Source organism: Diadema setosum, chromosome 1, assembly GCF_964275005.1.
Source record: "Diadema setosum chromosome 1, eeDiaSeto1, whole genome shotgun sequence".
Lineage (NCBI taxonomy): Eukaryota > Metazoa > Echinodermata > Echinoidea > Diadematoida > Diadematidae > Diadema > Diadema setosum.
In genome coordinates, this window is record NC_092685.1 from 36,537,073 (window position 1) to 36,609,161 (window position 72,089).

The following is a 72,089-nucleotide window of genomic DNA, read 5'->3' on the forward strand; positions in this document are numbered from 1 at the left end:
TAACAATATCATACAATCATGATTTTGAAGATGTTATCATAACAGAATAGCTATGCCAGCTAAAATCGAAAATGGTAAAAGTTTAATTCACAACTTTACATAATGGAATAACACTGGTGAAACCTTTTCTCGAAAGATAAGCACATGTCCGCATGTCATTGCTCACGTTGTATCGTTGATGGTTTCTTGCAACCAACACATCCTGCAAAACAGAAGGCTAATCTCCGACTGTTTTCCACCCCCATTCCTCAAAGTAGCATTCATGTGATACGTGTTATGTATGTGTATGTATGTAGGCCTATACATATATCTTATTAGAAACACTCATGACCTTTTACTAGTATGCCGCAGTTGTATTGATGGGTTAGCTGACTTTGACTATTATCATATAGAATGTAGACTTTGATCAAGTTTCTTGACCCTGTGATATTTTGTTTTTCCATTTTCTATGCTCTCACTTCCGTAGATTTCACGCAGCGTTAATCATTTATCAACTTCATTAAATCGACAATTCGCCTATAAAGTAGGTTGCCTATAAATTAATGATGTATATGAGAGTCTAAACTCTGGCCGACCTATGGAGGACGTATGCAGAAATGTAAAGTCCCGGATTGCTTGACAATGATATGTGTAAATCAAGTCGACTCAGTTTCGATTATGTTTTAACTGTGCATCTTCGTAATCACGTGGAAAGAAAGTTTGTAAAACTTTTGTTGTTTGATATCGCCACGATCCTTTCATCAGGTGATTATGTCCGCTTGAGTTTGTGCTTTCCTTTGTTGTTTTTGTTGTTGTTGTTGTTGTTTTTTTTTACCGGTTTGACTATGTTTTATTTTGTGATCTACATCGAGCGTGCAAGGACTGGTCTCTGTTTCATCAGAATTTTTCGTTGTCATTATTCGAGATCTTATGTTTCTTCTATCTTCTTCTATCTTAATCTTGCCAGACGCCAGTTTTATTCTAATCACATATCATTGCGTTTTATCTTATTTAAGAGACTTGATGTGCATCATTTGCTAATAATGGGAAACTCAGACAAAGAGGAAACAAAGTAACGCTTTTAACAGCCGAACACTTGACAAACTGTATTATTATGTATCTAAGATACGGTATCAATGGTAATAGAAACTATAGTGAGGGACGTGAAAAATGAAAACAATGGCCGTTATACATAATCAGTGAGAAGAATCTGATGACAGATCATTAAGTGTATTTCAGTAACTAATATTATGATTAAATGGACCGAGAGATATGCAATGCAAATGCAAATTGACTTCTTCTGATTTATATTACCTTGGTCATCGCTAATCTTATTTGACCAAAATACCTAAATAATATGTGGCATATATTCTATGACAATTTTTCTACAATTTTCTCCAAATTACTTGCATGCGTCACAAAAAGCCTTTCAAACCAAGATGTAACTGATGTCATCTGTCAATCGCTGCTAAAGAGTTGGGAATACATACATCAAAAACTCATTGGAATGCACCTTCCCCCAGAGTGAGCATAACTTGCATTTTTTTTTTTTTTTTTGATTCAATGTCTTTTGTTCATCATTGTACTATAAGTATAGTACTCCGGCAGTGATTGACATATCATGTCAGAATCTTGGCTTCGAATGGTTTCCCTTTTTTGTATCCAAGTAATCTGAAGAAAAATACTTAAGAAAATATCAAGTAAATATGTGGCACGTATTTAGATATTCATTTTGCCACATAAATAAGCGATGTTGAGGGTATCATCAGTCAACATAAGTCAACATGAGTTTTTGCGTCGCATGTAGTCACTTTAAAAGTTTGCAATCTGCAAGGCATCCAGTGTCGCAGATTGTAAGGCCGCTGACAAATCGTCAATGTGTTCTGTGAACACATTTAATTTATTATACCCAAGTGTGCAAGTTTCCTTCTAATCTGTGCTTTCTATAATATAACTAATTCTATTAAATCCAAAGAGTCAACAATTAATTTCCACGAAGAGCAAAACTGTCAATATGCCATGTGGGTAACCATTCGGCAATATCAAATAGTTGCACCAAAACTAGTGGAGAAAAACCATTTTTGGCAGTACATTACTCGCGTATTATGTATTACGTTATGTGCATTATTTGCTGTAAAAAAAAAAAAAAAAGGCAACTGGGAGGACGCAAACATCGAAGTCACGCAGCGAATATGTCGCTATCGATGAATCATAGTGTGCTTATTGCAAAACGCATGGCTGAAGACTTGTGCATGAATAAACGTCAATGCGATTCTTACGCGACGAAGTAAGTGCTGATAATTGCGTTGCGGTGAAATTCTGTTTGAAGTTCTGTGTTGGGATGATCAAAGCAGGATACAACTTGCATGCTTTTGTTGTTGTTTTTTCTCCTGCTATATCTTTTCTGTCTTGTGGAAATTTACATCAGACAATCCGTATATACAAAATATGATCGTGTCTACAAAGAAAAGGACAGTTGACTTGCTATGTACAGCTTGATAAAATAATGACAAATTCGAAACTGCGTGAATGATTATGGTACATGTACATCGATCCTGTACAATTACACACTCACAACGGTAGGCCTACTTCGAGGTCAGTAAAGGCCTGTACGAATTTTTTGTTCTGTACTTTTTGTGATTAAAATGGTCAAACGTTTTGTTCGATTGCACTGCTCTGTTAAACTTTGATGGCTATTTTTGCTGCATCTGTAACTTGCTTTATGCAGGTGACTTCCTCATACATGTACTTATTTTCTTCCAGTGAAGAATGGAATCTATATGTCATGTACAATATATGAGTGAATTTTACCTACTGGTACACAATAGAAAAATGTGCCATGGTATTAAAGAAAGAAAAAGAAGAACAGACTTTGAAGTGGCAAACTCTTACATTGTATTGATGTATTGATATCTGAAATAAAGGTTCAAACCTTTAAAAATGGAAGTATATTTTTTATTGTCTTGAATGCATCAGCGAGAAAATACTATTCAAACTGAGAAAATACACGTACCACTATTCAACCATTGAAAATGTACCGTCTGCTTATAAGCACCCTGACAATCGATAGACTATTGATACTTCTTTTTGCTTTCTTTCAAACAGTATTTTTTTTTCGATTCCATCATCCATACTTAATTACAATTGAACATTCAGTTATTGTTTGCTGGGTGCGTGACACATTTCAAACATTTATTACAAAATGTTACAAATTAATTTTTGGGACTGTCATTGTGTCAAATTTCTAGTTATTATATCCTACAAAGATAGTACACAGTAAATGCATTCAATTCCCGTCCCAGCAATAATGATTAAATGATGGAATCAATTATTGATAATGGGTCAACAAAATCTAATATATATATATATGGCCTATAATACACTCAGCAAAAAAAAAAAAAATAAGAAAGTAAACACTTTTTCCAGTTGATATTTATCATAGAAGATTTTGATAAAAATCAATGTGTCATATACCATATCAAAGATTATTCAATTGGCTATCAACCTGGTAGGTTTATACAAAGGGAAATTTTACGCATGAGTGAACACATTCATGTTTGTCCTCAAAGGCAGAAAAGTGAAAATTGCAGAATTGGACATATTGAAATTCATTTGCAAATGCCCTCCAATATAGCAAATGATAAGAAAAGAACAATTTAACGCAACGAGAGACATGAATGAAACAGCAGAAGTAAGTTCCGTTCCCTTGTTTCCCTTTATATTCAAAACAAAAACAAAGTGGGGAAACTGAAGGTGGAACATAAGCATTTTCCATCAATTCAAACTTTAAATGACATAGGGAGTAAGCCGTAAAGGTGATAAAATCGACAGAATTTCTTCATTTTACCTTTTAATTAAGGAATTTAAGAATGCACGAGACAAATTCAAGAACCAAATAATATTTCAAATTTCCTTAATTTGGTATGGAATAACGTTTCAGATTCAACTTTCTTTGTTACCAAAATTTTTCTCTTATGTCTTTTGACTGCGGATTTGACAGAAGATTCTTCATTTTCCTCCATTATTTTTTGCCTTTCTTTATCTTTGGAGGGTTACAGAGACATTATTAAGATCATAGGCTGATTTTAGCAAATTAATTTGCATTTTTATTGTGTTGAATTTGTCTTTTGTTCTCATTATAATATGGAAGAGCAAATACGCTTGAATAACAACTTGTCCAATTTGCAAGTTTTACTTTTGTGCCTTGGAAGAGCAAAACGAATGTGTTCACTCATGCGTAAAATTAACATTTTCATTGACCTACTAGGTTGATAGCTAATCAGATTACCTTTAACATGGTACATAAAACACCATTTTTAGCCAGATAGTCTATGAGAAAGATAAACTTCAAAAAGTTTTTACTTTCTTTTTTTGCTGAGTGTATATACATTACAAAAATATAATGCCCATTAACTGCGTTCATATACTCGTCACAGCAGTCATTATTAAATACTGGAATCAATTGTTGATAATTGATTCTATCGATTCTTTAAATTATTGGAATTGAATCCGTTATTGGATAATGGAATCAATTATTGAAATAAAATGGTGATATCTCGATACCCAAGTTAAGAAATATTATGGTGGTAGAGCGTATTTTGCTTTCGATGTGGTATAATGCGGTGAAGGCTCATTTCCAATTACGGAATGGGAGAAATGATCGTTGGGTAGCAGGTGATAGTGCGTGATGGAATGATCCAGAGGGAGAAGGGTAGAAGTTCACCGCGGATCATGATCTGAAAAGTTTTGTAAGTTGGGATAGCGAGCGCGCGATGGAGAACGCAGGTGTAATAGCCGGGCAAGGAGGGGTACATTTCATTCAATTACGTGTTCTAGTATCGTACAAGCACATTGGAAAGCAATGAAAAAAAAATTAATGTTAATGCTACGGTGTCAATGTTTGTTGCTTGGTTTAAAAAAAAAAAAAAAAAAAGTCTTCCCCATACAATCATTTCACTATCTTTCTTTCGTTTTCTCTATATCTTTATATTTCCACATCAATACAAGAGTATTCTTTCTCCCTATCTAACTATATATATATATATATATATATATATATATATATATATATATATACAAAAATATGTATACACACATATCATGTGTGTGTAAAATAACAAAAGATTCATAAGACAACATCGTATTGTCAAGAGTATCAAAGCACACACACACACACACACACACACACACACACACACAAAATAACTGGTCATGCTCTTCAATACACCAGCACATTAAACAGAAAAGATTCTAGTATCAAGGGCCATGTGAGTTGGTAGGCATAAAAACACAAGAGACAAAAAAAAAAAAAAAAATACAAGAAAGAACACATCGGTATGCACTGTCTGAAACCATAGAGCTGTTTATTAAGTTAGCTATTTACAACTTGTTTTAATAGTGTTACCATGAGAGGCAGACACACAGAAAAACACAACAATAAAAGTATTTATAAACTGACAGAAGAGAATCATATTTGTAAAAAATATACATGTACTTGCGACAATGTAATGTACAACAGACAGAAAGCAGACGTTCGGGTCTTTGTTGATGTTTTTTTTTTCCCACTAGTTAAGTAGACTAGCGTTGCCTTTTTAACAGAAACCGAAACTACACGTGGGTCTATGGCTTAGCAAGAAGTTTGATTTGAACGAGACTCGTCACAGTTTGACATTAATCACTCACCGCTGGTACTCCCCATGATCTACACAGTATGTCGGTGGGTGGGGGGAATCAACCTCCCTACATTCTTCTTCCGAGCAGGGGACGGCTATTTAAAGTCTGACTTCCACCTAGCTGACAACAAACACACACAAACACACGCACATACACACACAGACAAACACACGCACATACACACACAGATAAACACACGCACACACACACACACAAACACACACACGTGCACACACACACCCACATCATCATCATTATCATCACATAATATCTTATACAGAATACACATACCTGTTTGCATACACACACATGAGGTCCTATTAATACAGTTGGTGGTGGTGTGAAATTGATACATTTTTTTTTCTTTTTTGTATTCTTCGAAATCAAACCTTTCACGCTCGTTGACACTTCTTTTGCTGAAATCATCAGTATGACATGTCAGAGCCAAAGAAACATACACACAAAAATATTGCTTGCAATTGACAATAAAAGTTTTAACAATTTCTATTTAACTACATACACATTTCATGAGAAAATATGTCCTCATTTCCCTTAAAAGAAAGGATGAAAAGGAATCTAACCGTTCGTGAAGGTCACGAATAATGGTAACTGCTTGTGACACCCTAGACTGCTTATTTCGTCACTGAAAGTGTATACACTGTATTCAACTCACTTTTAAAGAGTCATAATATTGCATCTTCTTAGTTCCTATGCTGTTTTTATTTTGCAATTTGGTTGGTTGGTTCCCTCAGGACAGTGTAGAATGAATGTTGACTTTGAAATTAGACATCCTTCATCCTTTAGTCTACTCCAAAAGATGAATTCATTTCCACCATGATATAATGACATCCTCATCGTTCAGCTGTGTAATATGCTCCTAGCTCATGCAATATACAGTATTCCTGATGTTCACACAAGTGGATAGTCAGTATATAATGTGAATATTGGCAGGGTGTTCATATTTACAAATAATGCACATCTTTCAAAGCGGATAGACAACACACAACCTGAATATTAATTGCAGTTTTGGCTCTTAGCAAAGGTGCACAATAAGTAGAACATGTCCCATCTAGGAAACACTTTCATGACAAGTTTCTAAAGCACACGGATCCCAAAGAACCCAGCTGGAGAATAATATACACCTGGGACAGCTGAAAGACATTTCTGGATTATTTTTCAGTACAAATCAATTTACTCCAGGAACCCAAAGATTCACTGAGTGCAAGAAAAACTGTGATCACATGATTCAAGTCGATTTGACAGATAAATAGTCATGCATTGATTTGATCCATCAGGCACTGAATATATAATGTACTGGAATGTCGAGAACTTGATCAACAAATGATGCATATCACGAGTACAAATTCTGTTACAACAGTATTGATAGGTCACATGGCAGCTGAGAATGAACCAGAATGAATACTGTACAAAATTTTTCAGATCACACAATGAATTTACATGGTCTGCACTAATACCATACTGCTTTATGGACGGCTTGCCTCACTTGAGAGGGAAAATCCACTTTGCGTTCAAGTAGACTGTCATAAGAAACATAGATTGTAACAAAAAAAAAACCCAACAGTAATATTTTCATTAAAAATGAAAACAAATTTACAGATTATTGGAAGCTTAACACATTCTAACAATGCAATGATTTTGGTTGCAATGACATGTCATATGCAAACAAAAGTGATGTTTTCTTACAACTCTGACATTGATTTGTGTACTGAAAAATTACAATTACATCATTGTTTTTGTTGACAGTTCACCTGCCCTTTACAAAGTCATCATTAATTGCTAGATTCATTTCAACTTTGACTGAAATTTTGTAGCTTATCTAATTCCTTGTTTGATTTTAATGAATTTTCCTGTAAAAGCTACTCTGTGTATGAAAGTCAATTTGACAGTGGGATGGATTTCCTCTTTAAACATCTTTCATTGCTCACAACCTGTATTCCACTGCAGTATAGATGATCAAAAACTGCCTAAAATACTCAGAAAACCCACAAATAAGTCAGGACACACAAGATTCCCTTTAATCGTGACTTGCAAAATATGCATGCAATACATTCACAATCCACCATTACATATTTTACAGGCAGCTAGATGAGCAAAAATCCTGTACATAAGAGTAAGAATAGAGAAAATGCACACATTCCATCTTATTAAATAGTGCAGTTGCTTGTCACAAAACGTAGTACTCGCTCTAAAACATTGCAGAAGACCTTGGCGCAGCTCTGACACAATACTGCAACATTACTGCCATTCCATACAAATGCACAAATATAATTATGCTTTCATAGTTCACAAAATAGACATATAAAAATCCACTCCTGTACAAAATATATCTAACCACATGCACACCTTCCTGAATTGAATGTAGATTCCTACACCCCAAATGTTTAATGTGCATAAGTTATATCACACAATCATCATTTGTAATATTGCAACAATGACTTTACCACTGATTTGCACTCATTTCTTCCGTTTCAAATCAAATCAAACTGCCATGCAATAATTTTCTCCTTGGGTCATATTCTGCAAGTCTCCGCGGTAAGCTCTAAACAGAGGTAATCATGATATCGTTTTCTATCTTGCTTGTAGACCTGATGACCCCTAACTTGGAATACTTGTGGGTAATGGTACCAAATTCTGACGCATTTCAGTCTTTAGCGTTTGGGTTTAAAATACACATTAACTCTCCTGCATGAGGCAAAACTGTTGACAAATATACAAACGGGATCATAAATACTGCCACATTTCCCACTGGAAAATCAGTAAATGGAGTGTGATAGATTTGTGTTGCCACTGGAAAACATTTGACCTCATTACACTTTGTCTTCTGCTGTGTCGTTTTTGTTGTCTCCTGAGTCTCTGTAGTGGAAAACAATTTGGGAGAAAAGTATGTATACATATTCAAAATACTTGAATAATATTTCATAGTCCCTATGTCACATGCAAATACTAGCTATGATTCTCACACATTTGTAATTCTCTTAAAATAAAGAAGAAATAAAGGATATAAAACACTGGACATGCTATTTATCATGATGATCATTGCATATTCACAATTACACAATTGAAAGCTATCAGCAGTATTTGAAGAACCTGGAATATTTAAAATATAGTACAAATAGGATGAGATATCTGTCTTGTTCCAACACTCTACCTTTCTATCTAAAATGAAACAGTACAAAATGATCATTTGAAACTAAACAAAATTCACAGCATTTGCTTTTGTCCATTATGTCCCTAAAAATAAACAGTGTGATCATGATAAGCAAACTAAAATCTTCAATACATCCTATCTGTTGACTTGTAATCAAATGAAACAATTTATGTAACAGTCCCCATGAGCAAATAGATGCTCAGTGACCAACCCATGCCTTCCCCGAACCTTTGGAGAGGAAGAACAAGAAAAATGAGATGAAATTTGTGCCATCCAGCAGAAGAAGATGTTACTCACCCAGATGAATCTTTGCCTCCTCCTCCTCCTCCTGCTCCTGCCTCTGGGTCAAACTTGATATCCACTGATGCTTTGATGTTGTTGGACTGAAGGAACTTGCTGGCCCACGATGGCATCTCACCATTTTTCATTTGCTCCTTGTTCTTCTTTTTCTTCAGCTCCTTGGGTAACTCTGGTTTCTCTACTGTCAGTGTGTCTATGGAAACCATGCATGAAAAAAAAAAAATGGGGAGGCTGAGTACATTTCTAATAAGTTCAAGTTCATTTTTATTTTTAACAAACACCTTGCTGACATCAGAAGGCCATCAAAGCCATATTTCTGAATTCATATCTTTTTGGTACTTTGCACAAAAGTATAGCGAGCCAAAAGAAAACAAAACAAAGCCAATCTAACAAAACAACAATAATATTTGTTACATCAGACAGCATTGGGGAAAGATATCAATAATATTTGTATATCATACCATTCAAATTTCTGCAGGCACTATCTTGTTAGTAAATATTCAATACTCACTTTAAACTGGAAGCAATGGCACTTTTAATCCACACTCATGTGAAAGAAATGCTTGTAATTTTGCATTCTCCCAAAGATGAAAGAAGAGCTTTGCACGGCACTAGCAAATCACATGATAGACATAACGTTTAAGTAAAGCGCAGCCTGTGCAAACAATAGTTGCAAGCTCTACTGCATAATTTATGATGTCACTCACTTAACATAAAAAAATGATAAGAATTAGATACAAAACTAAAAAGTGCTAAGCCACTACGTACTGACCGATAAAGCAAAAAGTGCTGAAAAGATCCCACGAACTAAATAAAAAACAAGCACAATAGACTGCCTCTTTAACCCATTGAGGACAGACTGATTTTGCTACAACACGCATTTCCCATTGACACCTGCCCGAGTATACTCGGGACTTGTCCTCAACAGGTTAAGACCTAAATGCATGCTAAACTTGAGAGCCTGTAACACTTTTTGTATCACCCTCTGCATTTCTGATTTGAAGCATTATTTCACCTCACTGTTATAGTCATTTCAGGGAAGCTTCCTCTAAGACTGGCTTGGAGAAAACAGAGATTGCGACCGAATAGATACTTGTGAAAAAGAAATAGCATTTTTTTTTTCAACAAACTAAAACAACAACATCAAATCAGCATCTACATAGATCAGGTAGATTTACACATTGCAATGCAGCATATCAATGTCTAGGTTTTGTAATATCCTTCTCTCTGCTTTGTGTCACAATACTGAATGAGAAAAAAAAAATTATTATTGATACTTTGGTACTTAAAAGATAAGCATCACTACGGCATGGAAATGTTAAAAATCACACTTTCAAATAACAATTCCCAGAACGTGCAGCATGCACTAAACACTGAACATACAAACAAATATGAAACAATGTGCCAATTCATCTCATGCATAATCTAATACCAAGAAACACAACATCTTCAAGAATATTTCATGAAACTTATTATAAAGCCGCAGATACCCTTGGCCATTCCACAATCATGTAGTTTCCCTTATGTCTGTCATGTACAAAAATTTTTCTCATTGGTAGATTTACTTTCATTTTATGCAAATTATGTGGTAACATATTCTTTGAAAGTAGATCCACACTTATATTATTGTATAGAAAGTAAGTTATGTGACTGTTTGTAATGGACACAAAAGAACTCTCTAGCCTCATTCCGGTACTGTACGTCATAATCCACTGTAAATTTGAAATGTTTTGGGTCATTAACTAGGTACATGGATACCAGGAAATGATCTTCAAATTCAATCTTGACTAGAAATTTCATTCAAGCAGATTTGACAATATAGAGTTTTGTTGCACATCACAACCATCCAACAAGTTTTCAATTTTGCAAAACTCAAAAGTGTGTATATGATACTAAGATGCAATGTCAAGTAATCAATAATCTCTCTTCAATATTATAATTGCATATACATAGCACTTGATGTGCAGTTGACATCAGTATATGACTAATTAACATGGGGGATTAGATTTGATGTGAGGTGCAGGACCATATCTTACACTTTGTCAAAGGATTAGGTATTGGAAGGGGGTTGGTAGAGATGGTAAGGAGGGGGTCAGAGGTTGGTAGAAGGGTACATTGATTAGGTTAGGATTGCCAATGGAAGGGGATTTCTGGAATAAAAAATGAATGATTGTCAAATTTCAGTTTACACTGGTGTATTATACTCACTCTCTACAAGGATGAAATTAGTAGTACACATTATATATCAACTTTCACTTTCTGGAGTTAGCAAACGCCGTTATCTGTCAGCCATGTTTACATGTCACACAACTGTCACCACAACTATCCAGGGGCTTCAAAATCTCTTTTTCAGCTGAAGGACGTCTGACAGTAGTTAAATTTTATGATCCATGTTGAACCCTTACTCTGCTTTGTTCAACAACTGGCACATGCTCTGAAGTAATCTCTTCACGGTTGTCGAGAAATTGATTGTCAATAAGAAGAGATTACCTAATCCCCCAATCCCTATTGTGTCACCATGCCCTTCCTGGTGTGAAATGAGGTCTACTGGGTCTACTGCTACACTTGAACAGGCTTCCTAATCTACAACTCAGTCAAGCTTGTATGGATTACTGAATGCTGATGAAAAGGCCTAGCAAGTGAAGCAAAGTGCCTGGCCACATAGAGGGTAAAGATTAAATATCAGCTGTAACACATATTGTAGTACTATGGAAATGGCTCCTTGAATACATATTGCAAGCTCTTTTCCACCACTTCTTCTATCTAATCTAACATTTCATCAATGCAAATAAGCTATAGTACCACTGATTTCAAGTTCATTTCATTCTCAATTCACGAAAAAATTCATGGCGGACGGTGTATGAAGTAATACCACAAGACTACCCTACTGGAAGATATGGACTGCAGGTTCTAATTCCATGATGGTTTTATCTCTAATATGTTGATGCCATAAATCATCCTGGAGAAAGAAGAGGCCATATGTGACCCGCTACAACAAAATGATCCTAGAGTCGGGCGAGGTCGATTATTTGAAAATTGCATGACAAAATTCCCTAATCTTTCTGCTTTAAATTGATATATAACTCATGTTATGAAAATAATCGGCTGTGGAGATATCGATGTTTAAAAGAGAGCATGTTGAGATGTCTGGGAAATCACTGTTTCGAAAAAAGCGCCCTGAAAGTTTTCCTTGCGACGCAATCGCGATCAAGGGACACGCAAGTTAGTTTTCACCTACGGACAATAGAAGGTGAACCCTAGCAACCCCCCAAATGCTCATTCAAGCACAGCGTCGGCGGTCTCCTCACCGACCAATCAGTGACCAGGATGCCAGGAGAAGCGGCTGGGCATAGCGCACCCCGCCCGCACGCTCCAGTCGACTTGGCAGTGTGCGAGCTTCACGCTTCGGTTAGCGGCAAGCAGCAAACTGACCAATGAGATCACTCCGGTCCTTGTTACGGGCGGAGCCTATCTGTGGCGCTCAATCCAAATTTTCGAACCAGTTTCTGCTTCATTGAAACGCCAAAAAACATGGCCCAGATAAACGCTATTTTTTGGTCTTTCCTTTCATCATTTTGCTTCAAAATTTCGACAGATGATAGAAGACATGTCAGACTCCAATAATATGTCAAAATCAGAAAATCGTAAGTTTTTGACCAATTATGATGCTCTGACTTCAAACTCGATTTTCACGGCTTCGACCGTGCGCGACTTTAGGACCTTTTTGTTGTAGCGGGTCACATATGATATCACATGACCATCTTTGCCCGGTGTCAAAATGTGAAATCCCATACCATAAAGTACATTATTTGTGCTCCCATACAAATACCACTTCAATGTCTGGAGTGAGGACTAATTTCACATATACTGTATGTGGTGTGATGCTGTAGAACATGTAATGAAAACAAAATGATGTGTGTACGACCCGCTCGGTGGAATTGCTTTGTTACATGAGTGGGTGTAGTAAATAAACAATATGTCATATTCATCATTCACCCACATTTGTACGCTGTCAACAATAATCCATAGGATTTTTTTATCTTTACTTTGATAAAATGTGACGTTGCTTGAATTCGTAGAAGCCTTGTCTTAGAACACACACACACACACACAGCCTAGATTACTTGTAGCAATGGTTAGCATGCAAAGCTGGGCTGAGGCTATTACTTCAGGCAGTCTCTGGACTGGATGCTCAGAAAGAACATTCATACCAAACTGATAACTTATTCATCACAAAATGCACATGGGAGCATCAACATAAATTCTGCACTACATCAATCAAATTAGGCAATGATTCCATGGAAGTGATGAAATGGCTGATTGATGCAAAGAGGGAAGCAAATTCTGTGCTAAAAAAAAAAAAATTAAAAAAAAATTGAACAGCAAATCAATGACAAAATGATGAATGGTAACAAGACATGCATGAGTGATTACAAACATATGGCAGACAGATGTGAAAAACAAACATGAACGTTTGATGCGTGTCGAATGCGGGTGAGAAGCCAAGGAATGAGAATAAATATGCAGCAAAACTTACTTTCCGTGTCACCTTCGTTGCCACTATCATCTAGGGTACAAAACATTTTTTTTTTTTGGGGGGGGGGGTGGGGGTGTTTGGATTTTTGGAGACAGAGGGAGAGAAGATATGAATGGTGATGACAGATGAGAGAGAGAGATAGAAAAATTGCCAGAAGAGAAGACTTTCTGAATAATGAAGACTTGTACGACACATTGGGATATTTCACACAAGCATATAACAAGACATTGATGGTTATCTGTCCATTTTTCCCCTCTCTTTTCTTGGGGTGGAGGTGGCGTGGGGGAAGGGGGAAGGGAGGTGTTGGGTGGGAAGGGGACAAGAACTGTCAAAATGATTGCTTCTCATAAATTGTTCTTTGTTATATACTATTTCTTTTTCACAATCAAAAAAAGAGATTTATATCCTTTTCCTTTCACTAAATGGAAGAGTACCTGCTATTCTGTAAATGTTTTTCTTCCTGAATTATACATATATCAATTTTAAGTCCCAAATTACTCTAGCTCTCTCATTCTTAGCTATTGATTGCTATCTATTCTAAACAGGGATCACATCATATTCATGTATCAGCAAAAACCTGGCTTGTCTTTCAGTATGAAAATATGAAGTATTGAAATTTACAGGCTAAATTCAGATATGAAGACAGTATCCAAATATAAGAAAGGAATGATCATTACATTACTTAAATGAGGATGCAGGATGCAAAGTTAGGTTAATCTCAACTTAACATGAATCCCTTGAACAGCCAAAGACCAGACTCTTTGGTGGCATGGGTTTTAGAATCAACGTATATCTGAAAAGTCCTGATAAGGACTTAAGGTTGCAGGGTCACGTTTCCAACAAAACCAAAAAGAAAAAAAAAAATGCCGGTCTTGACTGGGCATGTAGTACTTTCTCAGGTCAGGTACTTCCAATCTGAGATTTAATTACTTAAAAAAAAAAACAAACAAACAAACAACCCCCCCCCCCCAAAAAAAAAAAAACAACCCAAAAAAAACAAAAACAAAAACAGAAGAGATTGTGAAGGCCTGGAATGTTCAGAAAAACCCAGATATATGATATGATATCGCATGTCATGATATGAATATGTCGTGATTTCACTGCAAGCTCTGAGAAAGTGTGACGCATGTCTACCACTGCATGAAGTAGGACAGTTGAGTACATAATAAAAATGAAAATGGGCAAAGAAAATGGATTCCATCGACATGGAGTCCCACTTTCTTTGCTCATTTTCATTCATTGTTTTCTTTGATACTTTGTTCATTTTATACATCTACAAACTGACTTACTACATATGGAATATTTCTCATATAAATATGGCACTGTAACAAGAAATAGAATACGATGATCAGGGAGGTGTGGCAGAGACTCTCTCTCACACCTTTCTGATTAAACTGGGCTCACTTCAATTTGGAAACCCATTGGTGAATTTTGATGGGGGAACTTAAGTGTATAAACTCAAACAGACCAACAGATGATGCAAAATGTGCAACACAACACATATGGTAGTAAGCCAGGTTGACCCTTGATCTACAGCCAATCAGTGCGCTTCTTTCATTTCTTGGCAATTCTACTGATCTGCCAATTGGGGGATGGAAAAAATACAGTATTTAGATTTAAGCTCAACTGGAAGTTTCATGCAGCAGTGTCCCACAGTCATAAAGAGATCAGAATTCATGGCCATGACTTGTGCATGTATAAATAACACACTCATGGTGGAACAAATCACGATGTTCTAAGAAAAGCTCTTCGACTTACTGATTGGACTTGTTTGTATGACAACTAGTGACGAGAAATATGAATACATTTGGCTGATGAGAAGCACTGTACACTACATGACATGATGTCTCATATCGTCAAATGACGCATGGAAGGTCTTTCATTTGACAATAAGTACAGAAGGCAATACACAGCAATGCCCATGATTTCATATTTCTAGAGTACTGGTATATGAATACATGCTAACTTGGGAAAAGCCGGTTACACAGAATTGTGAATGTTGTTGGAGAGGTACATGCATATAATAAACGTTATTGCAGCTAAGATAACACTGTTTGATCAGTGACTACGATACATTGGCACATCCCTCTTGTAAAACTTTTTTGCTTTCCCATTTCAACGTGGAATTTTGAATCAAAAGAAGATATGAATTGCATCTGACTTCCCACTATCACTATGCCCCACTGCATCACTGACAGGGACTTTGGGTAATTAATAAAATCATATTATGCCTTCGATTTTTTTTTTCTTCAAAAGGCTTAACTCCTTGATAATGCATTTCCTAACCTATCAGCCTATCTCTTTTCTTAGTTTACATAGCCTCACAATGTAATGACACAACGTTGGTCCTGTGATATTATACTATTCAATGAATGTGAATAAAACTGCATGTATGAAAGTGACTACAAGCTCAAACTGAAAGCATGTACATGGAATCTGGACTAAATGAAACACTACACAGTCCCATCGATAAAGATTATAGCGAGTCGAAAGAGGTCCCAACTGATATCAAAAGGCAAGGAGTAACATCATTACCATCACATCATATTTCATCACTGAACACTGCAACAATTTTCATGGGACCTCTCACCAAAATGAACAGAATGGGATATCATTGCAATGAAGTTTCACTGTGATGTCATGAATCAGACAGATAATGATCTTTAAGGAGAATATCAATGAATACATGCATGATTAAAGAAACTCTGAAAGGGGTTGGTATACAGGGATCTCTTACGTTCACTTCCTTCCCCCATGGAGTGTTTGAAACTCACCTTTGTCTTGCTCTGGCTCCTCCTCCTCCTCTTCAATCACTTGCTCCATGGGCGGGGCTTGCTGGACGCTGATCTGTCATTGGACACGAGGAAGAGAAAGATGTGGTCATTTGCATGAAAGAATAGTCACTCTGAGGAAAAGTACACACCTGATCCACGATCCTGTAATTTGATCTGACAGTTTCTTCTCTTTCGTGTTTTATATTGTTTACATAATCTGCATAATTCATGATTCTTTATGTGAAAGCATCGTTGTGCAAAGAGATGTGGATTTGCAAGGTGGGGTATTACACGACAATTGAAATAGAAAGCTTTTTTGATTGGTCCACTGCGCGGAGTTGCAAGTTACGGAGATAAATTTTTGAACAATACCACAAAAAGGGAAGAGTGGGACTTACCATTGGAGGAGGAGGAATATTTCTTGGTGTGATCTTGATTTCTGGCCTTGTCTCTGGTTCACTCTCCTCTGCTATGCTCTCCGATCTAGACATTCAGTACAAGAGTGGTTTGTCAACTTAACATTGCACCAAAATTTATGGCAAACTCCGAAGTGATTTTTTCAGAGGCAGGTTTCTTCTAGTCATAACTCTTTTCTGCTGAAGTGTCTGTTGGCAGCAATATTTCCTTTTTCTTTGTATGTGTGTGTGTGTACTATTTACTCTATACATCACATACTTCAATGTCATTATTTTTCAGAAATTTTGCGAGGTGACTGTTATTCATGAAATTTCACAAATGAAATATTGCTTCAGTTGACAGAAATGCAAGGTTTCAAAAGTGGGAAATCACTACAGTTTAGTTTCTCATGAAAGGAATATGTATTTTTTTCATTCAATTACAGTGGTCTTGGATCATGAATGCAATCACTCTCAAAATTGTCTTCCAAAGTCCTAATCAAGAAAATATTCATGGTTGTGACATACATGGCATATTGACGTAGTATATGCATGGCAGACAGAAGACCAAAATCTATACAATGTCTACATATCTATCAGAAAGTCATTATGGCAAAACCATCAGAATTCCAACAGAAGACTGTTGGAATTCTTGGCTCAAAATGTGTCAATCAATGAAAGAATTAAATCAGACATCCTACATGAATATACCCACATTTCTTGCCTAAATAGACTTAACTTGAAAGAAGTATCATAATTTTCAGATTAACAAATATATGATTTTTTAATGAAACGACAGAGAAATACAGAGATTGAGATGTGATTGACAAATGTACCCCTAAATAATGAGTATCTAATGTGTGATGTGGACAATACATAAACTGTGACACAATGTGAAATAAGAATTGGAGGGGAAAACTATACAGAAGGAAAAGCTTTGAAATAGTTTTCTACAACTGAAACACAAGAAAATGAAAAATAAAATATCACTTACATGGTTGGCTGCCTCCGTAGTGTCTGAAATGGAAAAAGAACAAACAATAAAAAAAGTTAGCAAGATTGGTCTTACAGGATTTCTGGATTTTGAAAGCGATGTAACGACACCGTGGAACCACCTCCAAATTATACTACACACACGCTCATCAATGTGTTTCATAATGAAACACTTTTGCTATACAATCAGCCAATTTTTAACTTATCACACGAAACACTTCATGTTCTTGCACTCTGTCAGTCAATGATACTAGTATATAAATTGCATGTGACATGTATTTCCAGAAATGTCATTCTCAGCAGAGCTACATAATATATCACTGTCTAAATATCGATGCTGCATGTATTTTGATTCATCTCATTACCCTGAGTTGCTGTATTTGCCATATATTACCTGGTGATTTTATTCTGGAAATTTCAAAAGTAAGGTACCATTCGTGAATTTAACAACGCAAAAAAAAAATGATGACTCTGATCCTGACATGAACGTGACATGCGTGCATACATTTCACAATTCACTACTGTACTCCATGACTGCAAATTTAACCACTTGCAAAATTGTTGGGAAGTTCCAATTTGCACAAAATTAGACTTGCTAAATATAATATTGTGTATACAGTATTCCATGTCTCAAACTTTGCTCTGAAATGAGGTTCAATACCATTGATACAAGTGTACAAAAAGGGGGAAAGAAATAATGTGCTCACCCCTCCACGACTGGCATTCATTGAGTGTTGAGCCTTCAAAATCTTGTTCAGTTCTTTCAGCTGATAGGAGAAATTTGGATTAATTTGGAGAAAAAATAAACATGAACATCAATACAGCCTTTGATGATTACCCACTTGATAAGTAGACATTTGCAATTAAATTTCTTATATAGGATAGCAACAAAATTATGACAACAAGTTACTACCTTGTAATGCCATTCAAAGCATAACTGGATGTCTTGTAAACAGATGCTTCTTATAAATAAAACTGTGCATGCAACGACACGATCAACCATTCAAAATATACATAAACACTCAGCAAAGTACTTGTATTCCAAGGACTAAGCTGCGGATGACATGATAGTGGTTTAATGGACAAGTACAATATTGTTTGGTCAGTCTTTCTGTATGCAGCTCTGGTGATGTCTATGATAAAAGACAAGGATATAAAACTAAACTACAGTTCATTCACCTCTTGAGGGTTGATGACAGTGATGTCTCCCAAGATATCCTTTCTCCAGTTACCACCCGACGTGTTCTTCAACTTGAGCTTGGGCCGTCTGGTCATTGTATCCATGCTGGAGGTCGACCCCGTCGTCGACATCAGTTGATCTTGAGAAGAACGCTGTGAAGGGTACAAGTCAAAAGAGGGATGTCACAAAGTTATCAAACTTTTCTGATATATATCTTAATTATGCATTCAAATTGATGCACAAGCTATGAGTACATGAAATCATTGACAATGACCAAACAGACCACGGAATGTAATCAAGTACTGAGGTGATTAAGATGACTATAATAAAAGACTTTGAATAGAGGGAGAATAAATGGGAAACAAAACAAAGAGATGAAATTACACATACAGCAGCAGCGACAGTAAATATCAGAAGCCAAAAGGAAGGATGACCAGAAAGAGAATGAATGGACAGTGAGAGATAAATATATAAATAGAATTATTGGGTGTAACATGTCAAAAATTAACTAATATGGGTGAAACAAGACACATGTGCAATAGATAAATTTTTGAAGAGTGAAGAAAGGGTAGACACTCAGTATTTTGTGATATAAATGCAGAAGATATGAAAACACAGAGACAAACATAAAAACCAAAAGAGATAAAAGCAGACAGATGAATTAAAGAGATAGAGGAGGAGGAGGATCTAAAGGTGCAGGCATATATTACATGGTTGAAGAGACAGATATGAGAAAGGAAAGAATTGCACCCTCTGAGTAAACAGAATAATTTGACAAGCAAGCATCAAATAATATTACACAAAATAAAAGAAAATGAAGGTGAAGAGAGAAAATAAAGATGGATTGGAAGTGAATAAAAAGCAAGGGATACACACAAAGATATGCGATGCCTGACACTTTTTCTTAAATTCATGTGGCATCATGCACTAGCAAATTTCCCATTACACTGACCATATAAGATTTGCTGATGCATAAACTCACAGCAATGGAGGGGTAATCATTTTTTTAATTATTATTATTTATTCAGCGAGAGACTACTGTCAATTTCGGGAAGAACTAAAGTGAAAACATTGATTTTTCCACTGATTCAAAAAGCCAGATCAGGCAAAGCCATCACAAAAGCAATAATTTCCCCCTTTACAGCAGGTATCATATTAGCCAGTTCCGAGAAACCCCAATAAAGCTTTGCATCTTTGTCAGAGACCCTGTTGTACTCCCACAGAAAAACAGACGAGTGATGCCAAACCCTTGTTGTTCATCCCAGGTTAATAGGAAGTTTTCAATTGTGTGAACGAGGACGCCTTTCTCGTACAAGAGCAGTTCCAAATTGCTGCGGTCCACTCATTACGTCTGCGGTGTTATTGTCCATTTCAATTTTCAGTGCATGCCGTTCATGACATAATGTTACAACGTCATGGCCCCATCCCCTCCCGCAGGCTGGCAATTGGTGTGTAAAGCGATGACGTCACTCACGCCCTGAATCTAGGGGGACATGAAATCCTTGAAAGACACATTCTCTATTCTTGCATTGGACATGCTGGATAACCTGGGGCATGCACAGTTCCTTTAATGAGCGTCATTACCTCACTGTCCACATACAGGATGTGATATCGAAAAGTCCCTACTAGCAATAGTCAGCAAACAATATCAACTAGGGAGAGTGTGCCATACAGGAAGAAGAAAACTCACCGAAGCGAACCCTGGTGGGCTCATGGGGGCTTCGTCCTTGTCGCTCCAGCCGAGGCTCTCCTCGGTTGCCTTGCGGGCCATGTGGGGGCGCTGCATGAGGGGAACAGGTGCGTTGACTTGGCTGCGTTTGACCTCCCGTACATGTGAGGCTGGGAACCAGCCCTGCTGCTCATTCTTGCGCCCCTCCCACCACTCATCTTGCTGTACGGTGAAAGAATTGCATGCAAGACTCAACATCACAATAAGCTTTCACTAAAAGGATGGGTGTTGGATGGAAAAAAAAATTGTCATTTACTGCAAGAAACTGACCTCCTGATTACTGTATCCCATATCACAGTTCAGTTAATACCTTTTCACTGGTTATTGTTTTAATCCGTACACTATGCCACAAGCAAATTTCTATTCTCAACTACAACCCGATCTTGATACATCATGGGCTAGGATGACAAATAGAACAACTTGCTGATATCTGTAAAGTTTGCAACAGTCTGTTTCTACTTCTGTGCTACTGGACACACCCAACTCATTCATCATGACAACTAACAAAGAACATTGCTCAAGAAAAGACAGACTCACTTCAACATTGACAAGGAATATTTGGGAAAGTAGACAGCCATTCTCACCTTGCCTATCACCTCAATCTCCTCCCCAACGGTGAGATTGAGCTCAGAGTCCTTGGTGGCGCGGAATGCCGTGATGACCACAATCATGGTCTTGAACTTGTTCTTCTTCTTCTCCCGCTTCTTCTTCATCTGCCTCTTCTTTCGCTCCTCCCGACTCAGTCCGCTCAGGTCCTCCTCTGGCTCCTCCTCCTCTTCCTCCTCTATGATTGGCTGCAGATAATTGATTGACAGAAGGAGGGAAGGGTCATTACTTGCCATGGAAAAACTCCGTGTTAACTCTAACCTGAAAAGCCCAAAGTTTATGTTGCTTAATACATGCAAACACACAAACATACACACTGATAACATTTAGTCGAGTCGGATTGCCCCTCGTTCACATCAAGCACCACATAATACTACAGGCAAAGGTATTCTGATAAAATAATCAAGCGCAAGCGTGAGAACCCATTAGTGAATTTTTATTTCATGTTTCTCATGCATTATTGATGAATGAAGGCTTTTGAAAGCTAGCAGCAATCCACCAGAAACATTTAGCAATACAAATCACAAACCAATAATTGAGACAGAAGGTATGTTACACAGTCTAGGCATTCATGTACAAGCCACCAGTATCAATGTACAGTACATAGAGAGAAAAAAAAAACACCCAATATACATGAAAACCTTTCAACATAAACTGAATAAAAAAATATACATCCAAACCACTGATTTGGACACCTTGCTTGATCCTGTTTGCATACATTTGTGAATTTAATGCATCATAAGTAAAACATATGACTCTCCCATTAAAAGATAAGAAAAAAATATAGAAGCTTTCATAATGTTATATAATAAATGGAATAGATTAGTGTTGGATTAATACTGTATCCATCTGTAAACAAGTGCACAGGACTTACAATCTTAACAGCTGGGTTAGGAAAGAAACTCCCAGGGACGCCCAGGTGGTCACCGGGTGAGGTGGGGAAGGCACCGAAAGAGGCTGTGACACTCTGATTAGAAAACACCACCAATGTAAGAAGGTACACCGACAGTGTATAAGGGTGCACCGACAGTGTGAGAAGGTACACCGGCAGTGTGAGAAGGTGCACCGACAATGTGAGAAGATACACCGGCAGTGTGAGAAGTTACACCGGCAGTGTGAGAAGGTGCAACCAACAGTGTGAGAACGTGCACCAAAGTAAAGCACGAGGATAGATGGTTTGTGAAGTTGGGTTAGGAGAGAGGGGAAAAGGGTTAAACACACATCTACCCTACACGGCTTAATTTAGGCTAGACAATCACCATAGTCTGTCAACTGTAAATGTAAGGTCTCCACCTATTATCCTAAACTGGTGTAGTTTGTTGCAACACTGGGCTTTGAAGTAAAATATCTTGTATGAATTGTGTCTAGAATTTTAGGTAATTCTTATCATCTGGGCCCCGTTGCTAGAAACTTTGCGTTTAGACGCAACTTGCAACTGATTGTCACTGGCCAATGAAAATCATTGTTGCATGTATGTCTTCTTAATAGGGCAGACCCTGAGCCAATCAGAATGGTTGTTTCAAAATTAGCAATTATTTGCAATTGATTGCAACTTTCTTGCAACAGGGCCCTGATCATGTATTTAGATTACAAGTACTAACATTATCTTAATTGCAGTATCCTCTCTCAATATGATTGTAGATACTTCCCTTTCCTACCTAATACAATGGGATCGCTTTAAATCTCAGTCATTCTACAGCCACTGAATGGAACCAATTTCTTCATTAGTTGATTTCAAGCATGAGCAATCATTTTTCTTTTAGACTCACAATATATCCTAGTATCAGACTGTCACATGCTGAGACGCGTATCTTTATAACCAAAGCGTTGTTACTTCAAGTTTCAAATGTGAGTATGTGATGAAAGGTTCAAATCATTTCAGCCAGCAAGAGAATATTTGTTAAAAAGGATCATATGTTACAAGCAAGTAAAGCAAAGACCAGAGGGTACAGTGTAAGGTATTGAGAGTATGTCAAAACATGTCACAGTTATGATAAAGTAAAAAAAAACAAACAAAAAAACAACCCATGCACACACATACACACAATTAGCTTTCATGCAGTGGTTAGAGCAGACATTTCTTTACGATAACTTTTTTTTTTCATTCATGGGCACAAATTTCACAAGGAAAAGAACACTTTTAAGAGAATGCACAGTGACATGCTTTTCTGCAAGAAGTTTCTCATTTCATGCTTAAGGACATGCATGATAAACATTTTATTTGAACTGGACAAGGAGGCAGTACACACAGCTGCACTTATGGCAATATAAAACATATAACATAGCACATTAAAAGTATTCTTTCCAAAACTTCAATCATTTCTTTTACAGATACAAAATAAAATCAAAAAGTTCGTATTTTATAGAGATTACAGTATTTTGAATAGTACCACCATTAACCATGTCATATATCATCACTGATGTGAGAATATCATAACTTGTTTAATTGTTAGCAAAGAAACACATCAATCCATGTGAAATGTTATGTGGCAAATCATCTATGAGACTATCAAAGGTATTAGCCCTCAATGGCAAATCACAGGGTTGGGGGGAGGCTAGAACAGAGAAAATGCATATTTGTCATAAAACATTGACTAACATGGCAGTAAATATAACTTAATTATTTCTCAAGGACATAATGTGAAACATTCATTTTATTCGTAAGATGAAAACATTTTGAACTTCAAAAGCAGATTATCAAGGTCTGAAGAAGTAATTCTCTTTTGCTTGTAACGTCATTATTTTTTCTGAAATCTTGCTTCTCATATGCCAATCAATTTCTTTACGTAAAATAGGCTGTTTATTTCAGGAGGGTTTACCAGAAAGGGCTTCTACCATTGGAAGGAAAAGAGAGAAGAGTTAGCTGTCCAACCAATGAGGAAGAAGGAGAGAAGAACTGGGGATTGTTTAAGGATAGTTGGAGCATCTTACCACTCTGCTGGGACGCCTCATCCGGGGACTACTGCTAATTCTTGGACTCTTCTCCTGCTCGCTCTGCCATGACAACGTGATAAGAAAAAAAAAAATAGTCATCTTCATTCAGATGATCCTCCAGATGACATAACAAGAATCAATAGGGCTTGACCCTCCCTGTGATTTACTGTATACACCATATATTTAGCAAAGTGTAATTTTTGCGAACCGGGACTTCCTGACAATTTCACAAGTGGTTAGATTCACGATTGTGGAGTACAGTACTGAAGAAAGAAATGCACACAGGCATGTTACATTTATGTTGGGATCAGAGTTATCATTTTCACGTGCTCACAAAATTCTACCCCACTCACAAATTTTGCAAAAATATAATCCCGCTAACATATGGTGTGTACAGTAATCATTCAGCTCATCCCCTGAAAGGTTTTTTGTTTGTTTGTTTGTTTGTTTTTTCAGCACATTTCCCTGACATGCGTTCTTCACCAATATGCACAGATGTCCTGAGATTAACTATCATTAAATATGAATCATATAAGTTTCTGTTTTCCTGTTGCATCACAATGACATCCTCTAGTTGACCTATTTTGCCAGAGTGGGTTTGTCCAGCAAATGTTTCATCTAAACATTTAGGAAAAATTCTACCACACAATTATCAAATAGCTCTGCCAATTTTGAGGAAGTGCATAGGCGCAAAAAGCTGTGTTACATCAGTCCATGATGGAAAATTTTAGTCTGAAGACCCAATAAGCACACATAACTGACACATTAAAGATGAATCATGATGCCATTATTGAACATACTGCCTGTCGCTTCGATAATATATTTCAGTTTTATCACATTCACCTGGAAGAGCCCATGGCACTTATCACAAAGAGCAGGGAGCAAACCTAGAGAAGCAACCTTTCCCATACACATTCTGGATGAACAATAAACGATACCAACCCATCCTGTACTGGCCCACAAAAGAGTAATAATGGTCTCCACAGCTTCTAATCAATCACATTGATTATGTAAGAGGTCAAAGAAAATTAATTGCTATCTAGTGTTGCTCCTGTCCTCATTTGCTGCTTTCATGCTCATCATCTTGTTATCTGCCTGGCAGAAGGGCCATATGGCTGTGGGCTCAAAAAAGCACACACACCTAAAAAAAAAATGGTAGTCATATCAAATGAAAGAGCTTTCAAAAATCTGTCAAATTATGCTATGAACGAAAATTCGATTTAGGAGTGATATTTCATGCTAGGGCCATTTGGGCAGGCTGGAGACAATCTGCTCTTCTGAGAGACTCAAAAGATTGACCTGAAAACCAAACCTGTGGGACTAGTCTGATTTGACAGCTTACCTCTTGAGCTTTCTTGTCAGAGTTCTGTGCTTTCTCGAGCTCCCTCTCCGTGCCCAGTTTGTTGTAGGCTTCGATCACTATGGCAACAAAGAGACTGGAGAAAAAAACAAGACATTCAGATTTGGTGCACACAATGATGTCATAAATAAATAAAAACCCTGAATATACAATCTGTGTTCATGTGTATTAGTGACAAAACCTGTCACTACAAAGAGCTTTTCCTGACTAATGTTACAGACAATATCTTGGCATCTTCCTGTATGGTTGTGTTCTGACTCCTGTGCCTATGTAATATATTTCTTATTTCTTGATGAACTATGTACATTGATCAAATTGATAACTGAATATACAGATGTAGAATACACTGAATCCATTCATGTACAATTTGTCTCAATTGTTTGAAGATGATATTAGTGTCACATCAGTGAAATGCTACTCTTGAGATAATGCATAATGGTCCTTAATCTGGCATATACATATGTATGTGTTATAAATTACAGCTCCTTCATGTAGTCTGCAGAACAAACATGCACAGGCATTTCATCATTTTGAAAGCTGTCATTATATTCACCCAGTTCAAATGCACACGACAAATAGCATAAGAATATTGTGCCAAGTTTAGTCATAACTGGGCCTTAGTCTGTTGGTGTTCATTCAATCTATTTCACTGCTGATCGGTGGAGAAAACATTGATAATAAATATCAATTTGTGCATATATCTCTATTACTCTTTTTATTTCATCTCCCTCTCTCTCTCTCAGAAAAAAGAAAATAGACAAGTACATTGAGAAGTCTTTAAAAAAAATGACAAGTCCTTACTTGTTGACTAATAAAAAATGAATAGCACTGTTTCTGCTGAAATTCCTGCTCAAATCAACAAAACAAGCAACACTCTATTTACAAGTTAAGTCAAACATAATGGTTTTTGCAATACTTTATCAATCAAACATACATTGTAATGGTTCTTGCAATATGTTTAATCTCCGCAACATCCCAGGATATTTGTCGCGACTTACTTCATGACAAAGAGATTGATGGTACTGAAGCAGCCAACGAAATATATGCAGACCCAGTCTGTGGTAGCAACCATAGCCTGCAAACAAAAAGATTACACAAATGTTCTTTATACTTAGCTCTTTTACTTTTTTAAGTTATAAAATTAATTTGGGTATCTACAACATCATACATATGTTTTCATTCTCATGTGCAATGTAACTCCACAAATCAAGTATCATCTTCATAAGATGTCCCTTGATACACACCCATAGCATCATAAAAACAAAGACAGCATAATCATGACATGTGATGAATGACAGCATGGATGACATTAATGACTGCTAGTACACGTGTATAGAAATGATGCACAGGGTCTGAGTGCATCACTAGGAATTGTGTGCATATGATAACTATGGCATTTTTCAACCAAGGAGGTGCAGTTGAGTGGGTATAGACCAGTTTCCCTGATTAAAGCATGCACACTATTCCTATTGACACACAAAAAGATGTGTGCATCATCTGTTTTATAGAATGATGGACAAATTTTTTGCCCCCCCCCCAAAAAAAAAAATAAAAAAAATAAAAAAAAAATAAATAAAATAAAATAAAATAAAAATAAAAATAAAACATTTTTTTTCTCTTTTTTGAATCATGCATCTGGTAATTATTGGATGCATGGCAAATTTCTTGGATGCATAACAGGCCATCTCTTGCTAAGTGTGCAAACTCTTGCTACTGTTAACGCATAGGATAGCATGTTTACAGTGGCTATACACCCGAGTCATTACTGGTTCACAAATGCGAAAGAATAAATCTTATGGATGCAATCACATGGATTTTGTGACAGACATTCAAAAAAGGTTAGGTAGAATTTCATCATTTCAGCAGGGAGGGGAGACCACTAATGGTACACTAACTTCACTGAGAGTAAACAATGTAGCCAGAGATTTGGTGAGGTTACAGTAAGGTATGTCTGCACATTGGTCGTCAACTCACAGCATTCATGATTTCATGCCAGTTACTTGTCGTCACGATCTGGAACACCATTAGCCAAGAGCACCTGGGTGGAAATGAAGGTCATTTGAGCAGTATTTAGAATCCTCATATCAGTCTTTCTTCTTTTTTTTTTTCAGATCACACTGAGAATCTTTAATACACAAATACACACAACATATTTTCAAAGTACACATCCTGACTCATGATTGGAAAACTGTAAATACTTGTCATTACTGTACACAAGACAATGAAAGTAATTTTACTTCTATGGTAAGCTGTAAATAATGTTGGACAAAATAATTGTAAGTTTTTTTGACTGAATGAGGTTGTTACACAGATCTTCCAGTGTCTTTGTCATCAAAACCACTATACTAGGTAAACATGGAGAAATTATTCTTTGGTAGTTATCACTAACAATGCTGTGTAATATATAACGGTTTGCCTCTACACTACACAATCTATTAGTGGGGGACCTGTTTGGGCACATACAATGGATTCAACTCACAGGAAAGAATCAAAGCCGATGCCACAGTTGTACTCGTACACGCCGGCTTCATAGCTTTCGTCCTTTGGGACATCATAAAACAGCTCCCAACCAAGGACAGAAAAGAAGAATGAACTGGTGAAAAGAAAAGATGGCAAACATTTACAAGTAAGATAGTAAATCTTGACTGATCATCTCCATCTGCAAAACCTTTTCCATGCAACATTTATTGCTAAAACAGTTTAAAGTTCTTTCTTTTTCATTTAATATCATCATTTTACTTTTGTATTTTAATGCCTGCTCTGTTTTGAAATGAATTCAATGATGCTGTGTTATTCTATGGGATCTGTGCTTTTTCATCACAAAATGCAAATTTTGGCAAAGATTTAGGATCATGTCATCCTGGTTGAGGGTTTGGCTTGGTAGGATTATAACAGTTTTATCGAGCCCTGGTTCTTTTGAAAGTAGTCTGAGATATGTCAGCACTATCTCATTATCTCAATACATTTCTGTAGAAATAATTGCCTGCAATCAATATTGGTGTCAACAACATCATGTAAGAAAAGCTCTGGGTTAATAAATGCAAAAATAAAAAAAACGACAAAGATGTGTATATATTAAGTCTACCACACATCGACCACCTATTTTCAGATTGACCACCCTGCGCAATGCTTTCTTGCGTATAAAACCAAAAGTACGCTTGGGACAGGGCGCAATACGCTGGAACATTCGGACAAGAATACAAATCAAGAGAAATTAGGGGGATACAGGTATATAACCTGAGGAAACAGGAGGAAAAAGAATTGAAGAAAATCATTATTAGTAATACACATAATTATTGTTACCATGTCTTTGCCATTCACTAGCTTTATGTGCTTTATCAATGGGAGAATGGGCAGTCATTTAAAATGATGAGCTTGCACCGGTGAACAGAAAAAAATGTCACTCGCGTTCGTTACCAAGAATTCTGCGTATACAGCACGAGTCAACATTCTGAGCCTGGGATATGAATCTGCGGTATTTTCTGCCACAAGTGAAATGAAATTAAGGTGAAACTGAGGGATATTTTCTAAGATTTAAGGTATTTAATAAAAAAGTGGTTGATGAGTAGTAGGTCCAACTATACCACGTATATCGTTACTCTAATACATATGACATGTTCCTGTATATCTGTCCTCCTATTTACCCATATTCATATCTATTTATCCATTATATCTATTATATCTATTATCGCTTTCTTTCTTCTCTGTCTCTCTCTCTTCAAATACGTACCTCTGCTCACGCCTACAAGCACAAAGATATACCATAAACTGCTCAATTATCATAATTTTATTGATGGCACAAGCAAAACTGGCTCTACTTCTTAATGAGACCCAATATAACTGACTTACATGATGATGAAGACTACAATGATGAGGTTGAACATGACAGGAAAGACCTTGATGGAGAACACCAGCACCGCCTTCTTGGTCTGTTGCCATGGAAACAAGAAACGATAACATCTCAGCAATACAGACATTCTGTATTGATATCACTATGAGCAGAGTTGGGAAAGTCTGTCATAACCTACAAGCACTATGAAAATATCATCAATGCCAAGAACTAAACAAACACAGGGAGAATATTGGTCTGCTACATAATTGAATTAACTTTTAATACCGGGAGAAATAAAATGGGGAGAAGGAGATTTACACATTTATCTGATTTTGGAAGTACCGGAGGCATACTTTGGAACCTGAAGATGCTTGACATGGCACCAGATAATGATGGTGACTATTTCTACAGCTTAATCACAAGTCAACTTTTATGAATTTGATTAAAAACTGATCCAAAAACAGCAGCAACAAGACAACTCATGAAGGACCCATGAGTTTGCTTGCTAATCAGCCTTCCTATTTGCATACCTTGTTCATTGATAAATGCAGATGCTAAAAAAAAAAAAAAAAATCAAATGCCATTCAACAAGGAATACATGATCCTCCTACCCACTCATGCCTGTACCCACTAGAGTTTTTTGGTGGGATGGTCACGTTGTTACACCGACACTTTATACAGAGTTACATTACAGCTTTTCTTTTAATACCTCTGCCAAGGGAGGAGGTTATGTTTTCATTCCGTTTGTTTGTTTGTCGGTGTGCAAAATAACTAAAAAAGTTGTGAACGGATTTTGTGAAACTTGCAGGAAAGGTTGAAAATGACATAAGGAAGAGATGATTAAATTTTGGTAGTGATCCAGAAAGTTTTATGGATTTTAAGAAGGATTGTCAATATTTTGGCAGGTAGGGTAAAGGACCTTGGGAGTTCAAGCTGCCCATTTTCGAGGATTTCATAATAAGTGCGCACTAAAGTGCGTGCTCTAGTTTCTGCTGGGGCGAGGCGTGCCGCCCAACTTAATATTGATAAAGTAACAAAAGATTTCTATACTGGGAAACCAGCCGACTTACAGCATGAATATGCGTGTTGGTGGAAATCACTGATCTCTCTGGAAGAGCAAGACAGTCTTGGAAATGAGTTGCTTGGTGGAGGTCTGCACTCTCCGAGTGCTTCTCTAGTTTTGTTTTTGTTTTTAATTTTCTTTAAGGAGCAATTGACTGAAAGCCAATCAAGACTTGTAGAGTTAACACTGAGAGTAAGAGCACATAAAGTGTAAGAGCTCACTTGATTTGAACTTTTTTGAACAGATACTTTAAAAAAGTGTTTAATCAACCCTTTGCGTGCTTTGAGTCTGATTGGCGCTGAAAAGCCCATAGCAGTATATACATTCATTTCCCTGGCAAAGAAAATGTTAAATACTCAACCTGCTCACCTGATCTGAATTGAAGCACACTCTAATGAGCACAGCAAGCCCTGAGATAATGTTACAGATCCAGAAGTAGGTGTTAGGGATGACATAGTACACAATGTTGGCTACCATGGCAATCACGATGAGGGCAATGTCCAGCATTTCAATGACCTGGAGCAGGTTCCGACCTTCTGCTAGGACACGTAGCACCACCTCAACCTGTATGGGTGAGGTCCAAAATCAAATATTATTACTATCTCCCAACACTTGGTTACAATGTTGACTTCTTTTTTTTTTCCAAGTTTACTATCTTCAAACTCAATACACAAAACTTAACCCATTGAGGACGGGCTGATTTTGCTACAACATGCAATTTCCCATGGACCTCTGCCCCGTTATACTGGGGACTCATCTTCAACAAGTTAATATGAAACTACAGGATGTACACTTATGGTGTCTCCAGGACTACTTACCCCTGAGATTTTCTAATGACTTGTTTTACTGGCAATTCATAGTCAAAGCCATCTCCTGGCACAATCACTGTCAGAATGATTTAATGAATAAAAACCTCAGTGTTTTTTTGTTTTTTGTTTTTTTCATGTATTATGTATTCAATCTTTGGTAATGAAAATTTTCGGAGAGATAATTCAAAGACATGAATTTTTTCAAGCAAAAGAAAACATGTATCTGTCACTTTATTATCTATTCAACTATCTTCTAACATTATAACTTCATTGAAACCAAAGTTACTACATCGTGAATAAATATAAATTGCATATTGGCAAATGATTACTCACAAGGAATGCAAAAATGATGGTCGTCTTTAGAATCTGAATGCTGAGCATTGCAGTTTTTGACATGTCATACCACTTCAGGCAAAACAGGATGCTGTGTGAAGGCAGACAAGAAGATATTTATTAATTAATTAATTAATTCATTCATTCATTCATTCATTCATTCATTCATTCATTCATTCATTCATTCATGCACTCTATCGTTGTTGTTCTCTTTTATTCGTTCAAACACTTCTTCTATAGTTCCTTTCTTAAATCACTTTTTTTCCCTCTCTTTGTGCAAGCAGTCATGGCACTATAGATAAACTAATTAATTCCATTAGCCACTTTGCATTTATGATGAAGGCATTCAAATTTTAATGCATTAAGTGATTCTTTTCTAGTCAAATGTCAACGCATATAAATTTTTACCATATTATTTTCATTAACCAAGAATTAAGAGGAATATACACTTAAAAAGAGATGAGATAAAGTGGCAATAGTGTGCCTTTGCCTCATATAAATTGTACCTTATATCACTTTTTTTTTCTTTGCTAATGGAGATGAATACACAGACACACACACTATTCTACAGGTTATCCAACACCTCGATATCAAAGAAAGAAAATGCTACTCTCAATAACAATTCAATGTGGTCAATCATAAATGCATGATTTTGCAATTGCCTAAGAATACAGACAGGCTTACAAACCACTCTTCCCCTCACAGATTTTGAAAACTGAATACTGCTTCATAGTACGCTAAAGCAGAGAGAAGTATTGAGGAAAATGTTAGCGACTGGTGGCAATAGCAATCAACAGATCAGGGCAGGAAAAAGTAAATGACAATGTACTGCAGAGTGTTCCCAGCAGGTATCTCACCAGTGAAGTAGAATGAGAGTTAGCACGACTCTGGAAAAGGCCTTTGAGCGAATGACCTTCTGACAAAATGACTGCATCATGAAGACAAACTTTGACCCGCCGGTATCCTGGAAATAATCACCAAAAACAAATTGAATTTAATTTGCAGACAGTAAAGTAGAGTGCAAATACACCATTACCAACTGAAACACCTTGCTTTTCATTTGTGTCTCATTTCACTTCATTGTGTAGTACTCATGCATCATCTATAGTACATGTAGATATCCATTACACAAAAGCAATCATTTATAATGTTAGAACATGATATACACGGTATAATGAAAATAACTGCACTTAAATTAAATTTTGGTAATGGCGCTGAATCCCTAACATGAGATAGAAAATGCAAATTTTATTTCAACAGTATTCCATTAACACATCAATATGTTAACAAATCTTATATCAATGGAAAATAAAGAAGATTTGGATACATACATTTCAACATATTTAGAAGACAATATTAATAGACATCAACTATCATAACATATCAAAATAGATGATTATTGCATGGGTTATGATTTCTTGATGCATACTGTATAAGAAGGAATGCATACCAGACTGCCGTAACTGCCAAGGCTCACATATTACTATAATATATGCAATAGCAAAAGTGCATGGATGAATGGTAAGTTCCTGTTATCAAAATGTTTTCAAAGTTATCAAAATGATAATACTTTTTTTTTTTTTTTTTTAGAGGGGATTGGGATGTTAGGAAGGAATTTGCCCAGATTCTGAGAGACTATTCACACACTCTCTCCTCTTGCTCCATTCTATCTTAGGCATTTTGACTTACGATATCATAAAACTTGTCTTCTTCAAACTCAAACGAGAGTGCTTCGTTCAGTCTGATGGTCCATTCTAGAGAGTCCACCTGTCCATCATTGTTGTCGTCCAGGTAATCAATCAGCTGGCTGTTCATCTCATCAGTGTGCTGTCAATAAAATTCAATGAGTAAAAAAAAACAGTTTGTTTATTTGTATTGTGTTTATTTTTCCATATTCCATGTTTAACAAACAAACCATGAACATAACCAAAAAATGCATGGGAGAATTGTCAAATACAGCATTAAAAAAATTAAACATGTGAAATATGAGGAATCTAAATAAAAACATTGCTTGTAGGGTGTAGATATATATCAGAAGAGAAATATATCAGAAGAGAGGAGCTATAAATTCAATCAAACAACAAAATTTAGAAATAAAGTGGAAATCTCAGGTCTGAATTCCAGTAAAGCTGTAGGGGAAGAAATCCAGTGATATAGGATGTTAATTATTAACAAAAAAGCACATGACTTAGCAATGCAATACTCTTAAAATTGCTATTTTTGCACAAGTATTTTTTCATCCTTGGCTGGGTAAGAAGATTTTTGTGTGTTTTTAATTCTGTGGAATCAAGACAGTTATTACAGGACCAAATGACATACAAAAATATTTTGCATGGTTTTATTTTCACGCTGGTTTCTTGCCACATAAAATGTGTGAAAATTTCCACACCACATTAATTTCCACTTCTACAGTATAGGATCTAGCTACTTGTTGTTAAAATACTGTCAGCATGAAATAATTCACAATGAAAATTTTGGCAAGCTAACTATCTGACTGAACAATCCTAAAAATTATAAAAACAAGCAAAGTGCACTGATATTTGTCCAGCACAAAGTGCACTGATATTTGTCCAGCACAAAAAATAAATCAATAAATAAATAAATTAGGCGAACACTTTCCCATTTTGTAATAGTTTGTACAAATATTTAAAGGTATGAATGCTTGTATATACATATGTCCTCAGTTAAAGGGAATGAAAAGAAGTGTTACTCACATGAGGCTTGAGAATCTTGAGGAGCTTGAGGAAGCGTCCGTCTGTGATTGGCAGGCTGCCGTTGCCAAGGGGATCGAGGAGGTTCCACGCCTTGGCAAGCTCCGCCCTCTCCCTGGCACGCTCTTTCTTGACATGCTTCTTGGCAAAAGACCTGAAAAACAACAACAACAACAACAAAGGAATACATGGAATAAGTGTGGTGAGTTCACACAGAAAACAGGCTTACAATCATCAGAAATGCTTACAACTGCACTCATTTTATCTTCTGTTTCAAATACTACAACACATAGGCAGATAAAAGATACTTAAAACGACACTGATCACCCAATATCTAGAGCTGGCTGGTTCTTCTTTAAATCATGTTTATCAGCAAATGACCTAAGAAACAACAACAATGTAAGGATGGTGAATTCAACCAACTTACCCCCGAGCTGCAGTTTCCTCTACACACACACACTAATGCTCAAATAAAATGCCAAGTCATCTTTGCATTATGCATTACTTGTGTTATTTTGAACAGAAATACAATTCACTTTCTTACAAGGCCAGTCAAAGGGTAGCTATTAAAGAATATTGGATTGAAAGACCTCGGGTGTACATCGTCATTATTTCCTCTGGCCACATTTGTCCAGAAGAGATCAAGCCAATGGGGGGGGGGGGGTCATAACATAGCAATAAATTCCTTCTATAATGACCTCCTGATTAGGATCACTAAAATCAACAGCCAGTCAGAGTGACCTCTGAAAGATGAGGAGCAGTGAGACAGTTAGGTAAACACTCTACTATAGAGACAGACAACGAACCGGGATCCATGATCACACTCCCCCCCCCCCCACCCCCCCGCCCCCCCATTTCGAGGAAGAACAAAGTCAAATCGGGGTAGGGCGTCATTTCATAAACACATCCTAAAAATTCAAGGAATGATATCACCTAGCCAGGATATGATAAATCATAGGATATTGCATACCAAGGTCCACACACCATCACCTACAATCAATATTTGCTATTTGTGTTTGATCAATTATTTAAAAAACCAACATCATTACAACTATGCATTCCTGGAATTATCATCTCTCAAAAAGAAATAGTCAAAAAGTCTTTGAGATAACAAGTACAAGTCTCCTAGGAAGCTTTCCATCTTAAACTATCTTTGTTTTTTTCACTACCATAATACTTATCCATTAACAACGTGATTAATTGTCCATATCTTTAATGTATTAATGGTCCTTTGTGCACAATGTCTGCAATTCTGCCTGTGGGCTGAGATGGATGTTGCTCAATAAAATACTCTTTCAATTCAATTCAAACCATTCAGAGGTGGAAACTGAAATGAAAGCTCTTAATTGCTACATTACATCTCTGTTAGTCTAACTTTCACATTTTTTCTCGCAGCACTGCACAAAAAGTGTCACTATCTACAGCAGGTACATGATATCGTCGCTGCAAGTTTTGATAGGTACAAGGAATCGCAAAATCAAAAATACTTTTGCATGACGTTGAAGTGACATCAGAGCCTCAGCATTCTGTTTACCAAAAGTTTTAAAACAGGAGTTGGAGCTGAGATTAAACTGGACAATGCTACTCCTCTGTAAACATCGCATGAAAGGTTTGCTTTGCTCTCGTCTTCACCATATTCAAGGTTTTCTAGATGATTTTAGGCATAAACTTATGACACAAGACATCAATCATTACACTACACACACTTGTACAAACACATACAAATCCATCACAGCACATTACATTACAGCACATGAAAAAGAGATTTCAGAACTCATTTCCATAACAGGGGAGAAAAATCAATCAGACCTTTCAAAAAGAAAAAAAAAAAGTGCAACAGGCTGGGCTCTACAACCATCAGATGATGAATATGATCTGCTGACTTCAACATTCTCAAACAGTAAAATTCATTCCCTTTAAGTGAACAAATAAAGTACACCAAGCTTGGCTCGTAATGATCAGGTAAAAAATATGACCTATTGACTTCAATATTCCCAAGTAACATCAAGCCTACTCTACCTGTTACAGAAGGATAGTGTGGTGACTTGACTTACCAGTAGCTGTCGACGATGATAGCAAGCATGATGGCAGTCAGGAAGAACACTCCCACAAAGACAAATAGACCAAAGTAGAGAAAGTTCCAGCGGCTGCTGGAAAACGCCGGAATCATGACATCCTACAGATGTGTGTGATAACCAACACAAGATGCACATTAATATTACTCTTTCATTCTCCATCTGCCTATAACAATTGAGTTCAAATTGGAGTGAATTCACACATCTTGATATGTTAATATCCAATAAAAAAGTGTATACTCATCTATTTATTCATCTATCTCACTTATCTATGCAGAAATACAGACAGATATCGTCCTGTTGCTTGTATGAAATCATCTGCACTGAAAAACAAATTTTCGACACTCTTGGGAGAAACAAAACACACAACTTTAGGGTAACATGTTTTACTTGATATGATATGAAATCATTCAGTTGTTCATTACTACATTTCCAGAACAATATAAGTTTTTCAACATTGTAAACTATGCCTTTGTTGTCACACTACTACTACTACTACTACTACTACTACAACTACTATTACTATTACTAATACAACTACTATTTCTACTACTACTACTACTACTACTACTACTACTAACTACTACTACTACTACTACTACTACAACTACTACTATTACTACGTAACTACTACAACTACTATTACTACTACTACTACTACTACTACTAATACTACTACTACTACTACTACTACTACTACTACTACTACTACTACTACTGCTACTACTTCTACTACTACTTCTACTACTACAGCTGTACTAATGACATTGAAAAAAAATAATGCTGATATTGAAATCATAACGACTTTCAGCACTACTATCATCATCATGACTATCATTATCTTTATCATATCATTCATCCTTGATACTAACCGGATAATTCTCGGTAGAGAGTAGCACGAAGAGCCTTAGAAATGAAATGCCAACATGATCAAATGCCCTGGATAGGAGAGAGGAAACATTAGGGACATATTTCATGACAATCCATAACAAAAAGCTCATGCATGAAGTAAAAGTCCCAGCAATGAGTGACCAGGTCATGGATGTATTTAATACTTGATCATACAGTGTATTCCTGTTATAACGAACACAGTTATAATGACATTCTGGTTACAACAAAATAAAAAACCAGGCGGCAACATTATTCTCTCTTTGCTTTTCATTACCTCCACCAAGGGAGGAGGTTATGTTTTCGTTACCGTTGGTTTGTTTGTTTGTTTGTTTGTTTGTTTGTTTGTTTGTCCTTGTGCAAAATAACTCAAAAAGTAGTTAACGGGTTTGGATGAAACTTACAGGAACGGTTGAAAATGACACAAGTAACAAACGATTACATTTTGGTAGTGATCCGAGAATTTTTGGGGAATTTATGAAGGATTTTTTATATTTTGACGGGTAGGGTCAATGAACTTGGGAGTTCAAGCTGCGCAGTTTTGAGGTTTTCAAACGTGCACTAAAGTGCATGCTCCAGTTTCTGCCAGCAGCTGGGTGAGGCGCGACGCGCAGCTGAGGGTTTATGACGTAACAAAGGTGTGGAAATCACTGATCTCTATGGAAGAGCCCAAAGAGCTTTTCCCCAGTGGTGGAGAGGAGAAAAATCTCTTTGGGAAGAGCAAGATCATTGGTGGAAAGTAGCTGCTTGGCAGAGGTCTGCGCTCTCAGAGTGCTTTTCTAGTTGTTTATTTGTTCGCTTATAACGAAATTCTGATGTAATCAAAGAAAACTGCTGACTTTGTTATAATGGGAGTCCATTGTATCAAAAATTTCCTCAAAAATATTAGATTTTCAACTTCAAACTGTGAGATTGTATTCTTAAGGTCGATAAGCATTCATAAATTTTAGAAAATCCTTCTATGAGAATATTTCTCATTACATATCATTCATGTAGTGGCATCTGTGAATGCACTACACTGAAAAGAGAATGAAATGGGAGAGAAAAACTGTGTGATATCTCATACAAGATTCACCTAAAAGGAGCATGTACCCATTGTTTTAGTGATTGTTTGTACATGGCATTCACATTCTATTCACAAGCATTCTCTTGCTTTTTCTTTGCAGGACGCCAGTATCAAGAGTGTATATCAATTCTTTTTTTATGACTTACTTCTTAAAACACATGGCAGAAATAAAGGTAGAATAGCTCTCATCTAAACTAATGCTTTTCATCACGGAATGGAAAAAAAATTACTGCTGTGCAGTTCACTTACCCTATATATACATTAGTTTCATTTCTATCACAACCCGAACTGTTGTTGTCGCTGTTTGTAATATCGTGGTAAGTCTCATCATACAGGTGGACTCCAACAGCAGAAAACACAATGATGAAGAAGACAATGCCTACAAAAACCTGCACAAAAAGAGAGCAAAGAACACAATACACATTCTGATATTCTCTTCTGCACTAAGATTGAAACTCCTGTTACAATGAGATGGTGTATATGCCACATATTTGGCGATTCAAATTTTCTCGAATTGGGCTTCTCGATATTCTAGTGAGTGATTAGATTCACGATCACGGAGCACAGCACTGGACAGAAACATGTATGCATGTTAAAATCAGAGTTCATATTTTCGTGTGTTGTTAAATTTGCAAATTCCAGGTAGCATCCAACTCATGAAATTTGTGGAAATAAAAGCCAACAAAATGCATGGCATATACAGTATAATAAAAACTGAGTAATAATAGTGATAATAATAATTATGACATTAAAATAACATAAATATTCATGATCAAGATCATCATCATAAACATCACCATCATCAGAATCATAGTGATATTGACATACATGCTTATGTTTAGGAAACAGGAGTGACTGGAAAAAAATTGGCAAAAATATGCATTTTTAGCAGTGTCCCATACATCATTAGGAGTTGGAAAAAACAGGAACACAAGGTTGCGAGATGCTTTTTCTTTCCTTGAAAAAAAAAAAAAAAACACCCCAAAATAGGGATTGTTCTGATTAAAAAAAAGGAACACTTGGTAGGTGTATAATGATAATAGTAATACTATAATTGAAAAAGATAGGAATGATGATAATAACAAGCTCCATGACAATGATTACAAAGGATATCATTTGGTCGACGTCAGTGACTTTCAGCTCATTGTCAAAATTACTGGAAATTAGCATATAAAATTATTCTGAGCAGTCATTTCAGAGCCAGTAAATTCTTTTGTAATATATTCCATTCCAAAATTAGACTATGGGAGGCTCTGAACTTGCATCAACCTGATCCACTTGCAAACAATACACCCGGGACCAACGGGAAGCGAACACCTATTATTCTTGGTAATTGATCTGATGCTCGTGAATGGGGTAAAATGAATGACACTTCTTTTTTTTTTGGCAGCGGGTTAATTCATCACATTCAGTGCTTCTCCTTCATGCCCTGTAGGTAGGCGCCATCAATGGTATCACTGGCCTTGTAATTCTCTTCACCGTGTTTCTTGTATGTCAAAGGGATATATGAATATACCTACTGTGAAATGACATCAATAAATATTTATGTTGCATAACAGCAGATTGCCACATGGAAACTGATTTCTGCACAGCCAGCTACATGCTAAATTGAGTTTCCTGTCGCACATTCTTCTGTCCTTGTTGTTGGGACGTTTAGACTTTATCAAATTTCTTTTCTTTACAATGATGGACAATGATACTGCTTATCAGTCAATAGTCACATGGCAAATGGATTTCTTTATGGCCAGTATGATACTAGACTGAGTTTTATGATTTGGTATTAACTCATGAGTTGTGAACAACCAAATGAATAATATTATGGAGGAACAATCATGCACTTGAAATCTAGTAAGTAATACTTCTACATGGGTGCATTCAACATCATCTGCAGGTTATATGAACTTGAAGGAACTTCTCACAATGATTGTAAAAGGCACAAAGTTTTTTAAGTATTGCATCAACACTGAATGAGTAAAATAATTTGTGATTTTAAATTATGTGTCAGCCAAGATTTAGCAGAATTCTATTTTCAATAATCTGTGAAATTTCTCTACTGTAGAAAAAAAAAAGTGCATAATATTCAGCGGTAAAGACAAAAAAAAAAAAAAAAAAAAAAATCAGTCATGTTTTTAGATGATCTATCCACCAGCAATATATTTGTGTATGTGCATGTGTTTGCAAGTCTGTGTGCTTGTCTTTGCATCATTAAAATCATTTCTTGCTATGGGGAAATCACTAAGCAAAGTTATCATCACAACCATTGTCACCGAATGATAACAAGAATCAGGGAGATTCACACTTGATATTGAAGTACAACTTACCTCAACAAACTTCACGACACTAGACATAACCACATCCCAGATGTGTTGCACATTGTTCAGCTTGCACAGAATGATGAATGCCCGCAAACATCGAAAGGGCTGAGCCAAACGCTGGTGGAAAAAAAAAGAAAGAATCAAAATGGACAAACTACAAACAGTGGTCTGCTGGCTGAACACTGAGATGAGTTTGATTTCCAAAAAACAAAAACAAAAACAAAAACAAAAAAACGAACAACAACACAGTTCTGATAAGTTGATTACCAAATTGATAGAATGATTCAACATTAACTCCACAAACCAACCACAACAGATTGGGTAACGGGGTCTCCAGTTCTGGAATTTGTTGACATTACAAAATTTGAACTGAGCAGTATCACTACTAATTTTTCCTCTTACTAACAGGGGAATTATTCTACTATGTTTCAACTTGGCACTAACATACCACATACCAGCATGCAAATACGCAATCTATGGCAACTCTACAGTGACCATTTGCAATCTGATAAAACCTTGGACACTTGCTAAGTGATGTTCAGCAAACCTTACAAAGGCAGTTTGACGTAAATAGAACACTGACAAAGCCGATGTGGGAAGAAACACAATTGTATACACAGTATCTGCACTAAACACAACACACAAATCTTAGGTCATACGTTAGAGGAAGAGATTGAAAATAGATAAAACACCAAGGAACAAACAAAAAAATGGAATTCAGAGACCTAGATTCAAAAAGAGTGCCGTAAAATCTACTACATAAGTATGGTCAATCTGGTATTTTTCCCCCCCAGAATCATACTCGTAAAAAAAAAAAAAGATAATAAAAACACTTAAAATGATAAAAATCATTTGTTGAGCACAGAAACTATGACGTTATACTGCGCTGCAAGAGCTCATCAATGTTTTTTTTTTCTTCTGCTGCACTGTACTGAATAATTTAAATGCATTTAAAATATTGAATAATTATCGCATTCACATAATATACAAAGATAATGAAGGTACATATACAATAAGAGTTTCGTAGTGCACACAAACACATACAATGGAATATTAGGTTGGCCTTTATTTGTGATGTATATTTCTGTCCACATGGCACAATACATTGTATGTCATAAATTCCTTACACTAACTTCTAGAGGGAAAAAACCTTCATAAACAACTCTGATAACTAAGCAGAAATATTCTTGACTGGAGCTCCATAGAGTAGTACTCTCTTACCTTGCCTATGATCACTTCTAACACCAGCATGAAATAGTCCACACAGTACATGCAGGTGAGAACAAATTCACTCCTGGTGAAGTACAAGAGAAATATAAGAAAATTTTAATAACAGAACAAAGAAAAAGAATGTAAAAATCACAGATATACCAGTACGATTCTTTCTCTTTCAATATACAGAGTATTAAACACCCCCCTCACCCTAACAAGACAGGACTGTGAAACTGTCACATTAAAGGTGCTGTTTAACATTGGGAGTAGTGACTTAAAAATGTTTGAGATATTACACTTGATGCATGTGTATAGGTCAGTTGTATCACAAAAGTCCTACCCTGTAAAATTTTGCAATGAAGCCCCAAAATATAAGGAAATATAACTATTTTTCCTCCATAAAACATAACAGTAGATGGTTCAGTCTAGAAACATTTTAGCATAATTACTGTTCACATTTTGTATATTTAACAACGCTTTACATAATAATACATTGGTTGTTTCTATCCCTAACTCACATTTCAGAACTATTTTGAAGCACCTTTAAAGCTGGGTTTTCGTTTCATCTGCAAATGCAATTGAGCAGGTTGACATACTTCGCCAAACATAACAAAGTATCTCACTTAATTCAAACAATTCTATTTTGTTTTTCTCTCTCCCAGCAATGAAAGTAACTACTTCTTAACAATGAGAATAGAAAAGGAAAGAGGAATATGAGGCAAACACATATTTGGCATACCACAGTACTTTACATCTTGTGTGTACCACATATATCTACAGTAGGAGCTTTAGGCCACTTGTTGCAAAACCAGGCAGATTATGAAATATGATTATTGAGTTTGTGCTATCTCATGACATACAATGAAATGTCCATGAGCTCCAAACACACCATGCTACAGCATCTCTCACATATGATGTCCACTCACCTCAACCACCTGTTTTCGTCCAGTGACCAAAACACTCGCCAGGACAGGAACCCCATGTGCACACCAACGTCAATGGCATAGACAATAAGGCAAAGAGGAGTCAGGCCCAGGACTATGTAGATGGTGGGAGATGCTTGTCTGTGTGGTCAAGAATAAGAACAAAAACTATCCTATTGCAAACTGCACCTGTTAAAAAGACATCTAATATACAAATTGTACATACTTCCAATATATGAGTTGCATTACACAGGGCTGCACACTAACCCATTTTTTTTTCTTCTGGTTTGACCTGTTTGTTGGACCAGTAGGTACCCAGTTTTTCTATTCTTCACTGGTCCATTCCTGGAAAAGTTCCTGGTCCAACAGTGATTTTTTACTGGTCAGGGACCATCGTACCAGTGCCAGTGTGCAGCGTTGCATTACTTTGGCTCGTCTAGAACACCATGGCCAAAACAGTCAAACCTTTTCTAGAACGACTGCTCAAGGGAAACACAAGTTCAGTCATTAAAGTCAGGTGGTCGTTTTAGACAGGTTGGGTGCAGTAGCCATCATGACAAACATGTTATACTCGTATGGTACAATATGTGTGTGTACAAAAATGTACTGCCTATATCGCATAGACAAGAACTTATTTGATGCAATAGCTGACAAAGCTAGAGTGTATTGTAAGCTGGCCATTCTGCCTATAGTACAGCTGTCTTAATATCAACCATATTGGCCCGAATTCACGAAGGTGGTACAAATGAAACCATGGTTTAAACCATGGACAAAAACCATGGAGCGCCAAGTGTCGCACAAAATATTTCGTTACGAAATTGATCATTTCGTCGACAAAATGACCGTTTCGTTAACGAAATTATAATTTCGTGGACGAAATGTTCATCTAGTTACAAAATGTTGTCATTTCTTAACAAAATAATCATTTCATCGACGAAATGACTGATTTCGTGACGAAATATTCCATGCGACACTTGGCGCTCCATGGTTTTTGTCCATGGTTTAGACCATGGTTTCATTTGTACCACCTTCGTGAATTCGGGCCATTATGGATGAATTGGATGCACATTAGGGGCCTACCTAACTTTCTAAAATGCCTTAATACACCTGACTTCTGCAACATTGATTATTTTCTAGAGAGCTATCTCTCTATATTTACATATATGTACATCATGTGCATCTATGATCTTTCCTTCTACAACACATTTTAATATTCCATCTATCCATTTCTATCTAAGCCTGTCTCTTAACCGTTTTCCTACGCTACTGTTACCATGCACACTGTATGTTTTAGGTTTTGTTGTTTTCCAAACATGATCCGCATGCACTCCCATCAACAGGGGTTGAAAAAGTTAAGTCATTCTCTCTTCTCTTTTTTTTTAATTATATACATGGAGATGCAAATAACAAACCACTCACTGTTTTATAACAAGACTATCACAAGTATGCATAGAGACAGACACAAGTCATGTACTGCAAAATGTCAATTTACAGTACCACACTTGGTGCTCATTTAACCGGAACGCTGCGTCAAAACTATTTGCACAGTCACAACATGATGACATAAGATAATCGAGGGAAAATCCATTCAGCACCAGTCCACTCAAAAAGTCCCCCCCCCCCAAAAAAAAAAAAAAAAATCTCAAAGTAAAGTAATAAAAAAATTTATGGCACTTCCTCAGGTATTTGATCAAGATGAGTATTGATTCTACATTCCAACATCAGAGAACAAACATTTGTACATAGTTGAGACATGACAGTCGGGAATACCCCATTCACAGCATAATGATAACAATGTGTACACGGCCCATTGCACAATTATCTCTCAAAATCTTATGACGACATTATTACTTGGTGCTCTTCCATTTCAGAGTTTGGTCACCAAAATAATGGGTATAAAAAGCCCCTGCACAATTTTTGTTTTTAGTTTTTTTGTTTTTTACTTATTTAAGTTTTTCTTTTAGTTGGTTTTGTTTTTTTCTGAACACAGCTTACAAAAATGGAAACATATTATGGCTGCATATCTTCCAGACTTATCTCACTCTGGCTCATTTAGTTTGGTGAGTCTACAATAGAAAATAAATACTTAATAAAAAATACCATAAAACCAAATACCACAAAATATTGGAAATGTCATGTCACCTAGAGCAAAGAAAATTTCTGTGTAATTTGTTTGAGTACACCTAGTCTTCTTTTAATTGTGCATATGTTCATGGGCTCACTTCATTCTGTTTGATTCATTCCTAATCTAGAGTCCATTTAGAAAGTACATAAAACAAAGACAGAAAAACTAAAAGTAAGTTATCTAAAATCCATGATTGTATTCTGAATACAATCATAGATTTTAGATAACTGACTCACTGAATTTCAGTAGTGCAGAAAAGTATGCCGAAAATCTATCAAGTCATTTCTGACACTTCCCAAGACCTTAAATCCACATACAAATTTGTAGCTGTATACGATAATGCAAAGTCTAAGCGTTAGTCAAATTTGTATTCTTCACAACACTCTACAAGATGAATGAAATATCTTTATCCCCCTTTATAATTGTGTCAAAGCTGTCTGATCAAAGTATCAAATGCTCTAAATGAATTGCATGCCAATTGGAGAATGCACCTGTTGTTGACTCACAGAAACTGGGCTCTTGAGGGGTAAAGAGACCACAGAAAACAAACACAGATCCATTCTGCCCTAAACAAGTTGCCGTGGTTGCCGGCGGTAACCTGGCAACAAGACTCGAAGCTCCTTGAACATCGATAGACTGATGTAAATACATGTCTTGGCTGTCAAGAAGACGACTTGAAAAAAACTTACGAGCTGGAATTTGGACACTATCACTCCTTTTTTCTCCTTCTCTTTTTCAAACTATCTCTGGTTTATTGTAGACAGTGATGGCTTCATACTGTACAGTATGTCCCCCCCCCCCCCAAAAAAAAAAGAAAAGAAAATTACAATCAAATTTTTGCATTGATGACACCCAATATGATTAAACTGTCTAGATGATACTTCAGGGTCTTAGAATATAGCATCTTAGCTCTATTTTGCAGAACACTCCATTCAATTTGGTTAAGCGGTCACAGAGAAATGTGGAATGTTGTAAAGCACATCATGAGTATGATTCTTCCAAGTTTAGCACTTCGATACTTTTGAGTGTGTATACAATAGACAGAACTTGGAGGGAAGAGATTCTTAACATCCTCCACAAAATTCCTAAATTCCCTTTGACCACTGAAGCAAAATGAATGGGGTTTTCTGTAAGATGTAGGCAATGAGTTATAGTTTCATGCCCTGAATTTGTATTTGGATTGATTCACTATTTTTAAAGATATCATTGCAAAGGGTCCCGTTGTATTTTTTTTTTTTTTGAACATACGGTACATAATGTGACCACCCAACTCAACACCCACAAATAGTGGGCCAAAATGAATTTCCACTTTTATACGTATACATATACTTTTAAGGAGTAAGCTCTAAGCTTTAAAGTAATATTTATAACTTTTTAAAATTGGACCACCTAACTCATCCAAAAATTGATTGAAATAAGAGAGTTACAATGTGTAGTTTCAGAGAAAAGGGAGAAAAGAGGATTTAAGATAAGGGTCACTAAAGCTTGACATGCAAAAGTATCAATGAAAAATGTATTTTATTTCCAAGTAAAAGCAGTGCCTGTCTGAAAATATATGGTACAGAAAAACTGCTAATATCACCATTTTGGTTTTGTTTTAAGCTGCCACATTTTAACAGAAGGTAGGGAAAAGATTACTCCCTCAGGTAAGGCAAATTTTAAAAATCTGAGTAGGTCATATTTTGGTCAATTACAGAGAATTCTTATCTGCCACTTTTTGAGGGTTTTAAGCTAGGCGGTCAAATAATACTTTGGTGTGCATTTAAACTGCATCAAGTTGTTGCATACATTATCAGTAAATAAGTGCTGAACAAAACACTGAATATGCAATAAAAATGAATTAACAACTGTGTTTAATATTTACTGTATTTTGACATTTTCCTTGAATATCAGCAATATGAAAAAAAAATACAAAAAGAAGGCTGAGAATGAAAAATAACTGAAGCAAAAGAATGAGTGTAGAGAATGAAGACTCTGAGAAGAAAATGAGAAAACGATGAAGTAGAACAAAGATAACACAGAAACTTAGTCTAGTGGAATCTTCACAAGTTATTACACAAAATGTTATAACTCATGTCTGGACACTTTTTTTCCCCTCTGGATCAAGACATTTCATATTTCATTCAGAAATACCTTCTCCAATGCCATGTGATATGCTTAAAAGGTGTTCTGATTAAAATTGACATTTGTGGCTGACCCTCAGAGTCCAAATCAAGTCCAAGTATGGTACACTGTACAGCCTCTGTTAACAGGTCATAGCTTCTAATGAGAAACTTATTGTCCATATCAGAGGGCTGGAACTACACTGTAGATAATCTGGAGAAAATCAAATAACCTTTGGTCACTGGTTGGATTGTTCTCATACCCCCCCCCCCCCCCACCCCCCACCAATCTTCAAATATCAATGTCGTTCATTTCAGAGCATCACAGAATTAGCACAGCTCACTACTAGACTATGGGCTGTAAATGCAGGGTTAAAAGTAAATGTCCCGGTGCAGTATTTGTCTTTGATTTGTTGCAGATAGTATGCTTGACATGAGCATGCTGTTGTGAAAGAAATGTACATTCAAGTCACTGCACTGTCATTTAAAAAACAAAAACAAAAACAAAAAACCAGAAAAAGTTATATGGAGAAGAAACTACTGGTAGTTTTATACACATTCCATCCTTTCATAAAAATACAATCTCCTCACTGACTACATGCAATAGCCTTAATGATTCTTTTATTCCCATCCCATTCCATTTAAATCAACCATGTATATCTAAGTAAATCAACAGGTGACATTACTGTGTTTGATGATATGTTTCGTTGCTAAGTGCAGTGGGGTTTTACATTTCCTTGGCTTTCCAAATAACAGAGAGGCTCTGCTGAGTGTTCTTCAATTAACAATTCAGCTCTCTTCTGCATCTTAAAAAACACACTTCGTGTCTACGTCACAAAATGCAGTTTCAGGACATGCAAAATTCATGCACCATATCCTTCTAAAATGATGTCAAATACATCTCTTTGTGTTCATGAAGTCACGAATACTTCATACCAAATACAGCTAAACAATATCCTACAAGCATCATTATGATTATCCCTTTTAAACTCAGACATACAATTGTATATCCCAGACATGGCTGCCACACAACAAGACCACAAATTCATTTTATTTTTGTTGGATTGGTATCATGATCATTAGAGAGAGAGAAAAAAAAAACATGAAGAAGGTTGATTCAGTGATCAATAGCTTCAGCTGAAACGGTCAAAGTTCATCTAAAATATATGCACTTTGATGAATATTTCACACTGTACATTTGTATGTACATTGTAGACATTTAATTCACTAGTTTTGTTTTGCTGATACCATAGCACTGAACTTAACTACACATAGCTGTGACTTAGCAACCTCAAAGCCTCCTGGGGATATGCTCTGTAGAGGCCTGCCGGATGGTATTGTGTAAGATCTCCGCCCCATAACAAGATCCCTCTTCCACCTCAATGGGCAGGTACGGTTTGTTGCCCCCACACATTTAAATGGTAGGCCTTGATGCAAGCCCCTCACATTAAACAATATAAGTGCAAGAACTAAAAAAAAAAAAAAGATAAAAAATTCCCTCTGATGCACATTCTTCTGGGTTACATTAATTTTGCTTTAAAATGCAAAAGGCTGTGAAATGCACACACAAATGCAAGCCACTGTTTGTTCTGTCAAAATACACCTGTTTTTGACAGCACTCCTTTTTTTTTTAAATACATTTTCATCCTTAAGCGACACATGATGATACCAGTGAGAAATGGCAATGGAAAAGAACTTCAGTAAAACTGTTCTACCCACTAAAGGGGAATGTTCACTGATATTCTAAACTTCACTTTTTCATTTCTAGTCTGTCACAAATGCTGTAGTAGGTCAATTCCATCAAATATCTACATAGATCATGACAAGACAAAAATAAAGGGATCATGATTTAAGGAAAATGAAAGTCTATGGTCACAGCCAATAGCAAGATTGCATGAAACACATATTTCTTTCCTTTGTCTTCTGTTTTTATCTGTCCAGAGGGGTTCAGATGCTTGCAATACTGTGAAAATCATGGACACCATTTCAGGGCTATTTTTTTTTTTGTAATATTGTATTTTCTACAGATAAGGTGAAGGTTCCCCTTCCGCCCCATCCCCCACCTCTGCAAGGAAAAAAAAAAAACAAAAAACAAACATTACTGACAAGAAATGAGGCAATTTCTCAGACTCTCATATATACTTACTGTTCAAGTTGCTTGGAGGGAGGTTCAAAGAAAGTCAGAACGAGATGAAGACTTGCCATGAGAAGGACGAGACCCTTGAAATATTTGTTGTTAATCATCTTGAAGCACCTACAGGACAGAGGTCAATCAACAATTTACATGAATTACAATCGACCAGATTATACCATACTTACAATTGTAATCGGAAAAGAAGAGAGAAGTTAGCATTAAAGTAAACTTCAGTGCTTTCCATTTTGTCTTTACATGGCAGATGCTGAAAATTTCACTTTGGCATATCTGAGCTATTGGATGAATATTTTCAATCCCCTCTGACAGCCTTTGAAGTGACAGTAGATATGCAATTGTAACTATTGCACTCTTCTTTTACTTTGCAAGCTGATAAATACTACATTGTACACTCTAACATGTTACTTTGTTGAAACATCAGCTATAAATACATTGAGAAAGTTATGTGTTAAAGCATTTTGAAAAAAAAAAAATTACAGCAGCAGATACAATGTACATTGTATCTATGTAGGATTTCAGAGTCCTATATCCAGTGTTACTAGATATACAATGTCATAAGTGTTCCAATAAAAATTGAATTTGTCTACATGTACATGTGACCATTTGGGGGAAACTTAGCAACTGAGCTCCCTTGGCAGGTGGCCTCTTCATACATTACATATCAAACAGCATACAACAAAAGAAGGAGATTATTGATGCAGAGAGGTGAAGATGTGCTATAGATGTAGTTAATTTTTTTTTTAATATAATTCAATAAGCCTTGTCCGCACTGGACTATGCACAACTGTATTTAATGTAATCAGAAACTTGGCCTAATTATTTGTTCCAAGTTCATCATGCCACTGCTGGCAACCAGGGATAGCCTGGAAGTGTCATTGCCAGGAGGTGTCATTGCCAGGAAAGCAGTAGGTAACAGGTTCATATTCAACTGAGCCAGTTCATTTTTTCTGACATGTTTGTTAAATATGTACATTTGTAGATAATCAGGTTTTTTTTTTTTTACAAATTTGTACAGAGAGTGACAATATAGTTTAAAAAAAAAAAAATCAGCCATAGCACAATATAAAAATACACAATTTAAAAAACAAACAAACAGTGTTTAAATCCCATTTTGTACACATACAGACTACATTGTGCACAAGTGGTCTTTAATTGCAGGTGTAGTGAAATTACGAGGGACTCACCATCGCCCAAATTTTGGCTTGAAGAATGCCCTTGCTTTGCCATACTTTCCACGGCCACTGATGGCATCATCGATGTGAGCTGCAGCCAGCTTCAGCTCACGATCCTCACCCTTCAGCTCAGTGAACGTCTGGGTTAAGGCATCCGTCTACAGTGAGAATGCACGGGCAACTGTTAACTCTCTGACATCCAGCCAGGCTACTCTAACATCCTATCACTAACACCTACAATTTTGTATCGTGGAGTATTTCGTCATTTGATCGCTATTTTGATGCAATGATCTCTTGAAAGAAATGTACTAGGTATTGTTCACTGTTTTCAGAACAGAGAATGCACACATTGTTAGCCTAGTGATGTTATTGTTTGTGGCAACAGAGAATGACATTTATTCCACACAAAGACCAAAAGTCACTGGATATCCATTTGATGATCTACATTGTGTTATTCTGATACCTTAAACATTGCACATCATGTATTTTTCACACATGTTTATGACTACAATGTAAGGCTTTGACAAGTGTGATGCTTACAAAACAGACAAAGAACAATCTACATGGTCAGATAAAGTCCAGATGTGAGACCTCTCTTCCTAATAAAACCACCAACTAAATGTACAGTACCTACTTTCCTTAAAATTACAACCACAGAGTACTCTCTAAAGAACATGGTTTTCAAATCTAAAGACTAAAAGTTGACAGTACCACAATGCAAACTTGCTCCTATTTGTCTACAGATGACCGAAGTTCCATAAATCTTATTATCTACAATGCTGCACAAATTTGTAGTTAATTATATACATCCCCATACTACAAACTACAAAGCTGCATATCAGCATGCTATGTATGACAGAAAGAGAACATTGTGGGGATCTTATTGGCCCTACAATTGTAAACAATAGTTACGTTCAGACGGGAGCCCTTAACCTCGAAGTTAGGAAACTTCGAGGTTAGAGCTTGTAGTAAGGGACCGTGAAGACGCACTCGTAGTTAGCAAACCTCGAGGTTTGCTCGATGTTTCGAGCCACGAGAAATCTTATGGTTAGCGCTCTAACCACGAGCCACGGGGGGTCCCCACTCGTAGTTAAGCACCGTGTGGACACAAAAAACAACGAACTCGAAGTTAAGAGTGACCTCGCCGTAAACTCCAGCCCCCACAATTTCCCTCTGCTTCCGGGTCAACCTCCCAAACGTACACCACAAATACACTACACGTGAAAAACCTATGACGCACAACACAACAACATCATCTTTTCTTCCCATGCGCTTGATCTCTGAAACTGAACACGTCGAACTCGCTACTGTATTCTATATTCTTCTCCGACGCTAAAAAAAAAAAAAAAAAATGTTTTCGACGAATATCTTCATAAAGGCAGAAAGTCATCAGTGCACTGCTATCTCTGCATACCATGACAGAGAAAAAGAGTACCTGTAAGCGAGTCCGACAGGGTTGGACTAAAGAATAAATAGACGCCTTGTTAGCAGTGTGGGCTGAAACTTCCGGTTTTGTGGTTTTAACATCGAGTGGGACCCACTCGTAGTTACGGGGGGGGGGGGGGGGGCAGAAGCTTAACCTCGAGGTTTCGTAACCTCGAGGTTAAGATTCATCGTGTGGACACACGTCGTAGTTAGGGGGCAAGAGCTAAACCTCGAGGTTTCCTAACCTCGAGGTTAGGGCCTGCCGTCTGAACATAACTAATAAGTTGTAAGAGAAGATTGTATGATCAGATACAAACAGGTGTTCAGTGTAATCTGATTTTGAAGCGTGGACTGGGGTTACAGAAGAGCCAAAGCTCATGTACACTGTACAATATAACTTAGCTGCAACGACATTAACTCCATCAGCACCCCTGGGGGCATGTTTGCATACAATGCACAATACTTGCATATAACGTATATGACATTTTGAAGCAGTGATAATGAAAAGGTAATGAGCATGAATGCTTTTTCTCTCTCTCTTTACACAGCAGACTGTGAACTTGATATTTAGGCTGTGCTATTTCAGAAATCTTACATATGAAGAGAGAAAATACAATGAACCAGGGGAAGCAAGGTGCTTTCCTTTATATACTGTAAAACACGATATATTCGCGGCATAAAAATTTCGCGAATTGGAGCCCACGGCCTTTCTCGCAGCATGAAATTTTCGCGACTTGGCACTGGCATCCAATGCATATTATGTAGGCAAGAACTTTCACATGCATTTTAATTTCGCGAATGTCGCCACTCATGAAATTTGTGAAATTAAAATGCATGCGAAATTTCCTCGTTTTACAATATGGGCACGTTATGATTTATCAACAATTTGCTCAGTTGTGGGTGTGATGTAAGATAGTGCAATTCTGCTGGGGAAAAAAAAATCAGCATTGAGACTTAATCTTCTTTTCTTTATATTCATGCACTGTTTGACACCCAATACGGAAAAAATACACAAAAGCACAAACACATGCATTGTATTCATCGAGACTTCACACTTGAATTTATAGCTACAACAATCTCTATGCAAAGATTGAAATTACAGTTATATAAAGCATGTTTTCAATCACAAGCTCAGTTCATTTAATTTATACTAATTATAGTGATTATCTCTCCTCAAAGTATTAAGCTGTGGTACCATTACAAGGCGATGTAAGGATACAATCTTCCCATTTTGTCTTGTGGCAACACTCATAATGTCACGAAAGTTGACATTAATATCTTGAAAATTTACATTCAACATCTTTATAAAATTATTAAATATTTTGTTTGTACTTACTCCATCCACTCTGGGCACCAGGCACAAGGCAGGGGTGAGGAGACCATACAGAGCAAAGTTCTCTTGGGATGATCTCTGTTTGAATGTTCTCATAAACACTTTATTGTTCCTCGTCTTTGTTTCTGTGTCCTCCCTCGGTCCCACTTTCTCCACATCATTTAATGTTTTCACAGACGGTCTCTTCTCTGAGTCTAGCGAGTCAACACCACTGTCCGGTGTGGACACTTTTCCATGGTTTGCTCCATCACGTGCCTTGAAAGCCTGCATTACGTCTTTGAGCATCACGCCTTGGCTATTGTTATTTTTGGAGGCCTCTGAGTCCTTGGTAAAGGCTTGCTTTTCAGGCTCCTCCACAACTACCATTGGCTCCACCCTGTTGTTCCTGAAAGGGGAGCTTCTTCCCGTGGGAGGGGTTCTTCCACCTGGTGGAGTTGTTTGTCTGTCCACCTTTGGTGCACTCTCTGTGGGAAGTGATGGCTCGACCGTGATTTTCACCTCCGCTTTGTCGAAGTTCTCCACCCGAATCGGCGGAGGACTCTGCTTCCTGTCTGGGATGACCCCCAGAGAACTGTTCAGGGATTCGCTGAGGAGGGGTCGCTTGTCCCCCGTGGCCCCTCCATCCTTTGGGAGTTTCTTTTCAACATCTTCCTCCGAGGGTTTTGCTCCTTCCTCCCCTTCATTCATCGCCTCCTCATCGCTCTCAAGCTCCAGGAGCATCCTCCGGTACTGCTCAGCGAGCTGCGCTTGCCTTTGAGCCTCCTCTTCATCATCATCCTCCATCTCTGCCTGGTTCTGACCTTCCTTCTCTTCTTCCTCCATCTTGATCAAGGATAGGTCCTCCGGTCAAGGACTGACCTCGATTATACTCTTTGGTCTTTCCCTTTCAGTCTAAGATTCATGCACTTTTGCTTTTCTTCATGAAGTCCAAAAGAAATCCACAAATTCATAACTACATGATGAAGTGGAAACAGTTCAGAACCAAAGTGGAGAACCTCTGATGGTCATAGTGTAACTGAATGAAGATGTTTTCATGACTGCTAGCAAATTTTCTTGTCCTCACGCCATGTTCCATCCATACATATAGATGCACGTGCGTCACAGACCTGTACATAGACAATGGAAATATGAAAACAATGCATTATGAAAAAAACAAGGACAGATTAATAGTTCATTAGCATATTGATTGCCTTGCCATCAATGTTAATAATCATCAGAACTGTCCAGTTGACTGCCAATGTATGATTGCAAAATGGCTGCAGGGTTAATCACTATTAATGCTGACTTAATTGCTCTACTAGTATGAGTTAAGCCTTTTTAAATTGGCTAGTGCAGCAGTACAATAAACACCTCCCAGATATGAATAGCATCGCAACCCTGTTGGGGCGTACACAGAGATCCACCCCTCTAATTATCAACATCTAAGTACTGACAAACACACGACAAAGCCATCTCACCAAACATCAATGCATACATTTCATATAACCACATACACTGTAAGAGTCAAGCTGTAACAAGCAAATTGTAAGACTTGTCATCTTTCTTGTTGCATGAAGTGTAGCAAAACTTTTTTTTTCTTTATTATCAACTTATCATTTAGTGTAAAAAAAAAAAATTTACATTTGGAGCAAGACACACCAAACTGCAATGGACAAATAGAATATATTTCACTGGCTTGTAATGATATCTTTTCATCTTTGTAAGTTTTGTCACCTAAAGTGCGAGAGAATTTGTGATTGCATATTTCATAATAATTCACTTCTAAGAATCAACCAACATGCTTTGTGTGTACTTGGGAAATATAGCTGTATTGAACTTTCAGCATAAAGAAAATTTCATTGTTTTATTGAGGAAAATACATATGGAGAAAAAAATTTCCTTTTCAATTTGATATAAACTACATGAAATTTCATACTATCTCTGTGCAGTGCTTTGATAAACTAAACAGTGCAGCACTTGGTTGACAGTTGCAGGGGTTACATATTTTGTAGTACAAGCCAATTGAGTGCTAGATATGTGATCATTGTTAATACAGTCCTGTAGTTAAGAAAAAAAGAAGAAAACTTTGAAAAAAAAATTGGACTCTATCTTTGAAGGTTGTTTTGCACTTAACCATGAATGCACGCATATTCACCACTGGCAGAGAGCATGATAAGCATGATGGAAGTACCAGTTTTTGCAGAAATATGTGCACATATTTAGATCAAATACATGGTTTTAACAAAAAAAAAAAAAAAGGAGTTAACTGTCGTGCTTGTTGTCACAACACGCCCGACTGAATCCACCTTCCATGCCTCAGCATATAACTAAGGCCATGTAATCTGGCCTAGAGGGCTTTGTAAGGTACATTGTATGGTATCCAGGGAACCGCTGTTGGTGCTAATCGTGGTCAGTCGAGGGGGCCCGTCCCTTTTGCTGCCCAATCAACAAGTGCGTCATGACAGGCCTTAAGACAGCCATCCAGTCTTCTGGACAGAGAGAACAATACCGGTCCTCAGCCCCTTGCATTCTGTGTGTGTTTAGTGTCTTTACTATGAGATGGAGGGTATGGAAAGAAGGGGGAGCGTTTGCCCCCTGTCAAATGAAGAAGGAGGTACCTATTGTACTGAACAACTGGAGTGAAGAGAGCTACCAGTGGTTCTCTTTCATGGGGCAAGAAAGAGGAGAACTGTGTTCAGGGACACAGTCACTGCCTGAGCGTCGCACCAAAAGCTGTGTATCCATACTCAGTACATGTATTTATAGGGGCTTTGGTATAAGGACAGTCCAGAGGGTACAAATAAGAGGAATTACACAGTCGTATTTTGACACCACTCCTTTTTTTGCTGTGCTTTCTCTTTCTCTCTCTTTCCCCCCTTCAGTCTCTCAACTACAATGTAGCTCTCTCTCTTCCTCAGTATCTGTCTGCTAATCATTTCAGTTTACGTGTAAGAAAATGCATTGATGAAAATTTCACAAAGTATTGAGTAACATTTACAGTAGTACATTTTGCAAGCTGGCATGAAAGTTTCACAAATTCTCGAGTGACATCTATCTATATTTTGCATGCTGGGAGGATAAGTTTGAATAAAGTGTTGCCACTTTGAATGCTTCAAGAGCCAAATTGGGATGCATTTACAGTAGATGAAAGTAATCTATTCACGCTGTTCTTCTTTACACTGTGCCAAATGTCCTAGATGGAACCGATGCACAAAAAGAGATTCTTATCTACTGTAGATATGATTGGCATTCAAAAGGCTGCAAAATAGATCCTATTTCTTTTATTTATTCACATAGCTTTCTGAGAATATGATAACAACTGTAAAGTGTTACTACTAGTACATCATGCCCCAGGTTGGAGTGGTATTACAGATTTAAAAATGTTTGGCAATATTCTTTATCAGTTCTATAAAAATAAAAGAATGCTTGGAGAGAAGAGCATGTTTCAATCAAACCAAAATAAACTAGCAATATTACAGGACAATTTTAAAGTTTAAATCAATGACATAAAACTTCAACAGTAATCATGTACAGCAAAAATGACAAGAAATTGAATTTAAAGGTAGGGGATACCTTTTACAGACCTCCCAAAATGCAGCAAAACATTAAATATGAACCTCAGGGGACTTGTTTAGGCCACTGTTGAGAAATTTGGAAGTCAACAGTTATCTACAATTTGAATAATGCACAAAACTCAACTACTCAGTAGTTCTTTGTTTCAGCCACACTTGAGCCTTTTTGTTGCAGTCTTCTGTATCTTTTATCTATATCTATATATAAACACAAATCTATAAGAGCTGATGTAATAACATATAGAGTATGTGGCAAGAATGTATATAGAAATGTTTGTAAGTTTTGATGAACTTTCTTCACAAAATATACATGATGGAAACACATGCAGTGCATGGGTCTGCAAAGGTAGCCTAGTAATGTACTGGAATTTACGGTGAGCCCCGAATAAAATTCAATTCAAAATCTAACGGTCAATAAAAATGTACTAAATGTTACCTTCCACTTTCAATACTTTATGGGAGTTTCTAAAATGATACTCTCTTCAACATACCACTGTATTTATACAACTCTTCATTTAAGGCATGCAAATGGGATTCCCTACCTTTAATGTTTTATAGGAAAAGTTTATGAAAATGAGTTATGCCTACCACGTCCATGCATGGCATTATTCTTCATCAGCTCTCTGCTTAAATAAAAGAATGATGGGAGCAAATACACGCGTTATGTTACCATCAAACAGAAGTAAACTAGTATTATTAAGGGGCAATTTCAAAGTTAAATCAATATCATAAAACTTCACCTAATTCATGTTGAGCAACCAACAACAAGATTGACGGAAGGTTTCATAGGAAAAGTTTGTGAATATGACTTTGCTTACATTTGTACAGCCATGGCACAAAATTTGGAAATGCCTTGTCACTTTAAAGTATTGTGTATTTCCCCAACATTACTTTATTGTGCTGTAGAAGAAGAATTTGCCCAAATATAAATAATACTTATTGAATATTGTATCGGGGTGGGAAAACACACTAAGAGGAAATGAATTGAAATTAAACAAATTTCTGAGATAAACGTATCTCAGAATGTGAATACATACTTAAAAATGACATCGTACATCTACAAAAGTTTAGTACTATGAGCACTTTTAAAGATTCATCTTGGTTATGTGACAGCAATGTTAAACTACACCACATGTATATCTGTCTCATACCCAAGATATATTGGACGAAATGTCACAAATTTTACATTTTCATCACAGTGTAACATTTTATGTGACAGTTTTCAAGACAGACAACTTTGGTCTGATGTCATACAGCTGTAACTCATCTTCAACAAAAAAAGAAGTTTCTGTTTTTAACAGAAATCTATAGTATTTTACATTTTTCTTTAAATTCTTCTTTATTTTCAATATTTTCAGTATACATGTATGTTTCTTATTCAATGTTAGTGCACTGACAAATTAAACGCAATCAAGATCAGGTTGTGATATTTTCGGGTGTTGCTAAATTCTCGGCCCAAGGGCGATTCACGAACTCAGCAAAAATCAAACCCTCATGAAATTGAAAATACACCTTTTACCCTACAGTATGACATTTGTTTGAGGTATGTTACTGTAATAGTGGATATTTTCGCGCGACTAATTTTTCGCGCTTGGCCGGGTAAGAAGAGTTCCGCGTGTTTTTAATTCCGCAGAATCAAGACATCATGCATAGGAACATATGACAAGCAAAAATATTCGCATGCTTTTATTTTCGCGCTAGTTTCTGGTTGCGCGAAATGCGCGAAAATTTCAACACTGCGAAAATTTCCAATTTTACAGTACACTGTACAATTATCTGATATGACATTAATGCCTGATTTGTGGAGTGACATTCAGCTGTGCATTACAGAACCTTGCCGTTTAAGCTTACCTAAAATCACAGAAATATTGAGTGACTCATGATTCTGTTGCGTATTTAACATGGCATATAATCCATAGGTACTTTCCTTTTTTTTTAATGCTTATCAATCCACTTGCTTCCTTGCAACTGCCAAACTCTTATAAGATCTTTCAGTAGAAATTACATTTAAAGCTGGAAGACGTGTGCACACTCAAATCACTTTTCTAAAAGGAAAAGATCATAGAATGGTAACACCTCAAATATATGTCCTTCTTTTTCAATTTTTTACTGATCGGTGATAGCATTGACATATTCTTCAACACCTCAAATAAAAGACCTGTGAATAATTGACCAATATCTACAGAAAACAGAAGCAATACAAATTTTTGACAGAAATCAAAGTTGATATTCTACTTCCTTCTGAATTTATACTTTTGAGGCCATTAACAACACCTTCTGTTAGAAGGAAACTTACGAAAGATAAGCATTTCCTGGCAAGTGTCAAAATACTTTGAAAGGAATAATTTAGAAAAAGAAATGATTACATGATATATTGTTTGTGCTAGAGCCATGCCATTAGACTGCAAATGAAGATGAAATTATAATTTGTGTTAACCCGTTGAGGACGAGTCCTGAATACACTAAGACAAGTATCTATATGGGAAATGTGTGTTGTAGCAAAATCAGTCCATCCTCAATGGGTTAATTTTTGTTTGTTTGCTGCATGTTTGTGTGTTCATTTTCCATCTGAGAGATGGCTGGATAGCCCATATTCAGCTACGTTAAGCTGGTCTTCCATGGGGTCCAGTTGGATGTGAGGTGGGACCACTCCACCGGGTTAAACACCTGCTCTTTGCGATGGATGAATGAAGCGGGATCTTTTACGTGCATGAGTTGTGACTCTCTCATACACGGGACCTCCATTTTATGTCCTATCCGAGGGACAGAGTGTTTTGCCTCTTGTTAGAGGGGATGGTATGCTTACACACAACATTGCTCAGTCCAGACTCGGGTTCGAACCCGGGCCGCGTGATTGTGAGGCAGACGCGCTACCGACTGAGCCAACTCACCGCCGATTAATGTACACATGTACTGTATATGATGAACACATTTTATCTGCAATGAGACTGCATAGTGTGGACAATTGTCCAATGCCAAAAAATGTCCTACATTTTGCATAATCATGATAATAAATCTAATATGTATCCTTGACTTTCACTAACATTTATCTTGATATGTCTAGTACACGTCTTGAAACCAGCCGTAATTGAGTTTACATACTCCTTGTTTTCAGCCAAAGACAAGGAAAAGTGTCAAAGAGAAACATATTTCATCACGTACAATTGTTAATAATATACGCCACGTAAACCCCCCCCCCCAAAAAAAAAAATAAATAAATAAATAAATAAATAAATAAATAAATATTTACTGGTTGGAAGGAATTGAAGTTATTTTAAAAACGTCCAGTTTAACGTACTGTACATAGTATGTAAGAACAAGTATGACTAATTAGAGTATTCATTTTATTTGTAAAAAAAAAAATCAACAGATGCTTTAAAATGTGCACGTTTTTAAAGGGTTTGCACATGTAGAAAATATATTATATTAGCAGTGACAGGCACTTCTGAACTATTTGGCTGGAAAGAAAAGAAAGAAAGAGAAATAATAAAATTCAGAATAACCATGATTTTTAAAATACTGAAAAAAAACACAATCTTCTCAGTGACTGGGGGGGGGGGGGGATTGCCCCTTCACCCCAACTTGAGCACATTACATTCCTGTTTTTTGAAAATTATGTGTTATCTAAAGCAACTCTATAATACCTTTTTTGAGATCAACCTAATACTGAAAATAGCATTTCAGGACATTCACATGATTTTAATCTTATTTTGAAAAAGCTCTAAGACACCACATCTCTTCACTTTCCCTTGTTCCTCAGCAATGCTTGTAGGATACTATTGTAATACATTGTATTTTGCAGTCGAGCTGAATATAAAGCTGATCAAGAATTAAATTCATTTCATACCTTTTGGTTGTGAACTAAAAGTTGCTGTTAAGCAAGTACAAATTGTGGAGTCTGGATCCACAAATGCAGACACAAAATAACAATTGGTGACTGTGGTCACCACAAACTACCATTAAACTTTGAGACCATACAGTGTACAGTAGGACTAGATATTGCTTTTATCATGCTTTCATCAAATTCAATCACAAGTCAAAGATTTGGTTTTGAGTTGTTGGGACATTTCTATGAAACATTAGATGCAGAGTGGGTAAGTATTCAATGTTTTTTTTTTTTGTTTTTTGTTTTTTGTTTTTTGTTTTTTTTTTTTGGGGGGGGGGGAGGACAGGAAAATGTTCCAACAAGCTACCAGTTTACCAAACATGTAGGCCTACAACACTAGTTTAATCTACCACATGTATTACAAAGCTGGTGGGATATATTCTCACTTCTATAGGATCACAGAGTATTAGATCACAAATCAAATTACATTACAGCCAGACATGAATTTAAAGAATGAAGGGGTCCATGTACATTTTTGTACACTTGCACACACACTGTATATAACTCTGGGCCTCAATGCTCTCATTATTTGGCATACTTGTGAAATAGGCATCACATCTCTCTGTACAGCTCAACTTTTTTAAACAAGATTCAATTGTTGTTAATAATGATAACACTAAAACCTAGTAAGCCTACACTAATAGTAATACATAGGTGACTCTCTTAATTACCTTCACCAAGGAAGTTGTGTTTTTTTCTACAAAATTTATTTGTTTTTTTCATTTGTTTGTCTGTCTGTCTGTTTGCCTTATAACTCAAAAAGTTGGGAATGGATTTTGATGAAACTTTAATATAGTTTTAGTTGATAATGACACTTGTAAAGAAGATACTGTATGAATGAATTTCGGTGCAATGTGGATAACCATCTGAATCAAGGATTTTGAAAAAAAAAAAGATTGAAGGATTCTCATTGGCTAATACTACGGCCAACAAAAAAGGGAATTCAAGCTGTGTGCATATATACACAAGCAGCTGATGAGGTACACTCTGAGACGAGGCACAACAGAAAGGCTTCTTTATCATTAGGAAATAACAGTGATTTTCAAGGTGTGTGTAAGCAGGAGTGGAAATGAGCTGCTTGGCCGAGGTCTTGTGCTCTCCAAGTGCTTTTCTAGTTCACAGATGTTCTGTGACACCATATTTCACGTGCCACAACCACTGGATGAGAATCCCATACAACAGTTCATGATGACAGTCCCATACAACAGTTCATGATGACAGTGCAGGACAACGATAAAAAGTAAACATAGAGAACATTCTGCATAATTTTTCATGAATGAAAAAGTACACAGTTCCACGACTTGTTACTGGCATTATATGTTATTAAAAAATGATACATGTATATTATTTCCCCTGCTTTCTGAAATGAGGTTAAAGTCAAGTGCTCTTAATTGACTATGACCAAATGATCAGTCTGTATTTTGTCATTGGGGATATGTTCCTCAGAGACTATGTCTGGCTTCACGGAATCCCCTCCTATATGGAGCGGAGGAGAGCCGTAAATGTCAAAAAATTATAAGAAACTCCTCTGGATAGACAGATTTTTCCGTCTATCTTTCATTATGCTTGAAAAGTAGGGAAAAAAATCTTTATATTTTCTTTACACCATTGTCCTGGACTGACATCATGAACTGTTGTAGTCTTCTCAAAGGGCTATCCGGTGATGGCGGCACTGAAACTTCCATGGACAAAATTCCTAACTTTTTAAAGGGATCGTATAGTTTTGGTTGAGACCTAATTTCAGGTTTATAACATTTTTTGGTGAGATATTAATTAAGAAACCTCTTATGAAGTATGAAAGAGCATGTAATTCCATGAGGAATTCAACATTTATTTGATGAAAATTGGTTTTGAAATGGCTGAGATATCCAAAAAAGTGTGATTCTAATAAAGTGTGGGACCCCCACTTTATGACGATCACTTTGTTTTACTTTGTTTTTGGATGTCTCAGTCATTCCAAACCCGATTCTCATCAAATAAACTTTGAATTCCTCTTAAAATGGTATTGCTCTGTACTATTTCATAATGATGAAAAGTGTTTTCTTGGCATCTCACAGAAAGTTAAAAGCCCAATTCTCATCTCCACCAACACTGTACTATCCCTTCAAATTGTCTGACTGACCTCAAATTTCAATGATATGTTTTGCTAATATTGCTTCATTCACTCAATATACACACTGTACAGGGGCGGATCCACTATCAAGGGGAGGCGTCTTTACAAAATTAAAGGCGAGCGCACCCCCTCCCCCCCCCCCCCCATTTTTTTTCTTTTTATTTCTTTTGTTTTAACAAAAATAAAGAGGGGGCACACACCCGGTGCGCCCCCCTCTGGATCCGCCACTGCTGTATGATATTTGGGATTGGTTCTTTCTTTTCTTTTCTTTTTTAAAGGGTAGAAAAGTACTACTGACTATCTCTCATCTCGGGTAGTTTATCATTGAAAGATACCTGGAGCTGGACTAATTTTCTGTACAGTGTAAATTTATATTTCCCATGCACTGCTATGCAGGCATGCAGCTCAACAGTCACAAGGTTTGACTACCCCAGTACATACTGTAGAATATTCAGCAAATCAAGCAAAGTTTCCTTCTTCATCTTCACGTTTCTAAAATCAAATGTATCAGCGTGCATCATTAGACGGGAACATTTTTTCCTAACGCTTTTTGATAATGCCGTAAACGCACTGAAAGTCTGAAACCAGCAGACCTTCACTACAGAACGGTACACGTAACTACAGGTGCATTGGAATACTACCACTGGTTAACTACCACTGAACAGGAGCTCCACCACCAACAAAAACTGAAGTTAATTCCAGAGAGTCGTAAAGGTTTTTACTGTACTTGACACCAATAGCCTGAACTTACAATTAATCTGGGGTCCTCTCACCTCTTCTGTAAATTCTCCTGAATAGGGTATCAAATCACAATTAACTCCCTGTTTCAGATGTTCTTCACCTGCGCTGGACACTTTGTCCGACACTCACTAGCCCCGTACACTCTGCTCGTATTAGAAACAGTGCCAAAAAGTACGGTACACATAGAAGGTTTATGGTCCTGTGTACGACTTTTGCGGTCGTCCATTCATGTGAGGCACGGAGCGTTTACATTAGATACAAAGATACCGGATATCTGATAGTCTGTAAATACAAACCTGTACACAATTACCAACTTTTATCCACATAAAATCATGTAAATTTTACTTGCAAAAACTTAATTCTTTAGCTAATAGAAAACAAAAAATTGAAGTCCATGAAAAATTACTACACACTCTGCTGTTTCTTCTCATAGGGAAAATGTTAACTCAAGTAATCATCAGCGAGACTAGGCTTTATAGACTATCGTAAAAAAGTTTAAAACTTGTGGCGCATGAGGGCTCTCGACTGAATCGCTTTCGCACGCACCACCACCACCACCACCCACCACCAGAGCTGCTCGACACCACCAATGCCGATCCGATCCGTCCGGAGGGAGGCCAGCTAGTCCAGTATGTAGGTAAGGCCGCGCCGGCGCTGCGGCACCGTATCATCACAGTCAGGTTCTGTGTTTTATCACAAGCGAGTTTTCTTAGAAATTGGTTGCACAAACGTACATGTATGTTATGTATCTAAATCGACTCAAACATAAGCACTGATTTTTTTTTTTAATTAGCTTTCATTGGGGTGTTGACCACATTATGTGCTCTATGACCTTTACTTTGGATCAATCAAGAAAGGATCGAGTCTAAAAGTGAAGTCCACTCGTCAACGTCGCCGACAGCAACGCGATGACTTACCATCTTCCTTTGATAGTCGGTGTGATTCTGCTGCACTGCTCTGTAGATATTGCGGTTGGGTCTCATTGGCGGTAAGTATGTTCAAGACTCCTTCAAATTCAAACTAGGTCCATCTTTTTTTGTACTGATGAATAACTGTGATGATCAATGCCATTTTGTTTAGGCATTTTTAAACTAGGGCAGTACGGTTCTAACTGTTAGTAGATCCCTAATCAATACCATTGACCATTGTCTTTCGTGACACCACTTACTTAGATCCTACCCCCATAAATTGTCTAGTTGATCTATGTCGATCATCCATCTATCTCATGATCCAGGTACTAGACTCTAGTCCCATAAATGTATCATGAGAGATGGATCCAGGAATTCTGTAAAGGGGGGGGGGGCGGCACAACTAATTTCTGGTTCCACTTTCGGGTTTCATTTCATTTTTTTTTCCTTTTAGATCTAGAAGTCTAATTCTTTTAGTTTTACTGTATGTATTATGTATATGTACTCACTGCACGTGTACTCCTAGCCCGACCAGACGCTGTTAATACGCTACGCGAATACAGCGTCTGACCAACGAGCGGGCACCTACAAAGTGGGGAACCACAACACAACTACAAAACTTATGAAAATTCATACGTTCTTTATAAACAATGTACACGTTACCAAACGTTACTCACCTTAAGTGCATGCTTGTATTACAGAAGGTTCTTAAGTCCATTGAGAGCCCTCGTGATAAGTCCGTGGAACCAAAAAATGATACTTTCTGGCGGATTCCCTAACACCGTCAGGTTCATCGTTGCAGAATTCAAAATGGCGCCTTACGATCTCTGCGGAAATCTTTTGCGTGCGTGCGATGCGCTGCTTGAGTGTTGGTGTAGCAGCACGGTCGACAGCGCGACCTTTTGAAAGGGCATTCAGATCATGTGACCTCCCGGCTATTGGAAATGGCCATCATTTTAGGCAAGTTATTAAATCTAAATTTCAATATTCATAGCATAGATGTGAAGTCTCATTATCATTTTGTTCGTCAGATGAGTTTGAAGTGACAAAAAAATGATCTAAAGTATCAAAATTCAATCCGATCGCATGCGATCGTTGGACCCTCTTCGTGTTTGGAGCTTCGTTGGTACAGCCCTGTCGCGCTACGTATGTACAGCGGCGACTGGGCTGTGTATAGTTAGTGTACTCCCTACTCAACATAATATGGTAAACGCCCAGACCTTTATATACACAGCAGGTTCATGAATATCTCGGCATTTGGTGAGAACAATGTGAGAAGCTTCATATCAATTTTAAAATCAATTCATTTCCACATCTCTGAACAAAATGTCATAAATAAATACAAATGTAATATTTTCTATACATACAACAACTACAAAGTACAAATTGGATGGAACCTTCACCTACGAGAATGTTCAACTGTCTTGGTAGGAAAATAAACATAATCATTTTTTTAAAAAGTCTGTTTACAGAAGTACTAGTATATTAGGAGAAATAGGGCTAGCTATGTAATGTTAAAAAGCAAGCTTGTTCAGTCATAGGTCCTATATCAACATCAGGTAGCACAGGAAAATATAGAGCCCAAATATTTATTTTGATCATATAAATTATAATTGAGGCTTAAAAATGAAGAAAAGAAAATAACGATAAGACTCGGAAAAGCCACAGAAAAAGTCACAAGCCAATAGTATCAGTAGTATATTACTTACAAGTGGAGACTGATCGAAGGAAAATGACTGAGGTTATGATGATTCAGATGGGTATGGACACAGTTCTCCTTAACATGTCAGGGTGCCATAAATGTGTATCTTGGAACGTAGGATAGATAGAAATTTATCGGACAAATAAACATGAACTGTAACAGCGAACAGAACTAAAATTTTGTACCAATCATTGACTTTCCTGTTAGAGTGTAGTGTGACAGAGTATCATAATTCTAGTAGTTTGTATAATTATCATCCTGTTTAACCCCATCAAACATAAGTTGTAATAGATTTCTACAGCAATATTGCATAAGATTTTGATATTCACCTGCTTCAGAAATTGGCTTATAGTAGGCCTAGCAGTATTTGTAATAGTCGTGATTATCATTGAATAAGTTGGGTGTTGAGGTGGTGAACTGATGCTGGATCAACACCACATGTTATTCCTAATATCATGTAATGACAACTACTTTTTACTTGACTTTGAATTTAGAAATCACATTTACAAACTTTGAAGAACATCATATTTCTAATCATGCAAAGATGTAAGGCTCAGATTATTCGAAGAGGCCACTTAAGGGGATCATATAGTTTTGGTTGAGACCTAACTTCAGGGTTCTAACATTTTTGGTGAGATAATGAGAAACCTTCTATGAAATATGAAAAAGCATGTAATTCCAAGAGGGATCCAACATTCATTTGATGAAAATTGGTTTTGAAATGGCTGAGATACCTGGTATCCAAAACAGAGCAAGCTCACTTTGTTTTTAATTTGTTTTTTGATGTTTCATCTATTCCAAGCGATTTTCATCTAATAAACTGAATATTCCTCTTAAAATGGTATGCTCTGTATTATTTCATAAGTGGTTTCTTGGTGTCTTGCAAAAAGTTAAAAGCCCCGTCCTCATGTGTACCAATACTATACCATCCCTTTAATTACTCAATTTTTCAGTTATGTATAGACACTTCATGTGGTAAGAGAGATAGAAATAATAAAATCTGATGTAAAACTTGATCTAACTCCATAATAACATGCAGTTTACCATAATATAGTATACATGTACATTGTCACTGAGACTCGTCACCATCAATATTGGTTAAATTTTAGTAAATAAACTAGCTATACAGGTATACCACATGTAGCTGTAGAGGATGATGACATGCTTTCTCTAAGTAGTTTAGATTATTTCTCTCCTTCAAGGTTTTCTCCTGACACCCTGTATCTGAACTGCATGAATAATAACTAACATAGTAGAGAGAATTTGTATCAGTTGGAAGTATGATGCATTTCATTTCAGAGCAAATCAAGAAGCTCTCTCCAATGAGGCAAGACTCTACTCAACAAGATTACCGGTAAGTCTGTAATTTGCTCTAGTACCACTGGTCTAACAACTAGCAAGTGACGTTTTAACAGTCTCATGCAATCAGTGAAATTCACTTTTCACGTTATACATCATAAGATTCCACATCATTGATGAAAACAATGTAAGTAGACATTTAGTTACTAAAAGATGTTGTTGTCCTACTTATCTAAAGGGAAAAAAGAACAAACTTTTACTGATATATTCTCTTTATTTGTGCATTTGGAAATTGAATTGTAGATTCCAAGAAATAGTCTTATGCATCCATTCTTTCAAAACATTCAGTGCTCTTAGTCTTACAGTGGTTTGCTATGCTTCATTCCAAATGTAAGGCTTAATTTGGATTGTCAATGCAAATCTATTAATAATACATCAAACATGTGTATTACAGAATAAAGAATTTGAAAAGACTTGGTAGACTTTGTTAATATCTTTATCTAGCAAATATAATGTATGAAATTTTCTTTAATGCTATGTACGGGTTAGAATATCAAAAGATTTGACTGTGTTAAGGCAAATCACATAGTGTATAGTCATGAGTGGTGCCAAGTGCATAAAAAACTATGGTATCCGGTATCTTATTTATCCTTGTTGCAAAATCTTTGTTACTTCGTTCATCATAAGATCTACATTTACATTGCAGTACATGTACTTTATTTCTGTGCCATCATCAATAAAAGGTATTGCAATCAATTTGACTTTGTTTTTCTTGTAACACACCTATTGTATGTAGCTACAAGTTGACTTCTTTGGAGGACAAGAACATTTCCTCAGATGGGGAGTGCCAGCTCAGTGCAGGGTTGCAAATGCATCGTAAGTCCTTCATTGTAAATAACTTTCAGAGGTTACAGGCTTACTCTTAATTTGAGTGTATTGTTTCAACCACAAAAGGTTTTATGTGCAGCAGTAGTCTAGACTTTTAAAAGTAATGAAGCAAATTCAGTTCTCTTTTCTGACTCACATAATCTCATAAGCCACACAAAATGCGTGCATTGCCAGAGAGGCTCTGTCATCCATTTTTATATTTTTTTTATGGCAAATGTTTCGGCACAAAAATCAGCTTGAATGTTGTGTGTTGATTGAAGAGTATAAAGAAATTTCAAATCTTTGAGATCTGATGTGAGCTTATGATATCGTGATTTTAAGCACAAAAACAGCAGCCTACTTGAAGGTGTGTCCACATTACTCATTTGATTTCATTTTTTACTATGGTTCCCTAAAAACTGAAATGTTCATATTTCAATTAATGTTTAGACTTGGAAATTTATACTGAAGGTAACATAATGAGATTTCAAACCTAATTTAAAAAAAAAAAAAAACCCTCAATTTACATATTTTTCACTGAGATCATTTCATTTCACATCTTGCGTGGCTTTAGGGTTTACGAATTTATCAGACTAATGTAGTGGCAGATCACATTACACTGTAGTTGAAACCTTCCACACATTAGATTCTGTTTACGTGTATTGAAATAACAATAAAGACTTTTGTCTTTCCTTTACAGTCACTTGAACACCAGGATTAGTTGTAAGAAAGCTGGGTTACATGAAGTGAAATTGCAGTACCTGGAAGGAGGTGAAGAGGTATGATTCTTCTTTACTGTATGACACTACCATTTATTCCAGTTAATGCTAGTTTTGGTGAATGATTTTGTTGGAGTGAATTACAACATTTCCTCCTGTAGTGTTATTTTTCAATATTGCAATATTTCATTATTGCCAAGCAAATAAAGTACATAGAGTAAATAGAGATATACATAATTTAGATCATAATTTGGGGACCTAATGTTAATTTTGTTGTAACAAATATCTTGTTATAACTGTATTTTTGTTGTAATGGGAGTGAACAGTGGCTATCATCAACTTTCACTGATCAATGTTTTTTTTTTATTATTATTATTATTTTGCCTGAATTCCTGGTTTATCTGATTAAGAAGTTTCATTGCTTTTCCTTTAATAAAATACTGCCTGGAAATCCTGGTGTGCAGTAGTTGTGGTTAATCATTAGCCCTCATTAAAAACTTGGATAGAACAGCTTTGCATTTATTTGAGATCATTCTAAGTATAGAATGTTTTCATCTGATTTATTTTCATTTTTTTTTTAATTTCAGAAAGAAGATAGCCGAGTCCTGATCATGAAAAAAAGTCCATTATGCTACGACTGGTATGTGTCTGCACTGGAAGGGTGAGTATGTACACTAACCAATTATTGACAAAGTAGTCTGCTAGCTTGATTCTCGTTCTCTTTGACCTCATGAGGCTAACTTTCAAAAGTTCACTCTTTTGTAAAACAAAAATGCTGTTTATACATCCTTTGCATGTTGGTTCTGTTATCTCACTAAATATTATCTCAAAATGTGTACATTATGAACATTTTGTTCATTTCTGTCACTTTATTGATATTTGTTTTTAAACTGACAATATGTCTACCAGTTATTTGGGTATGTGCATTGATATCTTGTGTGAACAGAAGAGTTCATCTACAAGGTGATTTTATACACCATTTACACAAAACAAGTATACAGTGTTGACCAAACAAACATAGGTTAAAGGATGTCTGGCATCCTTTCAAGTGTTCAAGATTTGTGTTCAAATAAAATCACGAACCATTCAATACTAGAGGATTCATTAGCATGTAATGGTTTTCACAGGAGCTTTGTTTTCATTTTCTTTTTTACTTGCTGATGTCTCCATATGAAAGAATATTTACCAAGAAATGTCACTCTTATGATTTCACATCCTATGTTGAAAGTAGAAACCAAACAGCAAGACAACCTTCAATCAGTGTACGAGTGTGGATAGTGGATCCTTTGCGTATGGATGTAGATGAGGGGAAACACTCAGCCAACACTCCTTCAGAGGTAATCCCCTGGTCCTCCAAATTGAAATAAAGATGCATGCAATTTTTGCTAAGATGTGTTGTCAAATGCTGGATAGATACATTGTACATAGATAGATAGATAGATAGATAGATAGATAGATAGATAGATTGATTGATAGGCAGATGGATAAGTAGATCTTTATTTGAGTGCTTGTAGACATGAATAAGTAAATTCTACATATTATGTATTGATGCATAATTGTATAGCATAGACCTGAAGGGATAATTTATGTGTAAATTCTTACATATAGTGCCAAGGGAGATGGCTGCGGGTTAGAGAGAAATACCGTAGGTTATGTACAAATTTTGTTTTGTTTTATTGCATTTGCAGTTATAGGTGGTTACTATACATGTCATTTATAAGATACAGAATCAACCATTTTGAGAGGAAGGGGATTAGAATTTTGACTGATGGGCATATCAGAAGACATTCTCTTTTATGAAATAAGGACAGATTTTTAGAAGGTCATGGTACATCATTGAGAGGGAAGTCCAATTAGAGGTACACTTATTTTCCTCCTCCTTTCCCCACACAATATGAGCCCTTTTTTAAAACCAGCTAGAAAATAATCATATTTACTGCTGCTTATTTGTTTGACATGCCCTCAGTTTTCTGCCAGTTTGTCTGCCGTCTTTGCTGGCAAGGGTCAGATGCCCCACCTCACAGAGCTCAACCCGGACCCAAGATCTTCCCAATGGGAGTGGTCAGATGGGGTTTTCCTCTCTCAACAAGGGTAAGCATTCACATATAGCCAAAGAATGTATACAGGCATATATCTCAGTGGACATCAAACCAGTATTTCAAAATTTGTACAGAGTATACAGCAAGTGTTCAGAAGCTACGGAGGAAGAAATTTAAAACAAACAAACATTACAATCCCTCTTTCCTAAATGTTGATATTCATGCAAAAGTTTGGATGAAATGATTGTTTCAAAAATGTGGTGATTAAAACATATCTGCAGTGTACTGTCAGAATAACATAATCAGGGGCGAATCCAGGAATTCTGTAAAGGGGGACTGCAACTAATGTTTCTGGTGCCACTTCCGGTTTCATTCCATTTTTTCCTTTTTATTGCTTTTGTTTTTAACAAAAAAAAACAAAAAACGGGAGGCGTGCGCTGGTTGCACCCCCCTCTGGATCTGCCACTGATAATTGACTTTGATTTGTTTATACTGCACACTCATCTCCACACAAACACACATGATTCAGTTTGTGTTCATTTCTGTGTGTGTGACTATGTGACTTTACAACAAACTATGATAATATATGCACAATTGTAAGAATAATTTGATTCCTTTCCCCACAAGTAAGAGAAAATCTTGTCATCATACTGTAAAATAGTCAAAGATGTGCTTCTATCTTTCTGTCTTTGTTCAATTTCAACTGTGGTTCTGGATATGCTCTTCACTGCAAGGTTCTGGGAATTCAGCATTGATGCATCAGAGAGTAACACCAGGACTGTGTTTGTCACTGGCAAACCTAGCATAGCTGCACGTGGCTGCTTTATCAGGTGATCCTGGCTAGATGCGTATTTGTTAGCAAGCTAATATATGTTGCTTTAAAACATATTTATTTGTTCTTCTGCCACATTATTGTCCATTAAGTTTTATGTATCCGGGAGAGCCTTGTCAATGGTCAAGCACAATTTTTATTGAGGGCCCAGTTTAAGTCCATATGTGTGCATACATATTGTACTCGTCATCCAACATTGCCCTTTATTATGAAAATCATGTCAACTAGATACTGGATTTACAAAACAAATCAATTGAGTAGTTATTT

At 36.6% G+C, this 72,089-nt stretch overlaps 2 protein-coding genes across 2 annotated transcripts in view; one reads left to right on the forward strand and one right to left on the reverse strand.

Annotated features, from left to right (window-relative positions):
• Positions 1-5,855: 5,855 nt before the first annotated feature.
• Positions 5,856-54,096, reverse strand: LOC140234269 (uncharacterized). Its single transcript, XM_072314365.1, has 30 exons — positions 53,169-54,096; positions 50,420-50,565; positions 49,230-49,337; positions 42,860-42,997; positions 41,943-42,015; positions 40,728-40,838; positions 38,656-38,795; positions 37,325-37,391; positions 36,432-36,553; positions 34,381-34,531; positions 33,356-33,493; positions 32,524-32,630; positions 31,667-31,757; positions 30,894-31,088; positions 29,479-29,558; positions 28,109-28,222; positions 27,604-27,667; positions 26,628-26,704; positions 25,591-25,705; positions 24,267-24,368; positions 21,314-21,523; positions 20,691-20,891; positions 19,000-19,152; positions 18,528-18,587; positions 17,822-17,844; positions 16,831-16,915; positions 16,433-16,505; positions 13,659-13,688; positions 9,119-9,314; positions 5,856-8,526 (listed from the first exon to the last, which is right to left on the reverse strand). The coding sequence occupies exons 1-30, from the start codon at positions 53,985-53,987 to the stop codon at positions 8,481-8,483; spliced, it is 4,035 nt and encodes a 1,344-aa protein (XP_072170466.1). The 5' UTR covers positions 53,988-54,096; the 3' UTR covers positions 5,856-8,480.
• Positions 54,097-64,348: 10,252 nt separating this feature from the next.
• The window catches only part of LOC140234377 (cation channel sperm-associated auxiliary subunit epsilon-like), an 8,189-nt gene continuing 448 nt past the window's right edge, over positions 64,349-72,089 (forward strand). Inside the window, exons 1-8 of the mRNA XM_072314452.1 lie at positions 64,349-64,444; positions 67,366-67,420; positions 68,162-68,241; positions 68,933-69,011; positions 69,539-69,612; positions 70,183-70,288; positions 70,918-71,042; positions 71,725-71,820. Coding sequence (XP_072170553.1) covers positions 64,365-64,444; positions 67,366-67,420; positions 68,162-68,241; positions 68,933-69,011; positions 69,539-69,612; positions 70,183-70,288; positions 70,918-71,042; positions 71,725-71,820 — 695 coding nt within the window. The 5' untranslated portion in view covers positions 64,349-64,364. The remainder of the gene's footprint in view (positions 64,445-67,365; positions 67,421-68,161; positions 68,242-68,932; positions 69,012-69,538; positions 69,613-70,182; positions 70,289-70,917; positions 71,043-71,724; positions 71,821-72,089) is intronic.

Excerpts from the sequence above, each read along its gene's own strand:
- LOC140234269 (XM_072314365.1), bottom strand. The coding sequence starts at position 53,987 with ATGGAGGAAGAAGAGAAGGAAGGTCAGAACCAGGCAGAGATGGAGGAT. Across the intron at positions 19,153-20,690 it reads GCCCACCAGGGTTCGCTTCG|CGTTCTTCTCAAGATCAACT; the intron begins GTGAGTTTTCTT and ends TACCCTTCACAG. Across the intron at positions 18,588-18,999 it reads CTGTCATCAACCCTCAAGAG|CTGAAAGAACTGAACAAGAT; the intron begins GTGAATGAACTG and ends TTCTCCTATCAG.